Raw genomic sequence first — 72,089 nt, forward strand, 5'->3', positions numbered from 1 at the left:
CAAGAGTTGTTCAAAGCGCTTTATTTAGTGCCTTTGAAAAAACTGATAATAATGGAAATTCCTTGGCAATCTAAGAGCTTCTGTCATTTTTTACCATCCAGGGCTTCAAAGAAGGCAAAGAGTAGCAGATGCAAACCTTTCGATTTACAACCATCTTCCTCCAGCTTTAATGCTCTGGTGTCCTTTGGGCAGAAACACTCCAGGGTCTCAACTAGTGTGTTTTTCAATTACTGATACTATCCTGCCCTGATAGATAGGATGTGATAAAACAACAAGTAAGAAATCATTTTTCATAATTCTTTAGAGTCCAATCTAGCCTCAAACCTGCATTTCTTGCAGTCCTTCATGCTGTGGAAGCTGAGTTTTAGCGGATTCCACAGCCTCACGGTGGAATCACTTCACATATTTTTCAGTAGATTGGCCTCTGGAGTATGTCTTTCTTACTCAAAGTCTACTAAAATAGAGGATGGCCTATAAGCATTCTCACTGAGGAGACATAAATTTCAAACAAAATATTGAAGGAATCTTGATTTTTAATAGTTCAAATAATATACTTTCATGGAATAAGCATCTCATTTTCTTTCCCAAATTGGTTGAAGGAAACTGAAATATTTAGATGAGGTGTTAAGCAGATAAAATCTCAGTTCATTTGTAAATGAGGAATTAGGAAAACTATGAAATTTCTTTGCTAAAAAAGAAGTTGAATGTCCAAGGAAATTAAACCTGCAACTTGCCATAAAATGATCTCCTCTTTCAAAGAAAAGGATCAATAATATATTAAAGCACTAAAAATTGATATAAAGAGTCCATTTTAATAGGCTTCACTTTTGAAGCTAATAGGTATTAACTTTCATTTTTATAAAATATTTCCATGTTAATGACTCCAAGATATATTGTTGCAAGGATTTTCCTGAGGCACATGAAGCTAAGGTTGAAAGCAGTTAAGGCTGCTTGAATTCCTTTACAAGCCTATTATAAGCCAATATTCAATCAAAATGATTATTGCTAGCCATTAAAAAAATCTACTAAGTATCAAGGGTAATAACTCTTGCATGTTATTACTGGGAATTCCTACACAGCAAAAGGCTTTTGTATTAATGTTTGCTAAGACTGCTTAATTTATTTGACGTCCTTGAGAAAAAGAAAAAAATCTGCTGTTCAACCAGAAAAGAGAAAGAGAGAGAGTAGTCTTGTCCCCATTATCTCTGAACAAGAAGTGTCAGGAAGCTTCAGGCTAGAATTAGCATGAGATAGGCTATTACAGTTGTAAGAGCATTTAGCAGGCGTCCCTACTGACTTCAGGGTGATAATACACACAGCCCCATGTAATCTATCTCTTCTGCAGCTCTTTCTTTGCCTCTCTCCTCCTCTCATTCTTTACTAGTACACATGCTTTATTGTAATGCATAATAAGTGATAAACAGCATTTTTCTACCAAACTGACACCACTGGCAAGAGTTTTACCCTCAGCAAAGTCATATAAGAGTCACTGCTTATATGTAACCATTTTTTAAAAGCCAGATATAACATTCAAGTAAAGGAATATTTCATGACTCATGCTCTAAAGAGTAGACTATATCTGGCATCCTTTTCACTGGAAAAGTGATTTTCACATATTATTAATTTTCATAGAAAGACAATGAAAATATCATCAAATTGGAAGTTCAAGAAAAGAATTATTTAGAATGTGGTATCATAGTTAATGAAATAAAATTCAGTAATGTTAAGAGGAGAAAAATATTTCTTGATGATTCAGAATATCTTTAATTACTACTGTAAGTAATAATATCTACCAGGAATTGAGCATGCTCCAAAGGACATTTAAACCAGAGCAGCCCCATCTTTGAAACTTGTAAAGTAGAATGTATGAGAAATGATATTTGAGTATTTTTAGCTCCCAAATTTATCCAGTTATTTCTAGTTTAATTTACCTTCAGATCAGATCAGTCGCTCAGTCGTGTCCAACTCTTTGCGACCCCATGAATCGCAGCACGCCAGGCCTCCCTGTCCATCACCAACTCCCGGAGTTCACTCAGACTCATGTCCATCGAGCCAGTGATGCCATCCAGCCATCTCATTCTCTGTCATCCCCTTCTCCTCCTGCCCCCAATCCCTCCCAGCTCAGAGCCTTTTCCAATGAGTCAACTCTTCGCATGAGGTGGCCAAAGTATTGGAGTTTCAGCTTTAGCATCATTCCTTCCAAAGAAATCCCAGGGCTGATCTCCTTTAGAATGGACTGGTTAGATCTCCTTGCAGTCCAAGGGACTCTCAAGAGTCTTCTCCAACACCACACTTCAAAAGCATCAATTCTTCGGCGCTCAGCCTTCTGCACAGTCCAACTCTCACATCCATACATGATCACAGGAAAAACCATAGCCTTGACTAGACGAACCTTTGTTGGCAAAGTAATGTCTCTGCTTTTGAATATGCTATCTAGGTTGGTCATAACTTTAAGTTTCCCTAAATTGGTGTTATTCCATCCCTTGAAGTTAAAAATGAAAAGCAAAAGAAAAATGACACATGTAATTCAAATCTTAGGCATCCCCAAAATCCAACAAATACCAAGCTAATATAAAATCAAATTATTTCCATGAAAAGTTCTTTTAAGCCAGGTGTTTTCAACCTCAGCACTAATGACATGTAGAGATGCATAATTCTTTATTGTGGGTTACCATTTCTAGTATTATGGCACTGGATTTAGCAGTATCTCTGGCTTCTAACCATTATATTTCATTAGCAATCTCCACACTACACCATGAGTTATGACAACCAGAAATGTCTCCTGAGGGGTAAAATCATACTCATTGAGAACTATTTCTCTAAGTGGAAGACCTAATCTAAATTTAATAATGTTTACTTGCATCATTAACTTTGGAAAAAGGAACTATCACCGAACTCTCAGTTGCAAAATTTGAAAACGATACACACACTAGCTGTGGCAAGACAGAGCTGGGCTTCATGTACATTTCCTGCACACATTCTGGGAAGCTGAAACATCATTATGCATATACCGGCTTAAGGTCCAAATACCATGAACATCTGTAAATACCGGTGTCTTAGTTTTCTCTGGCTGCTATAACAAAATACCACAGACTGAGTGGCTTAAACAACAGAAATGTATTTCTCATAGTTCTGGAGGTTGGAAATCTGAGAGTAGGGTGCCAACATGATTAGGTTTTTGTTAAATATCTTCTCTCGACTTGCAGATGGATGCCTTTTCACTGTGTGCTCACATGACCTCTTCTTTGTGTGTACCACGCAAGAGAGAGAGGGAGCAAGCTCTCTGGTGTGTCTTGTGTGTGTGTGCTCAGTTGCTTAGTTGTGTCTGACTCTTTGCAACCCCATAGGCTGTAGCCTGCTAGGCTGCTCCATCCATGGGATTTTCCAGGCAAGAATACTGGAGTGGGTTGTCATTTCCTCCTCTGGGGGATCTTCCCAACCAGGGATTGAAACTGTGTCTTGCATCTCCTGAATTGGCAGGTGGATTCTTTAGCACTCAGTTCAGTTCAGTCGCTCAATCATGTCCAACTCTTTGTCACTCCATGGACTGCAGCACACGAGGCTTCCCTGTCCATCACCAACTCCTACAGCTTGCTCAAACTCACATCCATAGAATTGGTGATGCCATCCAGCCATCTCATCCTCTGTCATCCCCTTCTCCTTCTGCCTTCAATCTTTCCCAGCATCTGTCTTTTCTAAGGAGTCAGTTCTTCACATAAGGTAACCAAAGGGCTGGAGCTTCAGCTTCAGCATTAGTCCTTCCAATGAATATTCAGGACTGATTTTCCTTTAGGATTGACTGGTTTGATCTCCTTGCAGTCCAAGGGACTCTCAAGAGTCTTCCCCACCACCACAGTTCAAAAGCATCAATTCTTTGTCGCCCAGTTTTCTTTATGGTCCTACTCTCACATCCATACATGACCTCTGGAAAAACCATAGCTTTGACTAGATGGACCTTTGTTAGCACTTTGTCTTTACCACTAGTGTTACCTAATGTCCCTTATAAGGCCTCTAATCCCATCATCCAAGACCCAATCCTCAAGTTCTCATCTAAATCTAGTTACCTCACAAAGGCCTCAGTTCCTAATGCCATCACATTGGAGGGATCTGTTGCTGGAAGATAAATGATTATCAGCTATGTTTTAGTATATCATACATACAAGGTGTTTAAATTAGATAAGCCTAATTAATACTACTTGACACTTTCATTGAAATAGTTAAATTAGTTAAGTTTGAATTATTCTTGATCTTGAACTTGTCATCCTATATATATATATATATATATATGTACATATATATATATGAATAAAATACAAACTGATATATATACAGATATATATAAAATAAAGAGAAAAATAAAGAAGGCACAGATTTATTCACATATGACCAAAACAACAATGTAAAATAGTTTCTTACTATTTACAGAAGTTTGAGTGTGGGTACTGTTGGACAAGGAAGTTTAGTGACTGAGGAATCATGAGTGTAGCTCTGTGAGTCCCTCTGAATGAAAGGTAACTGAGAATGATTCTGGGGAAAAAATTCATAATAAAAGTTGGGTACTCTTTATTATTCATCAAGTTGTATGCTGAGGGTTTGTACAACTTTCCTTATGCAATTACTATAACTCAAATGTGTAAAGACTTGTCTTGAATTACATAGAATCTGAGTCAGACATTTATTGCTTTCATGGATTCAAAGGTAAATAAGACAGCCTCTATACCCAATTGAGTCAAAGTCTAAAGAAAGATTCAGACGTATAAACAGATTGCACAATACAATATGATAAATGATAAATGACATACATGAGCAGAATTGTTTGAGACATGGAGGTAATTAACTCTGCCTGGGGAAATCAGAAAAGATCTTGTGATAAGCAGTGTTTGAACTGGTCAGGACACATGGTAAGAGCCCATCTTGCTTACATTCAAAATAAGTTAGTTTTGAAGAAAATGTGTAAATAGAGGTTACCTGATTTGGATTTCAGTTTTCGGGTAGTTTCTATACTTTTGATTAAGATAAAAAAAAAGAAAAAAACATGAATCAGATGCAACTAAGTAAGAAATCTCTTGCTTTATTATCCAGAACTTAATCTAAATAGTAAAATGTTAAACATAGTCGGCATGGATATTTGCTTATACTCTATCTTTGGGTGCTTTTGTCATTGAAACAAACTTTAAAAAAACATTGAGTGAGAAAACAATAGAAGAGATAAAATAATAAACTATCACATAAATGCTGATGGAGTACATTATACAAATTTATACTATGCAAATATTTAAGCTTGGTCTTAGTAACAAAGAGATAAAAAACCATGACCAAATTTCTTCAAAAATGATTGACAATTTTCAAGGGCTGATCATAAACACAAAAATTTACTGCTAAAGAAGAGGAATGGTTATTGTTCTCATGAATCCAAGCTTTAACCTTGAAGAAAATACAGGCTTCTAGAAGTAGATTAACAGCAATACCCATATTAACCAGCATTTGGGGTTCAAAAGGTACTACAGTTAGCCCTGTGTACTAGTAGTAGGCCTGTTTAAGATAGCAGTGAGAAAAAGGATTGCTTTTCATGAACTCAGAAGTTAGGTACAGGAATCAGTGTGTTTTTGTAAGAGCTGTATTCTTGAGAATTATTTTTCTTTTTCAAAGCTGCTAGTGAAAGATATGCTAGAAGAATTACTTAACTAGGGGTAAAATTCACATTTTTAAAATATTTACCTTACCAGATATGATTTTAATTTGGGCATTTCTCATTCCTCCTTCTTTAGCAGAAGTATTTCATGATGAGACACTAAAACTAGTTAACTGTCAGGGGTGATTCTTAAAGTTTACATTCTGAAATTCTTTTCACAATCACTTATTATTTCATAGTTCTGTTTGTCTACACTACATTTCTGCTCTGACACCAAACAACAGTTCTATAATTAACCCCCACCTGGTTATCAGCTCTGTGCCACTTTTCTGAATTCTCTTCCTTTCTCATCTTTCTAGTATTGTACCCTTAGTGTGTGTGTTAGTTGCTCAGTCATGTCCTTCTCTTTGTGATCCCATGGACTATAGCCTGCCAGGCTCCTCTGTCCATAGAATTCTCCAGGTAAGAATACTGGAGTGGGTTCCTATTTCCTTCTCCAGAGGATCTTCCCAACCGAGGGACTGAACACTGGACTAGTGCACTGCAGGAAGATTCTTTACCATCTGAGCCACCTGGGAAGCCCATATGACCTCACTATCCATGGATCAATGCAAGAATTGCCTTCAATTCTCTTTTATTATCAATGCCTTACACACTGGTCATGATGAATAACATGAAAATATTTACTGGAGTCCATTCAAGTTCTAGTTGCTCATTTGAACTATGCTACCAAAGTGCATGCTGCTGCTGCTAAGTCGCTTCAGTCGCGTCTGACTCTGTGCGATCCCATAGACAGCAGCCCACCAAGCTCCCCCATCCCTGGGATTTTCCAGGCAAGAACACTGGAGTGGGTTGCCATTTCCTTCTCCAATGCATGAAAGTGAAAAGTGAAAGTGAAGTCGCTCAGTCGTGTCCGACTCTGTGTGACCCCATGGACTGCAGCCTACCAGACTCCTCCATCCATGGGATTTTCCAAGCAAGAGTACTGGAGTGGGGTGCCACTGCCTTCTCTGACCAAAGTGCTTACTATTATAATTCTCTTCCAGTTCCTTGAGACATTTTTTTGTGCTTACTATTATATGCCTTTCAAAACCCCAAACATATTCTACACTGTTAAAAAAAAAACTGAGTATCACTCAAAAACTCCATAAGTTTACTACTATGCTCAGTTATCTGTATGTAATGCCATACATTCTTTTTTTCCTTTTCTTCTGTGAATCCAGATTTTTCCTATTCTCAGAGAGTAAACTTTTGACCCATGAACTGCAAATTTTATTCTTCCTACTCTGGGCTCTCATTCCACAAAATATCTTCTTTATCTTTACAGTATCAAAACTCTGTTTTTCTAAACTAATTATTATAAAACAACTTGAGTTTTGTTCAATTTTCTAAAAACTCTGCCTCTCATACCAATCCCCTCAAAATAAAAAAATAAATAAATAAAACAAGTTTCCTCAATATGACTATCTCCTTCAGTTACTGACTCATCTTCTTCCTTCCTTTTGTGGTCAAACATCTTGAAAAAATACTTTGTTCTTAATTCTGTAAATATCCTTGTCAATGGTATATAGAGTAGTATAAACCTGGCTTTAGCCTTTATAATAGGCTGTATATCCTCAGGCAAGTTATATAAATTTTCTAAGTCTATAAAATTTTAATACCTATGGCGAAAATTTTGTAGGACAATTATATGTCATCATGGTCCATAACACTTGCGCAGTCCCCAGCACTGTGTAAGTGGTCCATGAATAGCAACTATCATCATTCTTATTCTTTCATATTCTTACTATTCCTACTATTGTTTCAATTCACTATATTTCTTTCAACTCACTATATTCTCACTTATGCCCATGACTTCATCCCCAATTATCTTATACAACTGCTCTTCCTATACTCACCGATGACTCCTAATTGTCAAATCCAGTGAACTATCTAAAAAGTTTTATTCTATTTGAGTACTAATATTTCACACAGTTAGGTGCTCTTGTCACTTGAAATACTTTCCTTTCTTGATGCTTACGCTGTCTGCGTCTCTTAATCCTTTCTTTCGCTATTCCTTCACGGTCTCCTTTATTGATTGACTCTTTGTTCTTTAGGTAAAAGTGTTAAGTCTCTCAGTCATGTCTGACTCTTTGTGACCCTGTGGACTGTAGCCCGTCAGGCTCCTCTGTCCATGGGATTTTCCAGGCAAGAATACTGGAGTGGAGTGCCATTTCGTCCTCCAAGGGATCTTTCTGACCCAGGGATAGAACCTGCTGTCTCTTGTGTCTCCTGCATTGGCAGGCAGATTCTTCACTACTAGCACCACCTGCCTTAAATAATCCCCCTCCTACAAACTTTATTTTAGTAGTCTCTATCTTCTAGTCTCCAGTTCTAATTTTGGTCCTATCATACCTCAATAAAAATACTCAATTCATTGTTTGTTAATGACTTTGAACTCCAATTTACCTACCACAAAATGACCTTCTCAAATTTAATGTTAGCAGTCCAACGTGAATGCACTTATACTATGGAACTGTACACTTAAAATGACTAAAACAGTCAATTTTTTGTCATGTACAATTTATAAAAAAAAATTTAAAAATCAAATGCTGGAGAAGTCTTCAGTGATTCCAATTACTACAATCTTCTCATTGCAAACTAAATACTTCAAAATCTGTTTCCAGTTTATTCCTCTTAAGTTCCTCCAATATTGCTGTTTCTGTCACTCTGATCTTGGCATATATTGTTCCCTCTACTCAAAATGTGTTCCCTTTTTGTCTAATAAGCACTTATTCATGATTTAACCCCTAATATTTCTTCTGTTTTCTCAGAATCTCCCAGGCAGAGCCAGTGACTTTATAGTTACTCCAATAATAATGTTTTTGTACATACACACATATATAATACAGTGCTTAGGCTTTTCTGGTAGCTTGGCTCATAAAGAATTCAACTGCAATGCAGGAGATGCTGATTTGATTCCTGGATTGGAAAGATCCCCTGGAGAAGGGATAGGCTACCCATTCCAGTATTCTTGGGCTTCCATGGTGGCTCAGACGATAAAGAATCTATCTGCAATGCTGGAAACCTTGATTCGATCCCTGGGTGGGGAAGATCCCCTGGAGGAGGGCATTGCAACCCACTCCAGTATTCTTGCCTGGAGAATCCCATGGACAGAGGATCCTGGTTGGCTACAGTCCATGGGGTTGCAAAGAGTTGGACATGACTGAGTGAATAAGCACAGCACAATACAATGCTTATCACCTTATAGCTATTTACTTCTCCTTTTCTCCTCAGCTAGAATGTAATGACATTAATCTCAAGACTATACCTCATAAGACTTTCTATCCCTAGTTTTTAGTAGAATTCCTAGAACAAAACTGCTACTTATTATGGATTGTACAAATAGATGGATGCATGAGAGTAGATAGAAAAAATGGTGACAAATAACATTGTGAAAATCCCTATTATAGTACTTTATTTAATCTAATATGACATCAGCTCTCAGAAGTACCATCTCTTATGTGCAATTGAGAAGGAAAAAATCTGCCAATAAAATGATATACTTTCCTGAAATATATATTTTTATTTTATACTATTGGAAGAGCCTTTAGACTTATCTAGATGTAAAAAAAATTAAATATAATTTATGAATATATTTAAAGAAAATATAAGACTATATCACTTTGGGGATGATACATAATTTTCTAAGTCTCAAATTCAATTGATATGCAATTTCTGAAATATGTTTACTTTCAGAGACTACTTTTTTGAATTTTTTTTTATTCCTTCATCAATGAGCATGCTTTCATATTAATTGTCATCTTTTGTCCTACTAAATGTGTTTCTGATGCATGGTTATTTTTTACATAGTCACTGTTTCCTTCAAGACTTTCATTTAGATTCCCAATTGGCAGTTTTTATATCTGACACTAGATTAATCTTAGCAGGTGTTAACAAATAGCTGTCTTTCAGCAACAAGGGCTCACACCCTCCTTTAAATGGTCCTTAAATGATTGGTTGATTGAAAATCATGAGGTTGCAGTTATCCACTCACAATGGCAGCAATTAACAACTAAGTCATTATAGTTTTGGGTAAGTTTATGTTCAAAATGGTTCAGTGCATGCCCACTAAATAAATCAAGAAGTAAACATTGCAATTCACTAGGGTAGGCTCCTACTTGTTTCTTCCAGAAAACATATATCCAGTCTATAGTTCAGACAATTTTCAACCGACTGTGCGTGTACATGAACCTATGTATGTGCATAGAAATATGGAGTAACATTTCTGAGGAGATAATTTTCAGAAATATTTTGAGGTTAAAATGCAACATGGAGGAAACATTTGAACATTGGCAATTATGCACAATTTCTTGGTGATACAGTGTCTTTCTTCATCCATGTCCATAATCTTCATCTTCTCAGTGCTTTGGTATTGATGGTCTAACTTGGAGGCATGTCAGAGAGTTGCAGGATTCATCAGCTTATCCTATTTGACAAAATTGGAATTTATTCAGTTTTCTTCAACTGAATCACATGTTGCTGGAAGTGAAAGAGGTAATATTAAATTTGCTGAAGTTTCTGGAAAATGGATGTCAAGCATTTTAAAAATAATCTGTGTTACAACGAAGTTGGTCATACCATCTTCTCAATAATTTGAAACCTCATCCATCTAGGCTGAGATACATGGATATTTCTCTTTCCTTTAGTTACAGAGCCTGGTGAGTGATTGCCAATCTTTTTACAGACATCTCATTAATAAATATATGCATGTCTTATGTTCTTGGATCTCACTAATGCTTTTGGTTGTTTTTTTGGTAAGAAATTATAGAATTGTGTTCATTTCTCCTCTGATTAACATTTGCTTCATTAATATCAAATTAATGTCCCACTGCTCCGTTCCCATGTCTTTCTAAGTACAAAATAACTTACTGTTTCAATGCTGAATCACAGAGTAATCATTCTGACGACATTTTCAACAATGCACAGAACTCAATTTAAGTTACTGTATGAAGTGCCATGATGGAGTCCCTATATGTGCTGGAAAGAGCAGTTACATTAAGAGTTATTCAGCACTGATTTTAAGTTGCCATCAATTGTTAAAATATTGGACAAGTATTATCCCATAGGAACAACAGGATATTATTGACTTCTATGGAATTCAGCAAGTGACAGTTTCAGAAATTCTTGATTATTTTGTTGTTGTTCTTGACTTTTATCCAGTCACAATCCAACCCATTTACTTATTTCTTAATAGAGGGCTTTACCTCCTACATCACTTAGAGAATTCAGATATTGTAAGCTATTTATGTGGTAACATGTTTACTCTTCCATAAAGCTCATCCAATCTCTTTCTCTCCTCTCTTTCTTTATTTGCTTAAATCTCAGAGGCAAAGAGATTAATTTTCCTTTCTGAAGCCTAACTTTCCCATGCTCTTTGCCTGGCACACCTATGATATAGATAAATATGGCATTGATGGTGATGTAGGTAGTCTTCACCTCAGTTTGAAAATCAATGGTACCACCAGTTTCAGTCTTTGCCTTCACTAGGAGCTTTCACGATATTACAAAAGCACTCATGGGGGAATAGAAGTTTCTTGTTCCTTTTGTGCCCTTTCTTCCTTTAAGGTTGTCAAGATTAGTAGAGAAATGTTTACCTTTTGCATGTTATACTCAAAGGAATCCAGATGCTCTAAACTATTCCAAACTCAGGACAGGATGAAATCCAAAACCAATATTAGTTGCCCTGACAGCAAGGTACACTGTTGACCTTGGTCCTTTGGGAGTAAGGAAAATCAGAAGGATGAAAAAGATAAAAATTATGAATAATTTTTTTAAAAAGGTAAAAATACTCATGGGCACCCATTCAAGGTTGACAATGTGTAGATTACTGAGAGTCCTGTACAAAACTTGAAGGCATTTCTCACATTTCCCCTAAGTATGCTTGGTCCACAAACTGAAAGAGTTTTCCCAGACCCATACACTCAGCCCACAAGATGTTATGAGGTTATATCTCAATTATCTTGAAAAAAAAAATCTACTTTTTAATTCTAAAAATTTTGAAGTATATTCTTTAGTCGATGACCCCACTTTCTTTCTCACCATCATTTGCTCTGTATCTTAAAGCATTTTGATCTTCTGCTCCTACGCCAATGAAACTGCACTTCCTTTTTCTCTCACTCATACTTTTCATCCACTATTCATGATTTTCACGATTTTGACTACCCACCCTTGAAATTCTCTTTCCTTCTGATTTTCCTAACACTAAACCAGAGATCCTCAACTTATTTATTTGTGTTGTTTATTTAAAGAAGCTGAATGAGATTGCTTTCTTTAAAAAAAAAAAAAAAAAGCTGGAATGTTGAGAACAAAGTCTTCACAGAAAGTCATATAAAGAAAGGAAGTGGAGACACACAACTTCACAACTTTTAACCCCACATTTCAAAACTCTGGTTTTCGATAATGGTGGGTAAAGGAGTTAAAGCAAAAAGGTGTTTATGCAGCAGCAGAAACAGGAAATGTTCTTTTAAGCATGAAGAGAAGACATTTATCTGTCTCCCATATACCAAAGGATATAACTTGCTTTTAATAACATTTAGTAATATGCTTATAGAAGTCAAGGGGGTGATTTCTTGGTTCACAAAGATTTTTCTGTATCTGCGAACAACCCAATAATAGGCTAAGTGTTAGTTGCTCAGTCATGTCTGACTCTTTACAACCCCATGGACTGTAGCCTACGAGGCTCCTCTTTCCATGGAATTCTCCAGGCAAGAATACTGAAGTAGGTAGCCATTCCCTTCTCCAGCCCAGGAATTGAATCTGACCTGGGCTGCTTCTTCCTGATCCAGGAAATGAACCTCTATCTCCTGCATTGCAGGTACATTCTTTCCTGTCTGAGCCACTAGGGAAGCTTGATTATACTAAACATGATTATATTATACTCTAACCTGCCTATTGTGAGTGTATCTGAATATCCAGGGGTAAATATTTTATCTAAATTAGGCATATTGACTTGGTATCCTTGGAATCCCAAATTTTGAAGGAAGAAACACAAAGGCTTGCTGGGCATTTTACCTGTGTCATGTTAATAAATGTCAATACCTGGAATAAAAAGACATTTATTCAGCTCCTAACAGTTATCCTAGCCCCTCTTATTTAACTAAAGTATACTTTTCACTCTTTCAATTAAAGTTGTAATTCAATATTAAATACTGCATAGATTCACAGTGAGAATGTACCATTTGCTGATCCCTCACATAAGACATACCAAATGCTGCAAGGTTGGGAAGTGTGTTTCTCTTTTGTTGCCCCTCACAGACTCTGGAATAAAACCGAAAGTCCAAATCATGCACATTTTGTAAATAAAATTGAGCCTTATGAAAATCTTGGTAGGAGAACATTGTCAGAAAAGATTTTTTGTTATCAGATTAAATGTGATTCTCAGAGTTTTATTAGAAAGTTCAACTCACTTACTTTGTATCTCTTAACCATTTGTTTTCCTTATCATCTGGGCTCTGAGGATGCTTGTATGTTCCGTTACTTTTTATTGTCTGCTCTTTACAACACACCTGTGAGTTAGAGAAATATGATTATTCATACTGTACAGATGGTGGGACTAAGGTATAATGCCATCCACAATCTGAATAGCAGAGTCGGAACCAGAATTTATGATTCCCCAAACCTCACGTGGAGCAGTATTTCCTGTGATATCTCTGCCCTCCCCTTAGCATTCATGAACAAAAAGCTGCAGATAATTGCAATCTTTAATCAAAATGCCAACTACTTTTCCAGAATGAGTTTGGCTCTTTCACTGTAAGTAGAATATATTATTCATTAAAACATAGGTAATGATTATTAGTAGTACTCAGAGATAAGTTTTAGCTGATTATTGGAAAGTATTATCTTCTGTGTTAAGTATAAGCTTAATTCCTTCCTCATTTGATTTCTTATTTAGGACATTTAAAAAAATTTTATTTTATAATGGAGTATAGCTGATTTACAATTTGGTTTTAGTTTTAGTTGTTTAACGAAGTGATTCAGTTATACATACACATATAGGACATATTTACTAAAACAAACAAAACTCTCTGGTGGGAAAAATGTGTTGGAAATAGCATGGAGCTAAGCTCTTAACCCTATGTGGAAACTTGTCAGCTTAGTCACCTAGGGTAAATGACATTTTGTGTCAAAAACATATGAAAATTTAGACTAAACTTATTTTACTGGTAAAGAAAAGGAGGACATAGGGAGAAAAATAATTTGGACTGATACATTTTTGTTATTTATAAAGCAGCTATACATCAACATTAATATAAAGGCCTTTCCCCCCTCTAAAGACTAGGTATAGAAAGGGAACTTATTGGCCTATAGCATATATTTACCCCACTCCTTTTCTTCTCTGGTTAATTTTGGAGAAACTAAGTTAATTGAACATATAGAATAATATTAAAGTTGATTTTCTATTATGTAGAAATTAAATACATCTTTGCCATATTTATCATCCTATAATATCCAAATTAAGATTTTTTAAAGTGTTTTCAAAGTTTAGTTTACCATCCATGTTGTTGAGACTTTTTTCCTGTCAGTTAATGAAGCGCAGGAGTAACCTAATTCATGTTATTCCCATCTGTCATCGCTGCAGCAGTGATGAAGCCCAAAATGAAATTCCATTCTTCATTTAGTTCCTGTACCTTGATATTAGTCAGGTAATCAAGCACAACTCCTGGGGTCTTGCATTTTCAGATGAAGAAACCAAGGTCAAGTGACTTGCCCTGTGTCACACAGCAAGACATCTAAGAACAAGGAAAAGATCCAGCATCCTTGGACTTTCTCAGACGTTACCAAGACCGCCGAACCATACCATCTTCTCAGGTAATTGCTTTCTCTGATATCGAGTGGGTCACATTTTCTTACCTCTATTTTTTTTTCCTTTTTAAACAGAATCTTTTTTTTTTTTCCTTTCTTTCTTTCTTCTTTCTCTTCATCTCTTAAACAGGCATTTAGAAATGCTATTCTCTGCTTAGAGTTTCTGGTAATTATCTTCAAGGAAACCAGAATACAAATTTAAAGTAGTCATTAACATGCTGATTAGAAATTTCTCTCAAAGACTCAAAAGGCTGGAAGAGACCCCCAGAGATCATCTGATCCAGGCCCTGACTTCAGGCATGTTTCACCTAAACAGTTTCCAGCAGATGGAAAACTATATTTATGACCCCCAAGGAGAAAGTCCTCATCCTCCCTTGGTAGCAGAACTCTGTGCTTAGATCTGCTTTTCTACGTAATGCGCGTTATGTGCAAGATGTAGAAAAAGCAACCGCCCACTTTTGTAACATCAGGTATTACTAAAATGATGGTTAACCATAATTTACACTTGTATTCATATGACTTATTTCACCAACATTTCTGACTCAATTTTGGAAAGTCTTCTTTGTCATTAAGCATTATTTTGACATAAAATTTTTTGTAATTTATTTTTCAATTTTTAAATCATATTCTGGAGGATACTGCATCTTCATGATTTTAATTTAGGTAAAATGCTTGCCCGGTCTATTTTTGTGCCTTTTGCTTCTTAAATGCAGAATGTGTCCCAAAGAAATACTAGTATTTTCTGTCAGTCTCTATTTCACCATTCTAACCTGAATAACCTTACACTGAATTTGAGGGAACTGTGAGACTTAAGAACTGTTTCTAATGTTTTAGAAATTGAATGATGAGCTGAGTGCATGTGTATATTCTGACTTGTTCACAAGAAGTGCCTTCATCACTTTCTAAATTCTTTAGCAGATTGTGGATAAAGGCTTCCCACCCTCATATTCCCAATCCCACCCTCATGTTCCCAAACTCTTTTCTGGATCATTCCTTTCAGGGGCTGAGTTCAGCTTTGCCATTTATGCTTCTGACCTAAAATAACTTTCTGTCTTCATTAAAATCAGAATATACTTATAAAAATATTAGTGTTCTGAATCTCCATATTGATGGCAGAAATCACTTGTTGAAAGAAAAAATTTCCTAGCTCAAATGTATCCTGAAATGTATCCAAGAGAATGGGGAGTTTTCCCAAAGGGCTGACCTCTCATATTTACACAACTGACCTCAATGAGCTACATGAATTATATCCTGGGCACTGAAAGTCATAGGAACATACCATCATTTCTTCATAAAGCAAAATGTCTCAATGCCTGCACATTTCTCAAAGACTGCCTTCCAGATCCTTTCTTTATTCTTCTTTATTATTTGCTTCTTTATTAAGACAGATCTATAGGACAGGACAAGCACTGACTTGAGATCTGAGTCACTGGGGTTCCTTGTAGAACCCCCACTGAACGACAGTGAGCTTTGGCAATTCTTTGTTATGGGTCATGATAGCTATTTGTAAAATGAAGAACTTGTAATAGACAACTTTTAAAATCCCCTTCACCTCTAAAACTCTAGCATAAGTGAATGAAAAAATGAAGAAATAAATGACTGAATAAATTATTGAGCATTCTGGTCTGTGCTCAGTATCTCAGTCATGTCCAACTCTGTGATCTCATGGACTCATCATGGATCTCATCAGGTTCCTCTGTCCATGGCACTTTCTAGGCAAGAATACTGGAGTGGGTTGCCATTTCCTTTCCCAGGAAATGTATTTATTTCTTACAATAAAATTGAGTGGCATTAATCCAATGTGCATTTTTGAAAAGTATTTAAATTATATGCTAAATGACGGTTGAATATTGTTGACTTGATATAAAGTTTATTGAAACCTTAGTTGTCAAACATGTGGAGAATAAAAGAAAAAGGAAGTCAGTCATCTAAACATTTAAATATGTTGATTGTCAACACTATGAATGCAGCTTGAGTCCAAAATTAAATATCAATTAAAAAAAACTGTCGTTAAATACAAACATACTATATCCATATGAAAGAATTTAGAACAAAGCATTAAGCCAAGTCTGTTTCAATGAAAAATTCCATGTCCCATCCTGATGGATCCTGATGTTTTGTACAAACAAGATCCTGATCTTTTGGACAAACCTTTGTCCAAAGGTCTTTTACTCCCTTTCATAGAAATCTGCTAGAGCTGATGTGAGAAAGCATCAGGAATACTCCCACCAAAATGAAAAAAAGATAGGTTAATATTTTGAGCACAGCTGACTATGATGTATAGTAGTAGAAAACAGCAGTCTATTCACGTCATGGGGTCAACAGTGCTCTTCAGAACCACATGGGTGGTGTTGCAAACGACTGGGGAAACAATCTACAACTCAAATATCCCAAAGAATGCCAAGCAGCACAATGATTCATGCTTTTTGTAAAAACATAGCCTCACTTCTGGCAGGCAGAATGCTCTTCCTCAAAGATGTTTGCCTCCTAAAGCCTGAAACCTATGAATATGCTTTGTTACATGGCAGAAGGAAATTAGTGTCTAGATGGAATTCAAGTTGCTAATCAGCTGACTTTAAAACAAGGGAATTTTCCTTGAGTGTCTGACTGCGTCCAATGTAATCACAAGTTACCTTCCATGTAGAAGAAGGTTAGAAGACAGGGTCAGAGACAGATTTGAATATGCTAACCTGCAAGACTTGAAGATGAAGAAAGGAGCAAGGGCCCAAAGAATTCAGGCAGCCTCTAGAAGGAATACATTCCTGATGAAACCTTCATTTTAGTCCATTAAGACCCATTTTAGATTCCCAGGATCAATAACTAAAATATTACATTTGAGTTAAGTCACTAAGGTTGTGATAATTTGTTACAGCAGCAGTAGGAAACTCATACATCATCCTTCTGGTAATAAAGTCAAGGGTAGCCATTCAGGGGAAAAGTTGAGAGTAAACAACTTCTGTACAGCCTTCTTTATAAGTCAGTATCCTATTCCAGCTGATCTCAGGCTTGTACTTAGACTCTCCACATCTCCAAATGCAGTAGCTGTTATCATAAAAATGATTTTAAACTATGAAGACTGTTCTGATATGTCAAATCAACTTGCTATTCTTGACTACAAATTTAGCCCTCCTAATACAATAACTTTTCTTGTAGGGTTACTTGTCATCACTAAAATATGTTATTCTTAATTTGGCAATTAACTTATCTAATATTTCTTTATACTTCTTTATGCTGTACATGGAGCAGATAATCACTAAATATGATTATTGTTTGTGCTATTGTAAAGACCATGTAAAAGTTAGATTCAGCTAGAAAGAATTCCACAACTGAGTCTAAACACATATTAACAAGATTTCAATAAACTGAATGCCCAGACCTCTTTTATGAGGGATTGTCTTAAATTTTTATAATATAGAAATACTAAATTTTTAATTATATGTTTTGAAAAGGCTAGTTTGTAGCCTAAATTGTAATTTTCACATATAAAGTAGAGAGAGAAGATATGAAATTCTCATATTAAACTGTGAAAATATGATACAGCATTCCTCCAGCATATGAACATTGTACATAGATATCACTTATCACTGCAATTGTGTCTATCAACAAGGTCCAGTTTATGAACTTTAGACATTCTTACATTTTTTGCATCAAAAATAACTAAAATTATTTTCAAAATTATTTTAATTTTTCATCTACTCTTGGGCATCTTTGAGATTCTGAGCCAATTTTTTGAATATAACATATTTAGGAAGAAATGAGGCTTAAAATGAGGTTTAAAAATGAGGTTACATCACTAAATACAATACATTAATTATAGTCCAACAGTCTGAAAGATCTCCAAACTTAAAATTTATAGTCATACATTCAATTAAAGATGCAATTTTGTTAGTGGCCTTGAGAGACCATATACTGTGACATTTAATTCTTGAGTGCATGTGTGAATGCTCATGTCATGTCCAGTTGTTTTGCGACCCCATGGACTGTAGCCTGCCAGGCTCCTCTGTCTATGGAATTTCCCCAGCAAGAATACTGAGGTGGATTGCCATTTCCTCCCCCAGGGTATCTTCCTGACCCAGGGGTCGAACCCACACCCCCTGCATTGACAGGTGGATTCTTTACCACTGAGCCACCAGGAAAGCCAGGGTTACATTTATCTTTTTAAATTGTTTAATTTTTGACATACCACTAGTAACTGTAATAAACTTTTTACTTCTCTAGAACAATCTTCATGTCTAACTCATTTTTAGATCCCTCAGAGTTACTTCCTTTGTGACTCAGCTAGTGAGGAATCCACCTGCCATGGGGGAAACCTGGGTTCAGTCCCTAGGTTGGGAAGATCTCCTGGAGAAGGGAAAGGCTACCCACTCCAGCATTCTGGCCTAGAGAATTCCATGGACTGTATAGTCCATGGGGTCACAAAGAGTCAGACATGACTGAGTGATTTTCACTTCCAGAGTTACTAACTAGCACTATATATTTCATAACACATGTGTTCTTTCACTATTTGTTACTGAATAAGCAATGACAAGAAAGCCACATAAATGTAGCTTGAAATGAGTACTACTCTAAAAGGTCAACTTATTTGTATAGAAAGTTCAATGCCATTATTTTAGTAAATTATTCATACTTACTAATTTACCAAGATCTAATATCCAGAGCCTTTCTTAATTTCTATTCATGTGAAATACAAAGTGAGATAGCTATTAAGGTTTATTTTATTGAAGAAGCAAAGCCATTACCCCTATGTTGAAGTTCATTTCTATTTGTATGGTAGTAGTTCTGTATTGTAGTGTTCTTATTGGATTGAAGAGCAAATGTACACATATGCTGTGTTGTGCCAGGGGGCACAAATTCAGTCTTGATTTACTCATGTGCAACTCCTATTAACACTGAGAAATTCAGGGCAAAGTTTAGTTTATTTTTCAAAAAGGATAACACTGTTACATATTCCAAATAACACAAGAACACTTTGTGACTATAAAACCAATGATGTGCAGCCATACACATTTAGGGTATTCATTTAGCTTTTCATTGACTAAATGTCTGACTTGTCCAACTCATTTTTTATAGCAGATATTTTATAAAGCAAGATTTGACAAAGAGAAAAATGAGGTGAATTTCGGGAACTATAAAAGCATGGAGGCAGAAATTATAGGGAATATTTGAAATTTTAATGCAAAAACATGGTGACCATGCTAAAATGTGGGAAAATGTTGCATCTGGTTTGCACACATTATTTGTTGCATAAATGTTGCATACATTATTGGGCTTGAAATGGATATACATGTGTTTGAGATAATGCCGTTTGAGTGTCTGTCCTTTATTTAGCCTGATGGAATAAGTGATGTCTCTCTGTTTTGAATTTGGAGAAGCTGAAAGAGGGGGATCCATGTATAGATACTGAGCCCTGACAAGAGATGGAAGCCAGGAAATGAAGGTAAAACAGGAGGTCCTTCTCCAATGTACCTTTCCTTTAAATCAAACCTTGGCTTCCTCTGTGAGCAAATGTGGGAAATAGCAACCTTAGACAGCCCACACTCTCTGCTGTCCTGTCCCCTGAGTGCACACACTTACCCATTCACAGTCACACGGTAACTGACAAACACGAGCCAACATAATTGACTATGAAGCACGAACTCAGCGAAGGAGCCTGTCCCCACTTATTCTGACTCAACACCTTCTAGCTGTACAGCTTTGAAAAGCCTTTTGATTTCTCTCTTAACTGTTATGTGTTTTAAGAAACAAGAGATTTTTGGATTTTTCCAACTCTTTCTGCCCTAAGTTTCTAAAGTACTTATAAGTGAATCAATACAAACATGAATATCTCCAGTGATGCATGAAAACGTTTATATTTGGGCTACAATTATCCATAATCAAGAATAGGGTGGGAAGACTGAATAGGAATTTATATTTTTTAAAAACACTAAAACTTTTACTTGACTAAAATCTTGATGTAATTCAAAAACAGTAATATAATTAAAAGGAGTTCTATCAGAAATTCCATGTAGATAACAAATGGCATAATTTTAGGATCGCATGTAAATAATTATGTTCCATGTGAGTGATGCACAATGAAGAGAAATGAATAGGAAAGCAACCTGGATGGTACAAGTTTGGACATATGATGAAATAACAGAAGTTCAATCTGTGGAACAGTTACGTGTGTGTGTGTGCGCACATGCACGTGCACATTCACACTTGTATGTGTGGTCCAGACATAAGTATTGAGTTTATGTTGATCTCCTTCTGAGAAATAGAATAGCATGCTCTGCTCTGATTCACATTTTGACAGGACCACTCTGTCTCTATACTGATACAAAAGAAGTGTGAGCTGAAGATGAAAGCAGGGAAATATTAATTACATAGATGGTTATAAGCTGGAGGAAAATGAAGATTACCTGAATCAGGATGATTCAAAAACTATAAAATACAATTATCCTCTTGGCTTTACCATATCTTTAAAGGTGAAGCCAATAAGATTTGATGGCATTACTTGGAAGGAATGGAACACCCTATCCCAAGATTTGGCCTGAGCTATATTCTATTCATAAAAGAATTTCAAAATTTAAAAGAAACTTAGAAACCTTACAGTCAAGCCTTTGATTCTTCAAAAGAATTCTTTCTACCACAGCTTGCTCCTGCTTGAGCACTTCTGTGACAAAACACTCACTATCTCATCCAGCACGCATCCTGTTTTTGAAGAGTTCTGCTCTTTTCTTTATTCTGAGCCAAAGCTTGTTCTGTGATGGACACGTATGCTATCATCACATATAAAAAGAAATACTTACTTGGTCTTCACCCTCATTTCTGACATAAAGCTCCTAAAACCCTTGAAAATTCGTAAGTGATAAAAGCAATAAATATGTGTTGACATCCATAACAAACCCCTTTCAAACACACCGAGTTTATGATAATAAAGTGACTTTTGTAAAGCTTCTAAGAATGGGGGCTGGTCATGAGAGGAATGAGCTATGTGTTAGAGGGTTGGAATTTTGAGTCTCCTTCCTCCAACCTCTGGAGGGGGGAGAAGGCTGAAAATTTAGTTCAGTCATCACTGATCAATGATTTAATCAGTCCTGCCTTATAAGGCATTAAAAATCCAAAAGGTTGGGGTTTTGGGAACTTCCAGGTTGGTGAGCCAGAACACATCCACATGCCACCTTGTTTGAGCTCAAAACTCCATGGGGACACAAGATCCTGCATTCAGAATTTGGCCCTAGGTATCCCTTCATCTGACTGTTGATTCATATTCTTTAATATCCTTTGTAATAAACTGATAGCCTAATGCAGGTATCTCCAATCTCTGGGGAGGCTGGCTGGGACCTCCTATCAAATCAGCAGCAGCATTAGATTGGAAATGAATAATAAATATAATATTCTTAAATCATCTCAAACCCCCTCCTTGCCTGCCAGGTTTGTGGAAAATCTGTCTTCCACAAAATTTGTCCTTGGTGCCAAAAGGTTGGAGACCACTGGTCTAGTGAGTAAACTGGTTTCCTGAGTTCTGTTGAGACAATCGAACAAACTAACTAAACCCAAAGGGGGTGCTTCTCAGGTAGCCCTAGTGGCAAAGAACCTGCCTGTCAATATAGGAGATGTAAGAGATGTGGGTTCGATTCCTGGGGTGGGACGATCCTCTGGAGGGAGAGATGGCAACCCACTCCAGTATTCTTGCCTGGAGAATCCCATGGATAGAAGAGCCTAGTGGGCTACAGTCCATAGAGTTGCAAAGAGTTGGACACTACTGAAGCGACTTAGCATGCATTCAAAGGTGGGGGTGGGTGGGTTATAGGAACATCTAGTTTATAGCTGGTTGTTTAGAGGCACAGTTAACAATCTGGACTTGCAACTGGCACCTAAGGGGGTGGGTGGTGGAATCTTTTGGGATCTGATGCTATCTCTGAGTAAATAGTGTTGGAATTGTTGGAACTGAGTTGAATTGTAGGACACCCAGATGATGTTGGAGAACTGCTTCGTGTGGAAAAAAAATCCCACATATGGGAATTGGAGTTGGAGTGTAATAAGTGAACGATAAGAGATGAAATACCTGGTAGGAAGGTGGAAGAGAAAATGGTGGAGGAACACAACTTGTTTCTTCATAGTATGTCCCCAACACATAACATGGTACGTGTCATTAGGAATATAACAAATATTTTTCAATGAATAATTTGGAAGACTAGTATTGGGTCATAATCACCATAGGATAATAAATCATTATTTCTTAAGATTTAAAAGTAACATTAGAAAGTTTTCTCTGTCCACTATGCATGTTTCTTGTTGATTCAGTGAGTTTGTATGTGATAATGTTGGTTTTAAAGAAATGAAAAATACCTAGTGTTCTACTTTATGACTCCTTGAAAGTGAAAATCTCTCAGTCGTGTCCCACTCTTTGCGACCCTATGGACTATGAAGTCCATGGAATTCTCCAGGCCAGAATACTGGGAGTGGGTAGCCTTTCCCTTCTCCAGGGGATCTTCCCAAACCAGGGATCAAACCCAGGTCTCCTGCATCGCAGTCGGTTCTTTACCAGCTGAGCCACAAGGGAAGCCTAAGAATACTGGAGTGGGTAGCCTATCCCTTCTCCAGTGGATGTTCCCGATCCAGGAATCGAACTGGGGTCTCCTGCATTGCAGGAGGATTCTTTACCAACTGAGCTATCAGGGAAGCCTCTATGACTCCTCGGTGTCCTAAATCTAAGTTATATTTAAGCATACATGCCCTTCAATAAGGTGGTGGTGGTGGTTTAGTCTCTAAGTTGTGTCTGACTCTTGCAGCCCCATGGACTGTAGCCTGCCAGGCTCCTCTGTCCATGGGATTCTCCAGGCAAGAATACTGGAGTGGGTTGCCATTTCCTTCTCTGAGTGATCTATAAAATATAACCAGATACAGTTTGGCCACCAACTAATCAGAATAGATTCCAGTTTGCTTATCCAGCTATCAGCTTGCTTCAAACTAGGGGAGAATGACGCTATTCCAGTGCTGGGTTTAAATACTACACATCTCTATTTTGTCTTTATTGTAATGAAGAAACCCCATCTTGAGCTCCTGCTGTGCACTTTTGGAAGGTCTTCCATATGGTTGCTGCTAAGTATTTTGGCATTTTCCCAACTGTTACAATTGGGTCAGTGGGGGGGATTGTGTAGGAGTAATAAAACAAGGGTGACTGCAGCAGGGAAGAACAGGATCACTACACACATAACAGCTTATTGCCTCTCAGGCATTCAAGCACTACTCAATGCCATTCATTACAACAGGCATCCAGGGTAAACTGCCTCTTTGCCATAGAGCTTACTCCAGGAAAGGCCAGGCCTTGGATGCACAGACTGTGTCCTGCTTACCTTTTTTCCCATTTCTTTACGATTATGCTTTTCCTGAGAAAAGAAAGTTTTCCTGAGCAGATTCTCAGCTAAATTTTAGTAGCAACGGCAGGAAGAACAGTTAGCCCTGAGGGCTTTGATGTATCTGCTGCTGCTGCTGCTGCTAAGTCGCTTCAGTCATGTCCGACTCTGTGCAACCCCATAGATGGCAGCCCACCTGCCTCCCCCATCCCTGGGATTCTACAGGGGAATAAATGAGGAGGGCTTCCCTTGTGACTCAGCTAGTAAAGAATCTGCCTTCAATGCAGGAGGCCTGGGTTCAATCCCTGGGTTGGGAAGATCCCCTGGAGAAGGGAAAGGCTACCCACTCCAGTATTCTGGCCTAGAGAATTCCTTGGACTGTATAGACCATGGGGTTGCAAAGAGTCGGGGAAATCTGACTACCTCAAATACTTAAAAATCCTTGAGACATAATTCATAAAACCAGAGGTGATTGATAATACTGATACTGTTATTGAGGTGTCTTCCTATCAGAAATCACATCTTTGGAAAAAAGTACTATTATTTTCATCCTGTGGAAGGCAGTGTTACTTAAAGCACTAATAGATTGGGAGAAAAAGTGTTCAATGCAAAATTAAAATTATAAATAGCAAAGTAATATATTAAACAGAGATGTGTACAAATACAAACACACAGAGACTGAAAGCGGGGGAAGGAGGGAAGGAGGGAGAGGGACACATACACACACAAAAATGAACAATGAATTTAAGATCTCGATCCAAACATAATATTTCCCATATTTATGCTTATACACAGAAGGATTCTTTAAATAATTCTTTATGCTTTTCCTTGTACATAATATAAAGCTTTTGTTCCACAGTGAACACCAATATACAGGTATGAAACATTCTAATAGGTTCACAGTGTAGCCATAAATTTTTCTTGATCAACTGCAAGAAACTGAGATATTAAAAAACAGAGTTGGAGACATTTAAACCGGTGTACAACAAATGTGTGTGGATTTCTGTTTCCAGTCAAGAGCACTAAACAAAAAACACTGCATTAAGAAAGCTGCTCCCCACCCTTCTCCCAGCCACTTCCAAGCCTAGAAACCGGATCCCTGGAGACCCACACCGGGTGATAGGAGCCCCGGGCCCAGGGCCGCAGTAAGCGCCTTGGGTCCGGCAGGGGGCTGCGCGGGTGGGCGTCGGGGAGATTGCTGAGCCAGTCACCGCGGAAAACTCCCAAGACAAACACCACCAGGGCACGGACCTCAGCATTATCATCATCCCCTGCACTTATGAAAGGCTTGATACAGACAGCAAGGGGATGGTCATTAATCAACTGGTTCCAGGACGACCCACGCTTGTCCTAGGATTCTGGGGACCCCTACTTCCAGCTTCTTGGTGGGCACGGAGGGCGCTAAGGATCATCTCTGTCTGCATTCAGCGTGGAACCCGGACCTAGAAGCCACCTGACCCTGCCCGCGATCCCCCAAGTACTGCTAACATCGCTAGCGGCTCATCACTCCTGGCGCCAGGACCCCAGCAAGCTGGAGAGTCGGCAGCCGCTGAAGTGAGGGCAGCGGCCGCGGCTTCAGGCGCCGCAGTGCGCAGGCGCATGCGCAAACGGCGCAGGCGCCGCCTAGAAGTGACTTCTCCAAAAAGTGTCTTAGTTCGCGGTCACCTGAGCTCCGGGCAACTCGGCTGCGGCAGGCTTCGAGGATACCCGCTCTCCGCGAGTCCTGACTGCAGACCCCGCCCTCTTCAATTGTCCATCCGCTCCGCCATCCCGAACCTTTCAAGGGTCTGTCATATCCCTCCTTGTTCTTTCTCACTCGCGGGCCGGATTGGGCCGAGCCGGGCTGCCCGGGTGCGGTCCCTGACCATGGCGTCCCTCTTCAAGAAGAAAACCGTGGATGGTGAGTTCCGTGCCTGGCTGAAAAGGCCTAGCTCTGCGTTTCCCAGGCTTATTTGGGGGACTTCCGGCCTTGACTCTTGTTGCTGTCCCTGGGGGCGGGGCTGGATCAAGTGGCCCCACAGGTGACCGCCTTCGTGCGTCACTTTTCCACTTCCCTGTCTCTTCGGACTCGCCCTACCTCAATCTCACCTGGGCAGTCTGGCTTCCTCTCTCTGATAACACAATCCTTAACAGCCCCGCCCCGTCCCCAGGTTTCTCCTTCAGCTGTATCCTGAGCATTTCCTGGAGGCAGGATGCGGTTGACCCTTGCCTGTCATTAGATTTGGTGATTTGATGAATTTCTTGTTGGTTTCCTCTGAGTGTTTACTGCTCCTTCAGTTTGGAGCTGTACTACTTGGGAGCATCCAAACCGGAAACCTGTGTTGACGTGGGGGGAGGGTGTAATAGGCTCCAGTTACCAAATGAACTTGGTCTGGACCAGTCTTGCCCTGGGAACACACCATCAACAGAGATGTGAAATAAATGCTTCTTGACTGACACCAGTAGAAAAATAAAAGAAATCCAAGGGAGGTACCTGGATTTCGTTTTCATAGTTGACTTCTGTCTCGTATAAATATCTTGCTGTCTAAAGTAAGAAATGTGGTTTGCATTATCTGCATAGACACTTAGGTTTTAATATGCTTGCATTGCCTCAGACATTTAACTCAATGTCATTTTAAGGGGAAAAAGTGAATACAGGAATATACAAATTGGTGTTTGTAAGCAATGATTGTCATAAATGCTTATATGGCTGTTTAGTTAGCCTTGATATTTTCATTGACTTTACCAGGAATCAAATTCATTCAAATTATTTAGAAATCGTGTTTCTCATTACATGTTGAGTCTAGGTTGTTGCTGGTTCAATCAAAGAATCACTTCTTTGTAAGGGTCTAACTGCCACAAAAGGAGCAGTGGTAGCTAGACAGTGATTGGTACAAACAGGGTGCTCAATCCAGACGTGGGGTAACTCCTTCGTTCCTTTGTATTGACTGTTCCAGTGCTGCCACAGTTATTTTTTGGAGGATGACAGAGATAGGATCTTTACCCTCCGCACTACCTTTTACTTCAGCACATGTCTTTTTACCCCTAATTTGTCACACAGCATAATACTGTGTGATACATAATAATAATTTTTGGTTATTCTGAGTGGGTGAAATTGACTTTTTATTAACTGAGAAATACCACTTACAATACTTGCAATAACTATCAAGTTTGGATAGGAAGTAATGCAATTATGTGAAATGAGTTTTGTGTGTATTTTACCTGAGAATGTTAATCTTTAACATGACACTTTATTTTTTCAGTGTTCAGTACCAACATTATGGTTTTCAGTTATTGTATAGTACTCCGGGGCGGGGGGGGGGAGGTTTTTTTTTTTTTGGTTATTTAAGTCTCATAGAGTGAGAATTGTACAGAGGTAAAGGGTTGCATCTTCTTACTATGATATTACAAATTAAAATTTTAAAATTAACATTAAAAGCGAAACGTCCTAGCTCTAATTGCTTGATGTCTGTCAAATTACAAAGACATAAAAATCAGTTCTATATTCTCAGTGCTGTGCTTCCTGGTGCTTTTGGCAATCCAGTGACAATTGTACTTGAAGTATAGAGCAGAAAAAAAAAAAGACAATGAGGATGTGCAGTGAGCATGTTTAACTGTATACTTATTTGCAGCTGAGTTAATTCATCCAAGAAATGATGTTTTTGCTAAATAGACTTACTTGCAAGAAAAAAATCTTAAGGACTTTTGGAAGGAACTATCTACTGACTTAAAGATCTGAGTGTGAAATTTCTGAATATAAATTTGGCCACTATGTACATTTCACTATAACCAGCAAACTGCATACTTGATGTTTTCTTAAATTATCATGTCAATTGAGATCACTTAATGACATCTTAATTGTAGATCTGTACTTTCATTATTTTGATCTGGAGATTTGCTGATGCTTTTATTCTTTATTTTCTCAGAAAAAAAAAAAAAGATGTTTTGTTTAAAAGGTGACAGCATTCATCTTAGCAGTAATGAGGCTATATATTTTGAAAGTGAACGTATTCTTATGCATATCTGCCAGATTCTCAGAATCGTTGATTATTGATCATAAGATCTTTTACTATATGCTGTCTTTTTACCTGTTTCGGCAGTAATGAAATTCTGATATATAAGAAAAATATGTAACTACTTATAGAGCTGGAGAATAATTGAATCTTTCTTGTCTCTTTGGATTGGCTAGAAGAGTTGCATACAATATCATTAAAGAATACTGCATATGTAAATTAAAAGGGGAGAAAACATTACAGCACTTATTACTATTCAGAGTTATGTTTAATTCATTTTTGACACAAAGATGAACAAGTCTCTGCAGTGTATACTTTGTTACAGAAATTAATGAGAATTGTAGCTCAGTGCTAAGGAAGAGAAAGATTCTTTTGAATTTGAAATTACAGTTGACTACTTGGTTTTCCTTTTACTGATTTATAAGATATATATATATATATGTATACACACACACACACACACACACACACACACACACACACATTATATAGGCCTTCCCCAGTAGCTCAGCGGTAAAGAATCCGCCTGCAATGCAGAAGATGTGAGAGATGTGGGTTCGATCCCTGGGTCAGGAAGATCATCTGGAAGAGGTCATGGCAACCCACTCTGGTATTCTTGCCTGGAGAGACTCCATCAACAGAGGAGCCTGGCGGACTATGGCCCATAGGGTCATGAAGAGTCAGACACAACTGAAACTACTTGTATATATATATGTACATGTACATGCATATATGTTTTTGTTTTGTTTTCCTTTTGTATTTTTTCCCTAAGTGGACTAATGGTGACCTATTTTTTTAATCTAATTATGAACCTGTAAGTCAAGATGCCATGAGGACTTGTGAATGCACAGCTAAATATGCCTGTTAAAAAGTGAAGGTCTTTAAGCGCGATATACTTTTTGTCTGTTATCCTCAACAAAGACAAATTTGAGGTGCTAGTCTAAGCCAGCACACTGTGTTAGCATATTGTATCTGTATCTTATTTAATTCTTAACAAAACCTATAAGCACTATTGTCATCTCCATTTTATAGATGAGGAAACTGAGACGCAAAGGACTAAGTAACTTGCCCAGGATCATTCAGCTACTAGGTGACAGAGACATGACTTTCTCTCTTTGAGCATTATCATTGTTGTTTGTTTCTTATTGAAAAGCCTGCGGCACAATTTAATTTTGCTGTTCTTGCTAAGTACAAGGAATTCTCAGCATTTGGTAGATACCATGTAAGGCATACCTTTTGTCTATAAGCCAAAATTTTCTTAGTGGAAATATTTTCCCTTAACCCAACGTTTTCTTAGGAAGTATTTTCCAATTCATTTTACTCTTCATCTAAATCTCTCAAAGGAGTGGTGATGTCTCCTATCCCCACTTCTCTACTTCTCTGACGTCCCCCCACCCACCATTGTACAGCAGTTTGATTTACATCTCATGTAATAAATGAGATCTTGCTAAGATCATCAGTGACTTCTAGATCACTGAATCCCATTTTTAGTGATCATCTCTTAGGCTATGTTTTGCATTTGATTTTGATAATAATTTTTTCCTTGAAATTCTCTTTTGGTTTGCATGACATAACACTGTCTTCATTTTCCACAAATTCTTCTGACTACTCCTTTTCCTTTTATGTTTTTCTTTTCTTTCTTCCTTCTTTTCTTATTTTAACCTTGCCTTTAAATGTTAGTGTTTTGCTTGGTTCCATCTTGGATTACCATTATTCTAACTGTACATTTTCTCCCTACATGATCTTATCTAAACTCTTATTTTAGTTATAACCTAAGTGCTGATGTATCCCAATTGTGTATCTTTAGATATATTTTTCTGAGTTTCAGATCAGTATATCTAATAGTTTCCTAAGTATCTCCACCTTGATGTCCCAGAGTACCTCAAATTAAAAGAGGTCCCCAAAAGAATTCATCACCATCTCCTTCAAGTCAGTTCTTTTCCTGGGTTTTCATCTTCCGATGTGTAGCAGTCCTTGATTTTGCCCTCTACCTTTAATTAATTACCAAGTCCTCCTTTTGTCTCTTAAATGTTTGTCACATATGATCTTTCTTTTTCTCATTCAGGTCCCATTTATCTTAAACTTTCTTACGTCATTTTTCTGCATTTCCTTCTTGTAGCTTCATAGCCTGTAAATCATTCATCTGTAAAGTTGCCTATGTGATTGATATATATATATGAACTCCAAATCTTACTATGCTGCTGCTAAGTCACTTCAGTCGTGTCTGACTCTGTGCGACCCCATAGACAGCAGCCCACCAGGCTCCCCCGTCCCTGGGATTCTCCAGGCAAGAACACTGGAGTGGGTTGCCATTTCCTTCTCCAGTGCATGAAAGTGAAAAGTGAAAGTGAAGTTGCTCAGTCGTGCCTGACCCTCAGTGACCCCACGGACTGCAGCCTACCAGGCTCCTCCGTCCATGGGATTTTCCAGGCAAGAGTACTGGAGTGGGGTGCCATTGCCTTCTCCCTTACCATGCTACTCCTCACTATGCTGCTCCTCACTGTAAATCCATTTATTGAGTCTCTAGCATGAAAGGATCGAGTGAGTGCCATGCTTGATCTGTTCCTTGTCTTCCTTACTAGCCATGTCATTTCACTAAGAACCCTTCTCATATTCATCTGTATATATCATACTCTTTCTCACTCTGATGTTTTTTTAGTTATGATACCTTTATGTGTAGAGTTCTCTTTTTTTCTTCCTGTAGCTAATTTGAACAGGTTTTTTTCTTTCTCTAGAAATTCTTCTTCAGTGCCACCTCAGTTCAGTTCAGTTCAGTCACTCAATCGTGTCCGACTCTTTGTGACCCCATGAACCACAGCACGCCAGGCCTCCCTGTCCATCACCAACTCCGGAGTTCACTCAAACCCATGTCCATCGAGTCGGTGATGCAATCCAACCATCTCATCCTCTGTTGTCCCCTTGTCCTCCTGCCCTCAATCTTTTCTAGCATCAAGGTCTTTTCAAATGAGTCAGCTCTTCATATCAGGTGGCCAAAGTATTGGAGTTTCAGCTTCAACATCAGTCCTTCCAATGAACATCCAGGACTGATCTCCTTTAGGATGGACTGGTTGGATCTCCTTGCAGTCCAAGGGACTCTCAAGAGTCTTCTCCAACACCACAGTTCAAAAGCATCAATTCTTCGGTGTTCAGCTTTCTTTATAGTCCAACTCTCACATCCATACATGACCACTGGAAAAACCATAGCCTTGACTAGATGGACCTTTGTTGGCAAAGTAATGTCTCTGTTTTTGAATATGCTGTCTAGGTTGGTCATAACTTTCCTTCCACGGAGTAAGCGTCTTTTAATTTCATGGCAGCAGTCACCATCTGCAGTGATTTTGGAGCCCAGAAAAATAAAGTCAGCCACTGTTTCCACTGTTTCCCCATCTATTTACCATGAAGTGATGTGACCAGATTCCATGATCTTCATTTTCTGAATGTTGAGCTTTAAGCCAGCTTTTTCACTCTCCTCTTTCACTTTCATCAAGAGGCCCTTTAGTTCTTCTTGCTTTCTTCCATAAGGGTGGTGTCATCTGCATATCTGAGGTTATTGATATTTCTACCGGCAATCTTGATTCCAGCTTGTGCTTCCTCCAGCCCAGAGTTTCTCATGATGTACTCTGCATAGAAGTTAAATAAGTAGGGTGACAGTATACAGCCTTGACGTACTCCTTTTCCTATTTGGAACCAGTCTGTTGTTCCATGTCCAACTCTAACTGTTGCTTCCTGACCTGCATACAGGTTTCTCAAGAGGCAGGTCATGTGGTCTCTTATTCCCATCTCTTTCAGAATTTTCCACAGTTTGTTGTGATCCACACAGTCAAAGGGTTTGGCATAGTCAGTAAAGCAGAAATAGATGTTTTTCTGGAACTCTCTTGCAAACTGTGTTAAATACCTCACTCCTTGTGCCCCCCTCCCACTTTTTTTTTTTTTAACATCTTCTTGTTTGTATTTTCCTGAATGAAAGTAGATCTTCACGAACTTCCAAAGTTGGATTATGCTTTTCTTAAGTTTTTCCACATTCCACATTTGGATGGTTGCAGAGTCTTCAGCATTAATGAGAATGACTCTACAGCAGTTTAGAGTTTAGAGACTAAATGCCAAAATAGTGGCATTTACTAACCAAGAGCGGTGTTCTCAGTATCCATATCCAGAGCATCCTGTAGTCTACATCTATATTATCACACCAACCCTGAACCTTAGTGCAAGTTTAGAGATAATTTGAGAACTGTTACTGACAGTAGAGGAACAAAGCTTCTTAGGCTTTGCCTTATTGGGTGCTGTTTATGTATGCTGATTTTCCAGAGTTCAAAATTTGTGAAATTTTGACTAAGTTGGATAAATCTGTCAAGAGTCAGTTGTGATGCCACATTTTTGATAGCACAAGAGGGGATAAAATTTATCACCTACATAAATTAGATCCCTTTCAGAAATATCCGTGCCTTCTTCCAGATAAACTACAGCATTCTCATGGTGCTACCTACAGTACCCAGATCTTTCTTTGCATGGTATGTGTTCCCAGAATGATTATTATCCTGAATATTTAAAAACTCAAATTTTGCTTTCTGATTGGTTCCTAAATTCTTGGCACACCAAAGAAAAATAATTGAATAAGGAATTCACGAACACAGTACTCTTCTGAGCATTTTTCTGAGCAAAAGTATTACAACATTTTATTTATAGGAAATAGAGACTGTTTCTTTTCTGTTTTTTTGAACAATTTCAGATCTGAAGAAAAGTTGAAATGACACTATTCAGTGAATACCCATTTTCTCATTGCCTCAATGTACCAATTATTAACATTATGCCACATTTGTTTTCTCTCCCTTTCTATGTGTGTATGTCTTTATGAGTACATTTGTATGCATATGTGGGTTTCTGTTGTTGAATTATTTAGGGTAAGTTATAGACATCATGAAACTGTGACAATCCAGCAGATATTTCCCAGAATAGGATATTCACCTGTACAAACACAATGCCATTATGACTCTCAAAAAAGTTAATAGTGTACAGAAGTGAAAGTGACAGTGTAAGTCTCTCAGTCGTGTCTGACTGTTTGCGACCCCGTGGACTATAGCCCACCTGGCTCCTCTGTCCATGGGATTCTTCAGGCAAGAATACTGGAGTGGGTTGTCACGTCCTGCTCCAAGGGATCTTCCGGACCCAGGGATTGAAACTGTGTCTCTTATGTCTCCTGCATTGGCAGGCGTGTTTTTTCCCACTAGCACCACCTGGGAACTCCCAATAGCATTATTTAATATGGAGTGAAATTCCAAATTTCCTTAATTGTCCACCCTCCCCCCCAATTCATTACTGCAGTTTTTGTTGCTGTTGTTTGTGAGGGAAGTGATTACCTGGGTGATGAAAAGACTTTCCTACTTATGTGGCATTTGAGAGAAAAACACAGTGTTGAGAAAGAAATAGTTATGTGATGACCAGGTACCTGAGCCTTCTAGGCATAGAGAACAGTAAAGTAAGAAGCCCTTTCAGAAGCCCAGGAACAGATATTTCTGTATGAAATGTCTTTCCTTTACATTTCTCCATTCCAAACATGATACCAAAGGCTGGTATTTCCTTTCATGCTACCATTTTCTACCTTCAAGTCCATCCTGTGAGACTGTTCTTTCAAAGGATCTTTCACTCATTCCTTTACTTATCTAAGCTGAAAAACACCCTTGGCAGTTTTCTGAAGCTGTTATTGATGAGCATGCTAAAGGCTGTGTCTTTGAGACCCACATGAGACCCAAAGATCTGCTGACAGGTGACATCTCAAAACCTTCCTTAAATTCCTGAAAACACTGATATTTTAACAATCACGAACAAATTCATTTCAATGAGTTCCTCAGGGCTTGAGTTACTTTTGAGACTTTCCTGGTGGGGGAAAAGCATTCCTTGTTGCTTCTTTTTATGCTACCACAGGGCTAGACTCCTATTCTCTTCATAGTGTTCCACCTTTTCCTATCAAGTGAGTCCCGCTGAGATTTTCAACTTCAGCCTGGTTTTTAAGCAAATCCCTGGCTGTCTGGACCAAGTACAGAGTGGCATGATTCTCTACTCTCCTTTCTGTTTCCCATAGTTGTTTATTTTTGTTTTTATTTTTTCTTCATCATGTATTAAAACTGGTTACTTAGGTGATACGTTTTCTTTCAGATTTCTGATATACTATGTCCAAAGCCTGAGAAACAAGTTTGCTTTGCCTATCAAATTTTGATTTCTTCTCACCCACTCTCTCACTGTTATTGTCCTTCTGCCTCTGTAAATTTGATTTTCAAAGCCAGTATTCTCTAGGTACTGACCTCTAATATTAATATTTCTTTCTTAGCCCTTAACCTTTGAGTTTGTAGCATTTTTGCAGTTTTTTTTTTTTTTTCCCTCATCAACCTAAGGAGATGGTATATCCTCACATGGCCAGTACCCCATCCCCCTTTGTTGTTCATTGTGGAGCTCCACATGCCAGCTTTAGCTGAACTCATGCTCCCAGCTCTTCTGTTCATAGCCATGATCAGAGTTTATCTAATACTCCTTCACCCACTCTACCAGTGCCACAGTGCCACTATTTCCTCTGATACTAGCTTGCAGACCTTGCACATAAAATACAAAGAGGACACTTGCTCTCTCCTCTTGGATCTTAATCCCCAAAAGCCAGTTCATGGAGATGGTAAAGCAGGATGTGGAAGCATTTTGTGCTCCTTTTTCAATCCATGTGATCGTCAGATTCAGGATAGGCAATACAGTTGCATAAATCAAAATGATTTTTCTCTGAAGAAACACATTTAAAAGCAGACAATATGGTAATGTTAAAAAGTCCATCATGACCTTACAGTAAAGTGGCAAACCCAGTACATGGTAGAGCCGGTGCTGTCTAGGAGACCAGCTTAAACACAGCTGAGTGGTATAGTCTGTGAGTTGTGCTTTAGTGCTCCTGAGGCACAGTAATCCTGACTGCAAGCTTGAGCTCCCTCCCTTCTCTCAAAACATAGGCACTTGAAAGGATGAAAAAAAAAAAAGAAAAAAGTGGGCTTTCCTGATAGTTCAGTTGGTAAAAAAAAATCCGCCTACAATGCAGGAGACCCTGGCTCAATTCCTGGATGGGGAAGATTCGCTGGAGAAGGAGGGATAGGCTACCCCCTCCAGTATTCTTGGGCTTCGCTTGTGGCTCAGCAAGTAAAGAATCCGCCTGCAATGCGGGAGATCTGGGTTTGATCCCTAGGTTCGGAAGATCCCCTGGAGAAGGGAAAGACAACCCACTCCAGTATTCTGGCCTAGAGAATTCCATGGACTGGAATAGTCCATGTATAGTCAGTCCATGGGGTCGCAAAGAGTAGGACACGACTGAGCGACTTTTACTTTTCATATTTGCAGCTTGTAATGAGCGACTTTCACTTTTCATATTTGCAGCTTGTAATTTAATCCTCAGATGTGCAAACAGTATGGAAATGAGCAGAGTCTAGAAATAATAACTATGATTCAAGTTGAGGCTTAGCCTCAAACCCAGTAGAAAATTCTAGTGAGCTAGATCACATGGGAGACCCTTTTATATTTCACTTTTTATTTTGGCGCTCTCTGTTTTTCTTTTCTTTGGTAATCAGATAGACCTTATTGACTGGGAACCAAAGAATGACCTTAGGTCTGTTTGTATCTTCTTAAGTCCAAAATTTAAGTCAGTGATCTTATCACTCTTATACATATGTGTTACTTTGTTCAATAAGAAGAGCCTGAAAGGCTTTAATGCCCGGGGTGGAGCTGGCCTGAGTGGCCTTTTCTCAGTGTTGTGCTGGATGTGGGTGAGGAGAAGATGGTGGGTGGGGCAGCCCCTGGAACCTTCTGACATGTCCAAGTACTAACAGAGAGAGCATACCGTAGGCACATCCCTGCATATTCACAGTTTGGAAGTTCAGTACTCCATTTTTCCTTTGTAGAAAATGTCATAAAATCTGTCATAGCTCAGATTTTGCCATTGTTAAATTGTCAACCATCTTTCTTGATAACTAGTAGATTTTATTGTTAAATTATTAGTCATCTTTCTTGATAACCAATAAATTTTATTACATATTTTTAAAGAACCTGTTAAATTATGGCTATAAGATAAATCCTTTCACATTTTGGTATATATATGTTTGTATTCCCTTAGATTACAGTTAACTACTATATTGGTATAGTTGTTGATATGAAGTAAAATGAGAATACAAATAGGTAAATAAATAAAATATACTTCTTGCTCTTAAAGAGCTTGTAACCTTAGGAAGAAATCAGACCTACTAAGAAATAAATTTAATGGGAAATAAACTTTGACTTCAGAACATTAAGAGTGTCTCCGAACCTTTTTCATGTTATTCCTTCTGAATTATTTGAAGATTAAATTATTAACTATGAGTTTAGTACAGGAATTGTTTTTAAAGAAAATTTGTTTTATAGGATACACCCATTATCTCATACGAAAAAAATATTTTACTGTCTTTTCCCTCTTACTTTAATATATTTTAAAGTGTTACAGTTTTGTTTTATACAATCTAGTGTATAACATTAGATGCTCTTGGATTATAGCTTAGAACTCTTTAAATATTAATAGGTCATTAACAACAGGCTGTGAAATATGCAGTAGTTAATTTTCTTTATTTTTCCTTCTCTAATATACAGTGACAGTTATGGTACACATAGTTACATAAAATTAAGAAAAGTGAAGTCAAACAGTTTCGATTAAATTGTTTTATTAATATATCATGTCATTAAAGTATCATGTCATAATACTTGTATTTCAACAAAGATGGCTCTATCTATTCTTTACTCTGATTCTCTGACACCAAGTGGGTGTCTCCAGCACTTTAGTTCAATCCTAACCAACAACTGTTTGGAGTTAGTACAGACCCCACAGGTTAAGGGCTCTGTGCACAAAACTGTCCTCCCTTAAGAGGCCAGTCACAAGTCTTAGATTGCCACCAGTACTTCTGACTGACCGGCTGTAAACACTAGTGTCACCCCAACTCCCTCTTCAGATCTGAAAACACACTAGAACAACTCTCAGAACTCAGGAAAGTTCTTAGTATTACCAGTTTATTTGTAAGAATGCAACTCAGGAACAGCTAAGTGGAAGCAAGGTACTGTGCAGGGGGATGGGGTGAGGGGTGGTGCTCAGAGTATCTAGGCCCTCTCTGGACATGTTACCTTCCCAGAATATCAGTATGTTCACCAACCTGGAAACTCTTTCAGTCTCTTTATTTATTTTTTTTAATTTAATTTTATTTTTAAACTTACAATATTGTATTAGTTTTGCCAAATATCGAAATGAATCCACCACAGGTATACCCACGTTCCCCATCCTGAACCCAGTCTCTTTAAGAATATTTATAACCCTGTCTCTGGCTCTACTCCCCTCCCCTGAGAGATGGGGCTGAAAGGCCTCACCTTCTAATCAAGAATTTGGACTTTCTGGTAAGCAGCCTCATCCTGAACTCTCCAGAGGTACACTTCCTTAGATCAAAAGACATATCTATCACTCAGGAAATTCCAAGAGTTTTGGGAGCTCTGTGCCAGGAACTCAAGACAAAGACCAAATATAAATTTTTCATTACATGACCTTAGTAATGAAAAAATGTATATTGATAACATTTTAGATCCAACAGTCAGTGCTTTCAGCAGTTGCTTTACACTGTGTCAATTACCTAGTCACAATTCAACTTATCAATATGGTGGCTTCTCTCTCAGCTCAGTACTTTTGTAATGTTAGAAGACCATCATCATTATCTTAATATTTCATCTTATCCTAGTTGAATTCAGGGAGTTTTTAGTGTGCAAAAGGATTGTATTCCAAAAGTTCACTTGTAATACTATAGTGTTAAATTTAGGGCATATTTTCTTTTGAAATAGTAGAATAAGTGGTCAGTGTTTTCATACCAATCCATTGTCTTGGGCAAGATAGGGGAACTATGTCCAAAAAATGGAAATTGAAAGGGTTTAAGTAGTGAAGATGAAAAAGCTGATGATTGTTTTGAAAGATGGGGAAATGAAAGCTTTCTTTGCTTTTTTGTTTAGTGTCAGTCTGTAGATTTCAGAGGAAAAACATCATGTGTGTAGACCTAATTAAATTTATGTCCACCTAAAATTCATATGTAGAAGCCCCAACCCCTAATGTGACTGTATTTGGAGACAGGGTCTTTACAGAGATAACAGGTTAAATGAGGTCATGAGGGTGGAGCCCTAATCCAATAGGACCAGTGTTATCATAAGAAGAAGAAAAGATACCAGAGAAAAGGCCATGTGAGGACACAAGAAGAAGATGGCTATCTCATGTCAAGGGAGAGGGCTCAGAAAAAACCAACCCTGCCAGCACCTTAAAATTCTGTTGTTTCTGCCACCCAGTCTATGGTGTTTGTTGTAATAGCCCTAGCAAACTAACAAGTCATGTTTTTTAAGAATAGGATCCCAGCCAGTGCTCCATGAAACACTGCTACCCAAGAAATGCTAATAGAGGTTTCTTTAAAAGGATTCCTGGTTTAATGACTTCGGAGAATAACCGACCACATATTCTTCCCTTAAAGGTTAACAATGTACTTTTGTATATTAAATGTTCTTAGAAGCCTTGAAGCAAATAAATTGGTTTAAAATTTTTTCAACTTGAACATTTCCCAAATATATTTGCCTACAGACTATCCCCTTCTTTTTTAAGTGAAACATGTTTCCCATCTAGAAGAAAGTGAGTGAGGGGAGAGAGCTCCCTCTCTTCTCATCTCCTATATAGATATTGTATGGTTTCCTATTCCTGTGTGTAAGGAACATATAGAATGTATCTTTAGTAAATCCTGAGTGTGAGATGTCCACCAATATAACTTAATTGAGAAACAGAGTAAGTAAAGGAGGAGAAATAGATGTTTTGTAAGTAGGATATAGGAGCTCTGACATCTTATTTTTAACTTTTATTCAGTCATTGTAGTTGATTTTATATAATGACGTGAAATGTTGTTCATTCTGTTTAACAGTGCTATTTGTTGATATCTGTCTCTATTTGTAAGGATTATGTCTCTGATAGCTTTATTTTTTGTTTTCCTACAAGCTTCACAGTCAGAGGCTATTGAATCAGAGTGCCTGTGGGGTGAAGCCTAGCACTTTTTTCTCCCTTGCGCAGATTACCTCACCAAATACCAATTCCGGCCTCTGAAACAAGTGAAATAATAGTACCTACCTTTGGGGGTTGTTGTGAAGCACTTAATATACCTATTACTCAGTATAATTAGTTATTTTTATTCTGAGTAAAGTTTCATTATAATAAGAAATGTGTAGAATATAAGTTGTGATGCTCCATCACTACAAAAGATAATGGTTGCTGGCTTTGCTGTTATTTTAATGGAGTTGAAATTCACTTAACATTAATCACTTTAAAGTGAACAGGTCAGGAGCATTTAGTACATTCACAATGGTGTATAACCACCATCTCTAGTTCCAAAACATTTTCATCACCGTAAAATAAAGCCCTGTATCCATTAAGCAATGACTCACCAGTCCCCTGTCTCTCCAGTTCATGGACATTTGGGTTGATTCCACCTTTTGACTATTTTAAATAGTGCTGAATTTGTGTAGAGTAATGGTTTAGGTACTTTTTTTTTCAGTTCTTTTGGGTAAATAGGAGGGAAATTGTGAGATGAGTTGGTAATTTTATGTTCAACTTTTGAGGAACCACTGAACTTTTATCCACAATGGCTGAAATAATTTACATTCCTACTCACAAGAAGAACTAAAGAGCCTCTTGATGAAAGTGAAAGAGGAGAGTGAAAAAGTTGGCTTAAAACTCAACATTCAAAAAATTAAGAACGTGGCATCCAGTCCCATCACTTCATGGCAAATAGATGGGGAAACAATGAAAACAGTGACAGACTTTATTTTGGGGGGCTCCAAAATCACTGCAGATGGTGACTGCTGCCATGAAATTAAAAGACGCTTGCTCCTTGGAAGAAAAGTTAATGACCAACCTAGACAGCATATTAAAAAGCAGACACATTACTTTACCAACAGAGGTCCGTCTAGTCAAAGCTATGGTTTTTCCAGTAGTCATGTATGGATGTGAGAGTTGGACTATAAAGAAAGCTGAGCACTGAAGAATCGATGCTTTTGAGCTGTGGTGTTGAAGAAGACTCTTGGTTATAGCCATTTTGGCAGATGAGAAATGGTTTCTGATTTCCCTAATGAGTACTTTGTATCTTTTCCAAATATTTGTTGGCCATTTATGTATTTTCTTTGGCAAAATGTCTGTGCAAGGTGTTCACTCATTTGTTGAGTTGTCCTTTGTTTTTGAATTGTAAGAGGTTTATACATACATACATACATACATATATATATATGTGTATATATATATATATTCTGGCTTCTGACTCATATGTAATTGGCGAATATATTCTCCCATTTTCTACATTGTCTTTTCACTTGATAATTCCCTTTAGTCACAGTTTCTAGTTTTCATGGAGTCTGCTTTATCTATTTTTTTCTCTTGTTGCTTGTGCTTTTAGTGTCATATCTAAGAATCGATTGCCAAAACCCAAATCATGTAGATTTACTCCTATGTATTCTTCTAAGTCTTTTATGATTTTAGCTCTTATATTTGAGTCATTCTTCTCTTTTGAGTTAATTTTTATATATGGTGTGAGGCAGGAGTCCAATTTCTTTCTTTCTTTCTTTTTTCTCATGTAGCTGACTAGTTTTCCCAGTGCCATCTGATGAGGAGACTCTTCTATCTGTTGTAGTGGTGGTAGTTTTAAATTCTACCTCTTTACTGAAAAGGTACTCTAGTAAAATGATTAAGACCACTGATTCAGGAGACAAAACTTGCATCCAAATCTGGCATTACTACTTACTACCTTGTGACCTTGGGCACGTTATTTAAACTTATTAACACATATTTTCGGATACGTATAAAATAATAGAAAAACCAATTCCATGGCATTATTGCGAACGTTATACTGAATTGTTGTTTTTCAGTTGCTAAGTCATGTCTGACTTTTTGCAACCCCATGGACTGGAGCACCCCAGGATCCTCTGTACTCCACTATCTCCCAGACTTTGCTCAAATTCATGTCCATTGAATCTGTGATGCTATCTAACCATCTCACCCTCTGTCGCCCTCTTCTCCTTTTGCCTTCCATCTTTTCCAGCATCAGGGTCTTTTCCAGTGAGTTGGCTCTTCATTTCAGGAGGCCAAAGTATTGGAGCTTCAGCTTCGGCAACAGTCCTTCCAATGAATATTCAGAGTTGATTTCCTTTAGGATTGACTGGTTTGATCTTCTTGAAATGCAAGGGAATCTGAAGACTCTTCTCCAGCACCACAATTCAAAAGCATCAATTCTTTGGTGCTCAGCCTTCATTATGGTCCAACTCTCACATCCATAAATGACTACTGGAAAAACCATAGCTTTGACTATATAGACCTTTGTCAGCAAAGTGATGTCTCTGCTTTTTAATGCACTGACTATGTTTGTCATAGTTTTCCTTTCAAGGAGCAAGTGTCTTTAATTTCATGGTTGCAGTCACTGCTTCCACTTTTTCTCCTTCTATTTGCCATGAAGTGATGAGACCAGATGTCATGACCTTAGTTTTTTGAATGTTGAGTTTTAAGCCAGCTTTTTCACTCTTCTTTCACCCTTATCAAGAGGCTCTTTAGTTCCTTTTCACTTTCTGCCATTCAGTATCATCCTCATATATGGGGTTGTTATTTCCTCTTGCAGTCTTGCTTCTAGCTTGTGATTCATGCAGCCCAGCATTTCTATTGATGATACTCTGTATAGAAGTTAAATAAGCAGGGTGACAATACATAGCCTTGTCATACTTCTTTCTCAGTTTTGAACCAGTCAGTTCCATGTAAGTTTCTAACTGTTGCTTCTTGACCTTCATACAGGTTTCTCAGGAGACAGGTAAGATGGTGTGGTACTCCATTTTCCACAGTTTGCTGTGATTCACACAGTCAAAGGCTTTAGTTTAGTCATTTAAGCAGAAGTACATGTTTTTCTGGAATCCCTTTGTTTTCTCTGATCCAATAGAATGTTGAGAATTTGATCTCTGGTTCCTCTGCCTTTCCTAAGTCCAGCTTTTACATCTGAAATTCTTGGTTCACATACTATTGAAGCCTAGCTTGAAGGATTTTGAGCACAATCTTGCTAGGATGTAAAGTGAGTGCGATTGTGTGGTAGTTGAACATTCTTTGGCTTTGGGATGAAGACCTGTTTTCCAGTTGTGGCCACTGCTGAGTTTTCCAGTTTTGCTGACATGCTGATTGTAGCACTTTAATAGCATCACCTTTTAGGATTTTAAATAGCTGACCACATTTCGTCAGAACTCTTCACTATGACTTGTCCCTCTTGGGTAGCCCAGCATGGCATTGTTCATAGCTTTATTGAGTTACACAAGCCCCTTTGCCATGACAAGGCTGTGTTCCATGAAGGGATCACATACATGTAAAGTACTTCGCAAGTTTCCTCACAGTGAGCAAACAGTTTGGCAAACATTACCATCCATATCTGTGATCTTTTGAAGTAATCACTATTTAGTAACAATTAATCTAAATTATAGTCAGTCAGTTAGACTAATACTTTAATTCTTCAAAAGGTAAGACTGATGGATCCTCATGAATTGAGATAAATGAGAAAGACATTAACAATGAATGGACACTTACAATATATCAGGTCATTGTGAATGTTATTTGCACCTTCATGATAATTTTTATTTTATAAGAAATTGAGGTTTAGAGTATTAACTGACTTTACAAGAAACCATCATATAATGATCCAGTAGCAGAGGTGTGATTCAAATCCCTGTCTGCTTCATTGGAAGTCTGGATGCTTCTCTTACTCTATAATGATGATGACATAGTGTAAAAAAAAGATTTAATAAACACATTGCCTGTCTTCCTTTTTGGAATTTCGTGTAATATTGAAGTAGGGAAGAGATGAAAAAGGTTGTGTGTGTGTGTGTGTGTGTTTGCTCACTCACTCGCATATATGTGACATATAATATATATGTCATAAAAGCAATGTATAATAATCAGTTCTCTAAGGGAGTATTTTAGTGTGATTTATATATTCTTTTGACTAAACCTCAGACTATATAGTGTATTTGTACTTCAGTGTTTTTTTATATAATCAATATTTATAATTCATTCTAACATTTGATTAATTTTTAGTATATTGAAACAAAAAAATTTAACATCTTGTAAAATTTTTTTAATTGAGGTTTCTACTTCCAGTATTTTAAGTGGTATTAAAGAAGATCTTACAATTCATACATTTAGGTTTCTTTTGTGATTCTCTTAGATGTAATAAAGGAACAGAATCGAGAGTTACGAGGTACACAGAGGGCTATAATCAGAGATCGGGCAGCTTTAGAGAAACAAGAAAAACAGCTGGTAAGTAGAACATTAAATTTCAGTTTAACTTTTCTAACAAATTTAGAAGTCAGTGTTGGAGTAATTAGCTAACTAGGAAAAAGACACATGGCAGGTGGTAAGTGATTTACTTTACTAAGAAATGGCATTTAATACCTTCCTGCAATTTCTGGTTACCTTTGTTTACTGTGTCATTCTCTTGATTTTTATCAGGAGTCTTTATTCTGCTGAATATAAAATCAAATTATTCTTCTGTTTGTGAAAGACATAAATGCCTAGGAAGAAATATTGCTCAAAACAGCCATCTTCTTCTCAATCAACAGCAAAGATAAAATAGTCCTAGAAAACAAGAGCCCTTCACAATATTGTAAAGCAATTATCCTCCAGTTGAAAATAAATAAATAAATTAAAAAAGAACAAAACAAGAGAGGGTTGCAAGAACTGTTATTGACAATGTCTGTGATAATGAATATACTTTTAAAATAGATTGGCTATCTTTAAGTATTTTTCTGTTACGTTTTTAAATGTATATTGCTTAAAACATTTTTAAAAACCAACATGCTTGAGGTATAGTTGACATGCAATTGATTGTCCATGTTTAAAGCAAATAATTTGACACATTTTGACATATGTATTAACTCATGAAACGATTACTACAGTCAAGGTAATGAACATATCCATCATCCCCAAAAGTTTTCTTATTCCCTTTATAATCGCTTCTACCCATCCCCTTTCTCCCTATTTCCTCCTCAGTTAGGCAAACACTGGTCTGTCATTGTAGATTTTACATTTGCAAGAATTTTATATAGATGAAATCGTAAAGTGATTTCATGTTTATATGGCTTCTTTCATTCATAATTATTTTGAGCTTAATCAGTGTCATTACATGTATCATCATTTTTACTGATAACTGTTATTCCATGTGTGGACATTGCAAAATTTGACTATCCGTTTACCAGCTAATGAACATTAGGGTCATTTCCCAGGTCATTTCAGGGTTATACTGATCCTGTGCTACTTTCATCATATTTCTGATACTTTTTGTTGCTGGTATATAGAAATACATTCATTTTTTTTTTGTACATTGATCTTTTATTCTGTAACCTTCCTAAACTCAGTCTAGTAGCCTTTTTGTAGATTCTATTAGATTTCTACATAGACAATCATGTCATCTGTGTAAATAAAATTTTTCTTCCTTTTGTCATTGTTTATTAGCTATAGGCTTTTTGTAGAGGCCCTTTCTCAGGTTGAAGTTCCTTTATCTAGTTGTTGAGAGTTTTTATCAGGAACTTATTTTGTCAAGTGCTGTCTTTTTTTGCATCTATTGAGATTATAATTATGTAGTTTTTCTTCTTTAGTCTGTTAGTATAGTGAATTACATAACTGATGATTTTCCAAAGTTGAATCAAACTTTTGCTATTGGGATAACTTCATTAGTAATGATGAAGTTTTAAAAAAATATTTTATTTCAATTTGTTGAAATTTTCATAAGAATATTAGTATCTCTGATCATAAAAACTGTTAATTTGTAGTTATCTTTTTGTGTGGTGTCCTTATGTAGTTTAACATCAGAGTACTGCTGACCTTAAAGCATGAGTTGGCTAGTGTCCCTTTCTGTTTCATTTACTGGAAGGGTCTGTGTATTTCTTTTTTAAATGTTTGATCGGTTTCATCAGTAAAGTGAAGTTTTCTTTGTGGATAGATGTTTGAACTAAACAAAAATCTCTTTATGGCTAGATTTTTAAATTCTAAAATTTTCAATTTTTAGAAAATAGGTATAGAATGGATCAAACTTTCTACGTTTTGAATGAGGTTTTGGTAGTGCACATCTGTCAAATAATTTGTTCATCTCTACTAAATTTTAAAATGTAATAACATTGTGTTTATAATATTTTCTTAGTATTCTTTAACATCTTTTGGTTGTTAAGTGATGCCCTCCTCTGCATTTTCAGTATTTGTCATTTGTGTATTCTCTGTTTTTTTCTTTCTTCTAATTGGCAGTGGTTTATCAATTTGATCAATTTCTCATAAAAGAAAAAGCTTTTGATCTCATTAATTTTCTGTATTTTTTTCCTTCCTAGTTTATAGATTTCTTCTCTTGTTTATATATTTCTTTTTCTTATATACTTTGTGTTTTATTTTCTCTGCTTTTTTCTACTTTCTCTATTTTGAAGCCTACTAGATACTCAGTTTTTCTAAATGTAAGCTCTAACACTTTAAATTTCTAAGAACTGTTTTTACTGCAACTCACACATTTTGATATGTGCATTTTTATTTTATTAAGTTCAAAATATTATCTCATTTCCCCTGTGATTTTTTTTTCTATGTTGTTATTGTTGTTGTCACAACCCCGTGTACTGCAGCACGCCAGGCTTGCCTGTCCTCCACTATCTCCCAGAGTTGGCTCAAATTTATGTCCATTTAGTTAGTGATGCCATCCAACCAACTCATCCTCTGTCTCCCCCTTCTCCTCATTCCCCCCATCTTGACCAACATCAGGGTCTTTTCTAATGAGTTGACTCTTTGCATCACGTGGCCAAAGTATTGGAGCTTCAGCCTCAGCATCAGTCCTTCCAATGAATGTTCAGAGTTGATTTCCTTTAGAATTAAGTGGTTTGATCTCCTTGTTGTCCAAGGGACTCTCCAGAGTCTTCTCCAGTACTACAATTGGAAAGCATCAATTCTTGCATGACTTATTTCGAACCATGTTGCCTAATTTCTGCTTGTTATTTTCCTTTCTTATTTTTCTTACTGCTTTCTAAGTTTAATTTCACTCCAGTTAGAAATCATACCTGTAGGATTCCAATCCTTTTATTTTTGTTGAACCTTGTTTTCTGATCCAGAATGTGGTATATTTTTGGTAATTCCTTTTTTTTTTTTTTAATGTGCACTTGCAAAGAGTATTCTGCTGTTGGTGATGGAGTTTTTAGTGAATGTTGGTTAGGTCAGGTTGGTGATAGTGCTTTTGTAAATCTGTACACTCATCCTAAAATACACTTTTGTAAATTTGTAAATTTACACTTTTGTAAATCTGTCCACTCGTCCTAAAATACAGCAATATACTTAAGAAAGGAGTTGCTGATGTCCCTTATGCTACTTGTGTCTTTGTCTGTTTCTCCTTTCAGTTGTATCAGTTGCACTTCATAAATCTGGAAGCGCTGTTTTAGGTGCATACACATTTAGAATTGGTTTGACATCTTTATGTATTAATTCTTTTGTTATGAAATGCCCCTTTTATTCTGTTAATATTCCCTTTTCTTTTTTTTAATCTAGTTAATGTAACCACTCCAAATTTCCAGATTTTACTAAGTATTTATATAGAATATATTTGTTCTATCCTTTTACTTAGCTTTATATAGCTTTGTTTTGCTAATCAAAGTTGTTTTCTTGAGATAGCATATATTTTTATGTTCTGAGAAGGAAATGGCAACCCACTCCAGTATTCTTGCATGGAGAATCCCATGGACAGAGGAGCCTGGCAGGTTACAGTCCACAGGGTCACAAAGAATCGGACACGACTTAGCAACTAAACAACATCTAATTTGCCAATTTGTCTCTTACTTAAGATAGAAAATGGACCTTTTCCTTGAAGATAGTTGTCTGTATTACTAGCTTCAAATCTACCACTGTTTTTTTTTCCTTTGCTATCTTCTACCAATTCCTCCTTTAATTTTTTTTTTTTTCCTACCTACTTTTGGATTGAGTTTTTAAATTTTCTTTTCGGCTTTATGTGATTACTGTTTTGTAGACTTGCTTTCTTTGTGTAGAACACAGTACTAGTTCCGTCTTATCCATATAAACATGTAAAACAGTTTGCCCTCTCAAATGTCTATTTGTATGACTTTGTTAAAGCCTCTTTCTTCATAATCAGGGTGAAAGGATATAATGTATATGTTCAGTCTGTTCTCAAATCACTGAGGACTCCCCCTTTAATGATCTTACTCCTTTTTATTTCCTCTGATAGGAATTAGAAATTAAGAAAATGGCCAAGATTGGTAATAAAGAAGCTTGCAGAGTTTTAGCCAAACAGCTTGTACATCTACGGAAACAAAAAACAAGAACCTTTGCTGTAAGTTCGAAAGTCACTTCCATGTCCACACAAACAAAAGTGATGAATTCTCAGATGAAGATGGCAGGAGCCATGTCTACTACAGCAAAAGTAAGTGGAAACCTTTATATCCATAGCTTTGTGATTTCATCTGAGATGTTTAAATATCAGCATTCAAATTAGATTTAAAGCTCCCTCTTTTATATGTGTGTGTGTGTGTGTGTGTGTATGATAACATATATATGGTATAGAATCTTTGTAATTTTTAATCAAATGAGTTACAATTAAACATAATTCAGATAAATATTTCTAGGCTTTTTATCAATTTGTTTTAATATGAAATTTTTGTTTTAGGCACTTCCACTCTTCCAGGATTACATGTAACTTCCAAATTTTTTAAATTGACTTAAAACATTATTTAGTTTTTTTTCCTTAAATTTTAAAAAAGATTTTGGGGCTTCTTATTTCATATGCTATATATTTTGATGTAATAATTTGAATTATAGTTTCCTCTTGATTCATTTTCATGAATGTGTCAGAAAGATGCATGAGTATTTTCAGAAAAATTTATCAGTTCATTTTATCAGGAATGTAAGTTTAACTTACAGTTCCTATATTAAAAAAACTTATTGATTTTACTGTAGAACTTAAAAGACTGAGCCTTTCAGACATTTAATAAATAGTGAGCTCTTTGCTGTGTATTAAGAACTGTGAGAGACCAGAAGAAGTTCAAGACAAAGGCTCTGCTCTCACATATATTACATAGTTCATTTTGGGGGTGGGAGAAGGTTGAGTGTGCTAAAAAGGAAGCTTTACACTCTACAACATTCTGTTCTCCATGTTTCAGTGAACTGCACAGATCCTTGAATAGATTGATGTGAAAGACTTTCTGGAAGACCAGAATTATCAGTAGGCTTTAAATAAAGGGAAGAAAGAGTATGAATATGAAGAGCAAAAAGAAAAGATTAAGCACAGAGGAGGAAAATAGTCCATAACCATTAATTCTCATTATTTGCAGTAATTGCATTCTATAAAGTTTGAGGAACACTGAATTAGGGAATATCGAACCATTGTTCCTAGGGGAAATGGAGGGTTAGGTTCCTGTGAGCCTTTGATCACAGTTGTTGTTAACTTGTCTGGACCATAATTCAGTCCTATGCTTAGAGGAGTATTTTAAATAGTGATATCACCAACCAAAAGGAAAAAAATAGTCCACAAAGATGACACTAATTTACATTATTAGTGCTGAGTCAAGACGGCAGGGTGTCATCTTGGGAGACCTAAGCTGGAATTGTGCTTGTTGGGCCACTCAAACTTTGTGCTACTCTGTGCATGTCCACAAACGAGCATAAAAGTTCTTCAAGTATTGACTTGAGGTTACAAATACATTTTAGTGAGTAGACAAATTCACAAATAAGGAATTCAGAAATAATGAGGATTAACTAAAATTGCCTTTTAGACCACAGAACACATGAAATAGAACGTGTCCATTTTATGTACAGTAAGTACAGTGACTCATTGTGTTCCTTAAAAAAAGATTGTTTCAAAGCTGTTTATTCTGAATAAAGCTTATTCTGTCAGTTTACTTACTTTTGATGGACCTTAGTCATTTACAGTGGAAATGCATGGTTAAGAGCAAAAAAACTTTGTTTTCCTTTTTTGGTTTTACAAATCGATAGAACTAAATATCTATCTAATTTTAAGTTAAGGTCCTATCTGAAGATCACACACCAGAGCTGGATAACCTTTCAATAATGTTGAGGAAGAAGACAACTCATTTTGCAATTTTCTGCAAGTGATAGGGGAAGAAAGCATACCTAATGTGGTCCTGCCATATAGCAATGTACGAATTAGAATTTTCACTTAAATTTCTTAAAAATTTGTTGATTCAAGAAATATTTGTTTAGGTCCTCTAAGTAGGAACTATAATAAGTGATGGGGATGAAATGGGAAACACAACCAGGCAAGTGCTGATTAAAGTCTATTTACAAAGCAGCCCATTTGAGAGGTAGTTTTAGTTCAGTGATTGGGCTTCCCTGGTGGCTCAGATGGTAAAGAATCTGTCTGTAATGCAAGAGACCCGGGTTCAGTCCTGGGTCAAGGAGATTCCCTGGAGAAGGGAATGGCTACCCACTCCAGTATTCTTGCCTGGAAAATTCAATGGAGAGAGGAGCCTGGCGGGCCACAGTCCATGGGATTGTAAAGAGTTGGACATGACTGAATGACTAACACTTTTACTTTTTTCCCTTTAATTCATGCTTAGAAACATGGGCTTTGGAGTCAGATTACTTGGGTTCATATCTTACTTGATAGCTGTGTGATCTCGACAAGCTCTTCATTCTTCATTTGTAATAGGAAATGGTAATACACTTTCACTTTTCACTTTCATGCATTGGAAAAAGAAATGGCAACCCACTCCAGTGTTCTTGCCTGGAGAATCCCAGGGATGGAGGAGCCTGGTAGGCTGCCGTCTACGGGGTCGCATAGAGTTGTACACAACTGAAGCGACTTAGCAGCAGCACATAAAGACTTGTTAGGTATAAATGTATTTAACTTTAAATATAATTATATTTTATACATATAGTGCTTAGAACAGTGCCTGGCATACAGAAATAATATATATCAGCATTAGCTGCTCTTTTATCACTGTCGGCATTGTAGTTGTTATTAGTATATTTTTGTAACAGTACTGTAATTTGCAAATAAAGTCATATAATTTACACCAATACATAAACTTTTATCTGTACTGAGTAGGATTTAACAGGAATATCTGTTTTAACCTAGGGTGTCAGAAACTGCTGCCCTAAGGTGAGAAACTGAAATCTGAAGTATTTATAGTGAAAGCAAGTAGAGAAGAGCATTCCAGCAGAGGGACAGTATATGCAGAGGTCCTGTGGTGGGAGGGAACACAGTACATTTAAGGAAATAGAAGATCAGTGTACCCAGAGGGCAGTGGTGCAGAATGAGACTGGCTTGTTAGGCAGGGTTAGGATGTTTGGTCTCACAAGTCAATTTATGGAATTGAGTTTTCAGTGCTAAGAACAATGCACAGCCTCTCGAGAATTAGGTATATGTGAGCTGGTGGTGGATGGGAGGGTACAGTGTTGTATTTGAAAAAATTACTTTGGCTGCAGCATGCATAAAAGACTGTGTTTGCTTCCTATCTTTGAACTGACATATTTTATATAACACACATACAATAAACACATACACCCAGATACATATATGATAATAATATATAAAATATTTTGGCCATACTTGATATCATTAATTTGTTTTAATTAAATTAGTTGTGAATATAAAATATTCACATATTTTTTGCAAAGCTCAATGTTTTTATCATTTCTTGAAATCATGGTTTTAAATGAATAAATAGGTTAAATAAGTGTCCTTTAATTCAGACATGAAAATTTTTGGAAAAAAATTAATATTTTTTTTAAAATTTAGCCATTACCTGCTTGCCACATAACAGGCAAATGTAGTTTTCCTATATGAGTAGCAATGGATTTTTTGTTAGCAGTATTTTTTTAATTACATAATGTTTTGCCTACTGTTCAGATGATTTTTTTCACAGTGGCCTTTATTATATGGATGTTAAGCAGATGGTTTCCAAATGAGTAGTTTAATTTTTTTTTTTTATAATATTAACACTTTCATGTTTGATAATGGCAGAATGTTTATCTTTTAAAAAAATCTACCTTTATTGATGTGTTCCCTTTGGACTTATTCCATAGTAAAATTTTCATAATTATGTATGTAACATGAATCTTTTCATATGTTTAAAGACAATGCAGGCAGTAAACAAGAAGATGGATCCACAAAAGACATTACAAACAATGCAGAATTTCCAGAAGGAAAACATGAAAATGGAAATGACTGAAGAAATGAGTAAGTTTAATCACTTGTAATGAAATTTTCAGTTGTTTCATCTTTCAATTAGCAAGTTTATTTACTAACAACCTCATATTCTCACCCATGAAGACACAAATGAGAAATAATGTAGCTCTCTTCTAAATAGATGACTGTATTGGAATTTCATCAAGTTTTTGTGTAAGGCTCAAAATTCTATTAACATTTAGCTGAAAGAAAAATGTAAAATATGTGATGCCTTATTTCTGTGCTATTTGGCCTTGGCAATTTTACTTTATAGATTAGAGAATCAAAACCAACTTGTGAATAAAACAGTGCTTCTTAGTATAAGTTAGATAATCTAAGAGTTGTGTTGATTATTTCATACTGTAGAAGATCTGTAAATATACAGAAGATATATTTTTTCATATTATAGAAGATCTTATATATTTCATACTCTAGAAGATCTATTTATATTAGAGGTAGAGATAATGGAGCTCTTTCATTCTTTTTTCTTTTTCCCCTTCCAGAGTCTAAATTTAATATTTAATTTTCTTCTTGTTGAGTATAAACTACATACTGTGGTAGAAATATAAGGAATAAGGCTATAGACAAATTTATCATTATGCCACCTATAGTGTTAGTATTATTTATTTCTTTCCTATATTTTTCTATATCTTATAAAGTGAGATAACATAGATGATTTTGAATCTTATCTTGCCTTTAAAAAACATAGTAGTATAACATAAAGATGTCCTCATAACCTTGAATTTTCTGTTTTTTTTTTTTTAATGGCTTTAATATTATATAACATCAATATATCCTAATTTATTGAACAATTCTTATATTGGTTGGTAAGATTGTTTTAACGGAGAAGGCAGTGGCACCCCACTCCAGTACTCTTGCCTGGAAAATCCCATGGATGGAGGAGCCTGGTAGGCTGCACTCCATGGGGTCGCGAAGAGTCGGACACAACTGAGCGACTTCACTTTCACTTTTCACTTTCATGCATTGGAGAGGGAAATGGCAACCCACTCCAGTGTTCTTGCCTGCAGAATCCCAGAGACAGGGGAACCTGGTGGGCTGCCGTCTATGGGGTCGCACAGAGTCAGACACGACTGAAGCGACTTAGCAGCAGGAGCAGCAAGATTGTTTTAAAATGTTCAGTTTATTTGACAGTCCTTTGATAAATATGTTTCTGTAATATCTTTGGCTGAATTTCTTCAGTGTTCTTAGACTATTAACTTTTATAAGACTTTTGGTTCATCAGTTCAGTTCAGTCACTCAGTCATGTCCGACTCTTTGTGACCCCATGGACTGCAGCACGCCAGGCCTCCCTGTCCATCACCAACTCCCAGAGTTTACTCAAACTTACGTCCATCGAGTCAGTGATGCCATCCAAACATCTTGTCCTCTGTCGTCCCCTTCTCCTCCCACCTTCAATCATTTCCAGCATGCAGGGTCTTTTCAAATGAGTCAGTTCTTCGCATCAGGTGGCCAAAGTATTGGAGTTTCAGCTTCAGCATCAGTCCTTCCAATGAATATTCAGGACTGATTTCCTTTAGGATGGACTGGTTAGATTTCCTTGCTGTCCAGGGGACTCTCAGTTTGGTTCAAACTACCAGATTATTTCAGAAGGACTATGCAATCTTTATTTCATCGATAACAAATGAGTGACCCTTCACAGCACCCTGGTCAACATTGAATTCTTACTTGTATAATACATTGAATTGTTACTTGTATAATACGTCAAAACTGGCATCATTGTTTCACAAAGATATTGTCTAACTATTTTACAACTATATAGGGATATGTCAGTTTAGCTGTTGTTTATCTCCTAGCATTTTAATTTGACAGCATTTATTGTATAAAGCACTATCTAAATTACTAGGATTACTAAATTCATGAAAGTCCTAGTATTTTGTTTCAGAGTATCTATTTTTCTTCTGATGAACTATGGAATGAGGTTTGTGACATTGTAAAGGAGACAGGGATCAAGACCATTCCCATAGAAAAGAAATGCAAAAAAGCAAAATGGCTGTCTGGGGAGGCCTTACAAATAGCTGTGAAAAGAAGAGAAGCGAAAAGCAAAAGAGAAAAGGAAAGATATAAACATCTGAATGCAGAGTTCCAAAGAATAGCAAGAAGAGATAAGAAAGCCTTCTTCAGCGATCAGTGCAAAGAAATAGAGGAAAACAACAGAATGGGAAAGACGAGGGATCTCTTCAAGAAAATCAGAGATACCAAAGGAACGTTTCATGCAAAGATGAGCTCGATAAAGGACAGAAATGGTATGGACCTAACAGAAGCAGAAGATATTAAGAAGAGATAGGAATAATACACAGAAGAACTGTACAAAAAAGATCTTCATGACCCAGATAATCACGATGGTGTGATCACTGACCTAGAGCCAGACATCCTGGAATGTGAAGTCAAGTGGGCCTTAGAAAGCATCACCAAGAACAAAGCTAGTGGAGGTGATGGAATTCCAGTTGAGCTATTCCAAATCCTGAAAGATGATGCTGTGAAAGTGCTGCACTCAATATGCCAGCAAATTTGGAAAACTCAGCAGTGGCCACAGGACTGGAAAAGGTCAGTTTTCATTCCAATCCCAAAGAAAGGCAATGCCAAAGAATGCTCAAACTACCGCACAATTGCACTCATCTCACACGCTAGTAAAGTAATGCTCAAAATTCTCCAAGCCAGGCTTCAGCAATATGTGAACCATGAACTTCCTGATGTTCAAGCTGGTTTTAGAAAAGGCGGAGGAACCAGAGACCAAATTGCCAACATCCGCTGGATCATGGAAAAAGCAAGAGAGTTCCAGAAAAACATCTATTTCTGCTTTATTGACTATGCCAAAGCCTTTGACTGTGTGGATCACAATAAACTGGAAAATTCTGAAAGAGATGGGAATACCAGACCACCTGATCTGCCTCTTGAGAAACTTGTATGCAGGTCAGGAAGCAACAGTTAGAACTGGACATGGAACAACAGACTGGTTCCAAATAGGAAAAGGAGTTCGTCAAGGCTGTATATTGTCACCCTGTTTATTTAACCTATATGCAGACTACATCATGAAAAACGCTGGACTGGAAGAAACACAAACTGGAATCAAGATTGCCGGGAGAATTATCAATCACCTCAGATATGCAGATGACACTACCCTTATGGCAGAAAGTGAAGAGGAACTAAAGAGCCTCTTGATGAAAGTGAAAGTGGAGAGTGAAAAAGTTGGCTGAAAGCTCAACATTCAGAAAACGAAGATCATAGCATCTGGTGCCACCACTTCATGGGAAATAGATGGGGAAACAGTGGAAAGAGAGTCAGACTTTATTTTCTGGGCTCCAGAATCACTACAGATGGTTACTGCAGCCATGAAATTAAAAGATGGTTACTCCTTGGAAGGAAAGTTATGACCAACCTAGATAGCATATTCAAAAGCAGAGACATTACTTTGCCAACAAAGGTTCATCTAGTCAAGGCTATGGTTTTTCCTGTGGTCATGTAAGGATGTGAGAGTTGGACTGTGAAGAAGGCTGAGCACCGAAGAATTGATGCTTTTGAACTGCGGTGTTGGAGAAGACTCTTGAGAGTCCCTTGGACTGCAAGGAGATCCAACCAGTCCATTCTGAAGGAGATCAGCCCTGGGATTTCTTTGGAAGGAATGATGCTAAAGCTGAAACTCCAGTACTTTGGCCACCTCATGTGAAGAGTTGACTCATTGGAAAAGAGTCTGATGCTGGAAGGGATTGGGGGCAGGAGGAGAAGGGGACGACAGAGGATGAGATGGCTGGATGGCATCACTGACTTGATGGACGTGAGTCTGAGGAAACTCCGGGAGTTGGTTATGGACAGGGAGACCTGGCGTGCTGCGATTCATGGGGTCGCAAAGAGTCGGACACGACTGAGCGACTGATCTGATCTGATTTTTTTTCTGTGGTTTAACGACACTGTGCTTCCTTGGTGGGTCAGTTGGTAAAGAATCTGCTTGCAATGCAGGAGACCCGGGTTCAATCCCTGGGTCAGTAAGATTCCCTGGAGAAGGGAATGGATACCCTATCCGATATTCTTGGGGCTTCCATGATGGCTCAAATGGTAAAGAATCTAATCTGCCTGCAATACAGGCGACCTGGGTTTGATCCCTGGGTTGGGAAGACTCTGGAGAAGAGGGAGATGGCCACCCACTCCAGTATTCTTACCTGGAGAATTCTCTGGATAGAGGAACCTCATGGGCTGTCTTTCATGGGGATACAAAATGACTGAGCACACATGCATATGTCTTTGAGAGTTTCAAAAACTCTTTAGTTTTTATTTTAACCTTTACTTTTAAAAATATAATTTTTCAAAAACATCATTAGTGAATTTTTAGTGACTGAGAGAATTGCCATTTATATAATTATCATAGTATCTAAATGTTTATGTGGATTCCAATGATGGCACAGGTGTGAGCAGATCTTAGTGGAGGAATTAAATATTCCGTTAAGCCATAGTGAAGAGAATCAGTAAGCCTGTATTTAAAATTCATATCTATCACTTGTTCTCATTTGTAATTTAGTAATTTGCAAGTCTGAAAGAATAGTAGTTATTGGTGGTTACTCGTTTTTTCAGTAAAGTGTATTAACATTAGTATTTTCATCCAAAGATAAATACAAGCTTTAGATGGACATATCTTTTTCAAATTAGAATTTATATTTTACAGTGTTGTTCCAATGCTTGTTCACATTCAGGTTTTGGAAACAAGATCTTTGGGAAGTTTGTATTACATCTTTAATTTTGTTAACACTTTTCCTGAAAACATTTTTCTCTGCTAATCCTGACTACACCATTCTGGTGCTGCTTCTCTGTCCTCTTCTTTCATTTTTTTCTGTGAGTAGTTTTTCATTCAGGCCCTTATTAACTCTAACCTGGACTCCCTGCAGCCCTTGTTACTTCACTTGAGTATCACTGCTAAATAATTTTTCTGGAGGCTTACTTCTGAGCATGCTGATCAGATTCCCATAGTGGCACTTTTCTGACTACAAAAATAAAGTCCCACATCATAAATCAAACACAATTTTCAGGTCAAGCCCTTTTCTTTTATCAACGCAAATATTGAGGCCCAGAGTGGTAAAGTGACTTCCCGTAAAGTTGGCCAGTTACTAAGTGTAAGAACTGAGATTCTAAATAAAAATTTAGCATTCACTTTACTTCTTCAGAGATGGTGTTCCTTTTTTTTTGGTCTTAAGCTCTTTAGCTTTTTCCAGTTGATTTTATACTATTAAACTAACACAAAAAATCAAAATTATCAAACAATGCTCAGTAGAGATCTTAACCAATATCAAGCTTTATTAGCAATGTCAAGGATACAAGCTATTAAGATACTCCTGCAGAACAGGGAGAGGGGCGGGGCCATCTGAAATGACTCTCCAAATCTTTTTCTTCCCATAACAGACATAAGCATCATAGATGATATGTCTAATCTGTTTACTTATTTCATGTTGAACAGAACATTCACAAAGTGTAGGAAATATATTAAATTTATACCTCAGATGGTCACCTATCTTATGTGTTATTTCAACCTATAAACCCATAGGTTGTAGCTACAACAATCCTAAAATGAAAACAGCCTGCTAAGTTCATAAACAGGGACTCTCTTGCTGGCAAGTATTAGTCTGTTTATCAGACAACCAATTAGCAGGGTACTTACAGTGAGATCAGGCTAGGTTACTTGTCTTTCTTCCTCTGGGACCTTCCCCAGTGATCATGTTAATAACAATCATAGGCCAGTTTTTTTAATTCTTTCCTTCCCAACCACTTCCCATTTATACATCTTACATAGTCAAACAGAAGAGCTTACTCTTCCTTACATGTATCCCTGCTGCTTCCCACTGTGTCTTTGCTCATGCTACTGTATATCTATGTGTCCTTCAGTGACCATCTCAAGTATTTCTTCCTTCCAGATGGGTGTCATCTCTTCCATTTGAAACTTTTATAATCATTTACCTTTCCATTTATCAGAGTCTGTTGTTTTTTTTTTTTTTTTCCTGTTCTTAAGTGTAAACTAAGGTATTTACTTTTCTCCATCTATTCATAGATTTTATTTGCACTGTGTAAATTACATTGCTGGGCCTTTTTCTGAAAATATAAACCTAACCTGAAATCTGTTTGAAAGTGACTGCTTTGTTTCCTCTTCTCCCCTCAAGTCAATGACACACTTGATGACATCTTTGATGGCTCTGATGATGAAGAAGAAAGCCAAGATATTGTGAATCAAGTTCTTGATGAAATTGGAATTGAAATCTCTGGAAAGGTATGAACGCATGTCCTATTCTCTCAGATGGAAGTACTTTCTCTTCATGTCATTGTTTTAAGTTTTCCTTTATGTTAGGTGTATGTTTTTTAATATCTATTTGAAAAGTAAATTACACCTCTTGCAGCATATCCTTTATGTCCTAACCCGAAAGTTTGTTAATACATTTTTTTTTTCCTCTTTTTCTCTCTTTAATATAGATGGCCAAAGCTCCATCAGCTGCCCGAAGCTTACCATCTGCCTCTACTTCAAAGTCTACAATCTCCGATGAAGAGATTGAACGGCAACTCAAAGCTTTAGGAGTAGATTAATTTAAAAAGCCATTATATTTTGCCTATTATAATTATTTAGTATAAACCAGGCACAGTGAAGATTCCTTTTACAAAGCACATTTATTTTGCAAAAATGAAGACTATGAGTAAACAGTTTTTCCTAACCCATGGCTATTTTGAATCTTTTGCCAAAGAATGACAATGATGCAAAAATGGGAACAGTTTGGATTTTAATTAGAACTCTTTGAGAGTGATGATGTGTAAAATGTTGACTTCTTTTCTGCATGGCATAGAGAAATTATATTCATTCCTTAGTGTATTTATGTTCTGAATCTTTTTACACAGAATACAAATCTTGTTAAAGCCACGAGGCACCAACTTAAAGAGACTTGTAAGAATATTAAAAGTATACCATTAATTTTGTGTCTGTTACTTGTCCTTTGTAAGTGATATGTATTATGACCATAGGTGGTTCAGCTGTCAAATTATTTTTAAATCACCTAAAAGAAGAGTGCTATTTGAACATCTGTCTTAAACAAAAACTGTTATGAGCTTTTCTTTTCTTTTCCTTTGGGAGAACATTCTACTTGGTAAGTTTATTACCTTTGAAAATGTGCTTGGCACCTGCCTTAAACAGTACAAACATATTGTGCACATCTTTAAATTATTTTAACTGACAGAAAAGAACTACCTTTTAAACTCAAATTGAAGCCTCTTGCAAAAATTAGCCAGGTACTTTTTTTTAAGCTTATAAAGTGAATTAAATACAATTAGCAAAAACAGACACTGAATTAATAACATTTTATATTAATAAAACAATATATTTTGGTCTTTCTTCCCAGAACTGAGGAAATTTCCTCCATATGAATTATAATTTAATCTCTTTAGTTTTGAATTGTATTAATGTGTATGTCAAACCCTCACTGGGGTTTGATGAAGCCATCATTCTCAATTAAGTAACATTACTAAGACTGTACTCAACCTAAATTTTAAAAATTAACATTTTTTTCTTGGTAAATAAACTACAACTTTGTCAGAAATTGCTGCCTGAATGTGTATTAATGTATTAACTGCATTTTTTAAGGTAAAGTTGCTATGGTATTTAATGTATGTATAGAAAGTGAGAAGAAATGAAGACATGGCAGATCAGTTAGATAGAATTTAGAATTAGGTTAGCTTTGAAAAATGATGTTGTCATATATGGATTTTAGCACATCCCACCCTTTAAAAACTCTTCTGGAGGAGATCAAATAACTGTAACCTGGTTAATTTGGGACAATGGATGTTTTGGACTAATATGAACAACATAAATACATTTTAGGACTAGTGAACATATGGCATAAGGATTGATGAGAAAAATGAAAACCTAAACTTCATAATCCATAAACCATTTTATAATGTTCAAAGATAAGATTTCATTATTGATGACATTAAATATAGGTACCCTTGGAACATTGATGGGTCAAAACATTTTACTTGATTATGGAATGTTAACACAGGACTTGTTTTGATTCTTGGATGTACATAATAATGCCAACTAACTTTATTTACTTTCTTGTTTACATGTGGGGGTTTTTGTTTTTTAAATTATTTTGTTAAAAAAAACCTCAATAAAGATTTATTGCTGTTACGTTTTTTTTCCCCTTATCTCTTTTACTCTATTTTTGATTTCTGCTAAAGTTATATGCATATCTGGTAATTTTTCAAAAGAATGATTTTTATTACTTTCTTGGAAGGAAAAATTAGATAACGATGCTGTTTATATGTCTGTTTAAGAACTAGCAGTTGGTATAGAACTGATGCTTGTGAATGGAATGTCTAATAATTGGTGGTTTCACATGAAATTTATCTGATAATTTCTTTCCTGGAACTTGCAGGGGATAACCATTTTTAAATCTTTAAACAGATAAGTCTTAGAGATTTTTTAAAACAATTTCAGTCAAACATGAATGCCACAAAAGACTTTGGGACCCAAAGGAAAGAATAGAGTCATTTTGATTTGGCCATATTTATAAAATGCTCTAGTTTTCATGAGCATTGTCTGTAAATTTGTAAGTTATGCTGCTTCTTGTTCAGTCAGTAAGTTGTGTTTGACTCTGCGACCCCATGGACTGCAGCACGCCAGGCTTCCCTGTCTTTCACTATCTCTTAGAGTTGGCTTAAACTCATGTCCATTGAGTCAGTAATGCTCTCTAACCATCTCATCCTGTGCTTCCCTCTTCTCTTTTTGCCCTCTATCTTTCCCAGCATCAGGATCCTTTCCAGTGAGTCAGGTGTTCACATCAGGTGGCCAAAATATTGGAGCACCTTCAGCATCAGTCCTTCCAATGAATATTCAGGGTTGGTTTCCTTTAGGATTGACTGATTTGATCTCCTTGCAGTCCAAGGGACTCTCAAGAGTGTTCTCCAGCACCACAGTTGGAAAGCATCAATTCTTCGGTGCTCAGCCTTCTTTACGGTCCACCTCACATCTGTACTTGACTACTGGAGAAACCATAGCTTTGACTATATGGACCTTTGTCAGCGAAAAACAAAACTTCCTTTTAGACCCTTAAAATTAGTAAACAAGGATTCTCACACACTGAGTTTAATGAAACAACTGATTTATATGTTTACTTGATTTTCCTCATTTCCTACTTTTGGCAAAAGGATTTCTTTAGCAACTGACATGTTTGCTAATAGAACGTGAGCGGAGGAGGATAGCAATTTCTCTTACTGAAGAATGCAGCCCAATGTCATATTCTATTACTGAATGTTAATGTCGTGGATGGAGATCACTGAGTTTGAGAGAAGTAGAATTTGGTACAAAAATGTCCATCAATACTCATCTTAGAAAACATAAAATGACCATCCGTCAGCTGATTGTGTTGCACAGACTATGTTTGGAGGGGGAGTGCCTGGTTGTGGCAGAGGTAGTGGAAATGAGTTCAAGAAATTAACACAACCTTGTAAATCAACTATACTTCAATAAAATAAATTTTAAAGCAATTGTGCTTATGTAGACCAGAGTGGGAAATCTGGTGACCTGTGAGCTTCAGGTTACCTGCACAGTGAGGTGTATAATTTGTAATGAATGCCTTTAGAAGAAGCCCGCCCTCACCCCATGGACATTCCTTATCAGCCCAGTAGCCACACTCCTAGCCTGGTCCTGGTTGGCCCAATTTAAATCTGTACCCCTGTTTCAGACATTCCCATGTTTAAACTGTATATGTGCAAATCTGAAAAAGAGACCTGTGATGACTTTCTCTTTTGATGCCACTACCCTACATGAATAGGGTTTTGCAGTTACAGAAGAATAGATTAACTTTTCAATTTCTATAGGACCTGAGTCCATAAATGTGTTTAAGACAATTCCTATTACTTAGTTCTTTTAAGAGTCACTGGATTGAGTTCCCCTTCAAGGAACCCTGAGGATCCTGAAGTCTGATTTCAGGTACCCAGCTATAGGAACAGCATACACACCCCCTCCCCACAAGCCATCCTCCCAAGAACCTGAAAATATGCATGGGTACATACACACATCTCTGTCCCAAACACTGAAAATATTTCTTTTAACTATTTTTACCATTAGATATGGAAAGTGAAAGTGTTAGCCATGCAGTTGTGTCCGACTGCAACCCCGTGGACCATAGCTTGCCAGGCTCCTCTGGCTATGGGATTTTCCAGGCAAGAATACTGGGGCGGGTTGCCATTTCATTCTTCAGGGGATCTTCCCGACACGGATTGAAACTGGGTCTTCGCTTTGCAGGCAGATTCTTTATTTTTACCATTAGATATGGAAAGGTAAGTTAAATGAATTTCTCTGCCACCTCTACAGGGTAAAACAGTGTACCAATAGGTATAAGTGACAAACAGATCCTTCCATTTTAATGGAACTCTACGGAATTCTTGAAGATTTCCCACGGAAGAGCTCATAAAAACAAGAAATGGAAAGGCTGTGTGGCTAATGTCAGCTTTGGATGTATTCCCAAATGTTAAACACAGACACTGCACAGTAAGTCACATTTGTCACGTGTTTAATTGCAGTTTAGAATTCTAAATAACATTCACCATTTTCTATTTTTAAGGAAGCCAATATCTATTAAAATCCTATCTAAATAGAAAATAAGTCTCAAAACTCATTTATACAAATGAGTTAATAGCAAATACCAGTACATTTACAACTAGTAAATAGCTAGTAATAGTATTATTATTACTCGTAATAAATAGTAAATAAGGGATTGCTAGTTCAATATTAAATACCACCTCAAAATGTTTTTTAGGGAGAAAAACTGGTTTCCAATGCTAACTATCTAAAGTTGGAAAGAATGACCTTATAGAAGAATGTCTGATGATAATCTAAATTTAACATCTGTAATGATGACTGAGGCACATATCCATGCTTGTTTTTGCTATATAGAGTCAGATTAAACATTCCCAGTCATATTTAAGTGCAAAGAGTCACTATTCTAGATTTATAATGCATTACATTTGCTTTTATTTGCAAGTTTCAACAGCACGCATACATGTATTTTTAGGAGGGTCTGTATGTATAAATTTGATCTGCCTTTTACAAACTAATGAATCACTTCCCTAACTAATGTATGTTTTAAGCAAATGAATTATCAAGAGAAAAGTTATAAACCCACACAGCTGAGTAATTTGGAATTTACTCTCAAGAAAAGTCTTTATATATACATACATATATATATATGTGTGTGTGTGTGTGTGTATGTATCTGTATAGTATTTAACACCTCCTGGGTCCTAGATGTGTACTTAAGCATGGATTATCAGGCCACTGAAAACTGATCTTTTTTTGTTTGCTTTTAATGATATATCAATGTTTCCAGCTATCCAATTGATATTGATTATGTGTGCACACACATATATATATATAATCTACATAGATTATGATCTGCATAATCCTTAGTCTTTATTAATATTACAAAAAGCAGAAGACAGGACAGTATAGTTTATTTAGTAAGTATTCTAAATAAATTTAGTCTAACTGTTCCTATTTTTTGTTACATAAAATAAGTTAGGTAAACATTGCCAGCAGATTGACATTCAAAACGCAAAACAAAGTCACTATTTGATAGTGGTAACACATTACAGTTTGCTTCTACCTACAAGTTTTAAAGAAGTGCATTCTTTTTTAAATTGAAGTGTAGTTGATTTACAATATTATGTTAATTTCAGGTATACAACAGTGATTCAATATTTCTATAGATTATCCTCCATTTAAAGGTACTATATAATATTGGCTATATTCCATATGCTGTACAGTGGTGCAGTCTTATTAATTAAATACATGTTCCTTAAGGTGCGACTCCCTGAATTGAAAAGCTCAATACAGCAAATTTTTTCATTAACAAAAAATCGTATTCTAACTAATTAAACCAAAAATAATTCTCTTTTCTGATGGGACCCCAGATGATTTTCTAGGTTGTGAGATTTCAAAAATGAGCTATGGTATTAAATTTGACTCTCTTCAAGTTTGTGGCCACTGTTAAGAATAAACTCCCTTGTTCATTTAACAAAGATTTCTTTCCGCTGTCAGCAAAGGCTTTCCCAGGCACTGGAGAAATAGCAAGGAAGCCAGACATCTTCCTTGTACTCTTATAGCTTATAGAAACAGTAGTGTGGGGCTCAAGAATCCATAAAGCATATTTTCCATAGCTAAACATCAAAAAGCTAATGTCTGGGAAGAATAAAAAGATCATAAATTAATATTTCTACAAATTTCTTTTGAAACACTTCTTTGGGCTCTGTGCCCTAATTGTTACTTCAAAGGTGTCATTTCTGATTAAGATTTATTCCTAAATGCAATAATAAAATTCTAAGGCACCTCTGGTTCTTAAGTGCAAAACTTTTAGTTCAAACAAACTATTAAAGCTGATGGCAAGCAGGGCATTAGGTAAGGAATTTTCTAATTGGATCTTCTCTGGTGATATTCTTTATGGGACATACTGACTAAAATATTAAAAAGCAGATATACAGCCTTTGGGAAAAGAATCTTTACACTAAAAGAGCACATGTGCATACTCCTGTGTGTGTGTGTGTGTGTGTGTGTGTGTGTGTGTGTGTGTTAGGGAGAGATAGAGGGAAAGATATAGTGAGAGGGACAGAATCATTGTTTTAATCCTATTAGTCTTTGGCTTAAAATGTACAATGTGCCTTCTGAGAATAATTCATCAACATAATTTAAATTGTATTTATTTTTAAAGTAGAAAAGAAACACTTCTGCAAAAATTACTGATGTGATTTTTTGAAGCTAACCAAATAACTAATTTCTATTTTGGCTGGAGAAGAGAAAGGAATGAAAAGTAGAAACACTCGCTATTACACAATAGGAGAGCCTATCTGCATTCGAGATGCTCCTTAGAAATAGTAAATAAACTCTGATTCAGGCTTGTCTTCACCCGTTTTTCTCTCTGCCTTCGGTTACAAAACCAAACCCTCACCACTTCTTTCTCCAGGTTTAGTTCTTCAGCCATCCGGAGGATCTCCTGAGAGGAAGGCTTATTCTGTTCTCCAAAGTGTCTCTCCAGGGCGTCTTTAGCAGCAATACTGGGAGGTGGGGAGTTGGCAGGAAAGAAGGGAGATGATGGTTTAGGCCTATCAAAATCAAGTTAGGTTACATTTCCTAAATATTAGTACTAACATTAACGTAAAAAGGAAACCTAAAGACGCTGAAAACACCTGCAAAGCTCTTCAACAATAATAAATGTGAAGTTTTTTTGAACATTTAGATGCTTGTCTCATGTAGGCTCCTTTTACCAGAGTCACAGGAAGAAATTAAGGAGGGAACCCGACATTGTTTATCCACTTTCTGCCACAAGAGGGCACTGACTTACTGAGAAGAAAATAATTCTGTATGCATTTCTAAATGTCCCCCAGAACTCAGGTTATCGAAATGTTTAGTGTACAACTAACCAACCAAAACAAAACCTGTATATTAGCAATTCCTCCATGAGCCTCACGGAAACTACAAAAAGATAAATGAACAATCTGGCTTGAAATGCTAGAAGTCATTTTGAACTTTAAGCAACTAAAATACTAGTGACCAGTTTTGTTAATTTGAAATAATATAGATAACATACTGACTTCCCTTGTGGCTCAGATGGTAAAGCATCTGCCTACAATGTGGGAGACCCAGGTTCAATCCCTGGGTCGGGAAGATCTCCTGGAGAAGGAAATGACAACCCACTCCAGTATTCTTGCCTGGAAAATCCCATGGATGGAGGAACCTGTAGGCTACAGTCCATGGGGTCTTTCCCGGAGCAAGATTTATGTCTAAACCGACAGTAGAAACAGTCATTCTTTTTAGCTGTGATTGTACAGCTTCTGTTTTATCCAAAACTTGCATAGCAAAACTGTTCTTGAATCAAACAATACATATTTTTCCATCAAATTTTAAATTTCCAGCTGTTTCTCAGCAGTAATTTATTGAATGTTGTACTTTTTCACCTATTTTCTCAATTGGCTCTATTCATTTTTATGTTATATTGAAACTATATTATACTCAAATGTTCATTCCATTTGTAAAATATCATTTTCTTCTCCACTAACTTTTAATATCTCAAAAGTATACCTGATTGTTGTTCTCCGTTTCCTTTTTCTTTCATTTGCACCAACTTTCTCATTGTATAAAGCTGTGATGTGAAAACAATGAATAATTACAAAAACAAAGCAGGTTTTTTTTTAACTATCAGATTTGGATTTAAAGTTTCTTTATAAAACAATACAAAATAGAATTACCATACATTTTTGTTTTAAATATTTGCAGTATACATCATTTTAGATTACAAGCCCTAGATTAAAATGTTAACACAGAAAAAAATATTAACTTTATAAATATTAACAGTTGTCTTTAAATCATACCCTATCTTTGTTGAAACAGTTGCTCTAAATGCTATCAAATCTTGCTCTTTAGCCAGCCTTGACATTAATATAAGTAGATAATTTTTATCACATTAAATTGTTCATCTAGCAATTGCTTGCTATTCACTAGAAAGAACGGTGTGTGCAAATGCTCTGGCTACACTTATATTAGGTTGTAAAAATGATTCATGAATAATTACTACAGTATATAGCGCAGCAGGAAAAAATCTGGATACATTAAAAAGAATCATTTCACCACTTCACACCTATGCCACATTGTGTAGAAACTTTCCCTATATATTTTATTCTCTCATTATTTACCTTCTCAATAAATTTATTTCTACACTTTCACTGGCCTTGCTTTTCTTCATAGTGTGATGAAACAAGATACTTATTTTTCATGTCAAAGAGAAAAATCAAACCAAACTTCAAACCTCTCACTTTAGCACAAATTCAACTGAGGGAAACCATTGTTTTTAGGTTAAAACATTACTGTTTCCAGAAACACAGCTTTTGTACCTCCTACTTGTTCAGCTTCCTCCAGCCATTTGGATAATATTGCTTTTAGTTTGCATGCATTTTTGAAGCTGAGCTGCAGGTTTTCAAATCGGCAGATAGTTGTTTGACTGAATTCAGAGCCATGCACAGCTGCCAGAGCTTCCCCAACATTTGTCTGGGTGTATCCTGTGAAAGAATAACAAAGGCCATGAGCTTCAGTTTTGCAAGAAACACTGATTTGGGTCCACTATTGTATAAATTTGTGTAGTATTTTTGTCAACTATTAAATATTGCTTTTAACGATATATTTGTTAGCAATTTAGAATAACAGTAAGGTTATGCAGTGTAGAATTGTCTAGTATTTTAAAAAATTCCTTCTAGTTAATAAGTTAATATTTTAGAAGCCAAAAGAATTCAGATAGGAACATCTGCCATTCATATTTAGCCAAACTGGATAAATGTGTTAAACACACTTTGCAAAAATATATAAGAAAAGTTTCTAGACAATGTAGCATAGGTATAAAGTAGTGAAATGCTTTTTAATGTATCCAGATTTATTTTTTTGACACTGGGCTATATACTGTAGTAATTATACATGAATCATTTTTATAACCTAATATAAGTGTAGTCAGACTATTCTTTGCAACCCCATGGACTATACAGTACATGGAATTCTCCAGGCCAGAATACTGGAGTGGGTAGCTGTTCCCATCTCCAGGGGATCTTCCCAACCCAGGGACTGAATCCAGATCTCCCTCATAGCAGGCAGATTCTTTACCAGCTGAGCCACTGGGAAGCCGAAGAATACTGGAATGGGTAGCCTATCCCTTCTCCAACCGATCTTCCTGACCCAGGAATTGAACTGGGGTGTCCTGCATTGCAGGTGGATTCTTTACCAGCTGTTCTACCGGGGAATCCTTAATACACACTTTAGAAGACATTTAAAAATTCTCTCTAATCATTATTATTAGGCATCTGTTGAAATATGCTCAAAATCTATAGATATTAAAATATAATATGTAAACTATATGGTGATATATCACAAATATTTTTATCTCAGCTGTAAGAGTGAAAAATTCAACATGTTGAAGTTAACAAATAAAACTAAGAACTGTGTTTACTTTCCCTAAAAGCATGCTTATTATGAGATTTTGGTCACACAACATTTTATGTATATCACCAAGCATTTATTATATCATTTGGTAATGCTTCTATCTCCAGGCAAAAAGTTTTCATAGATTGTCTCAAACATTCTCAGAATATAAGTTGACAAATGTCATCAATGTAGAATTTGAAACATTCACAGTCATATAAAAAGTAAATTGAAAATGAATGTCATAAAGATGCCTACTGCTGTGTTTATGACAAATAGTAACTACATATTAATTCAGGGCCCAAGGCTATATACCTGTATGCATAAAATGATTACATATGATGCCCATCAATTGATATCATTAAAAGTTACCAATGGCTCAGTCCACAAATGCAGAAGTTTGTACTATCAGTTCAATCCATTAAAAATATATTTCATGCATTTAAATCAAGGTTAATTATTATGATTATTTACATTAAAAACACTTCACCCTAGAAAGTGAGCAAAGGCTATGAACAGATCGCTCACAGAAAAGGAATTACAAATGACTGTCCAACACATGAAAAACTTCTTTCACTCTTCACTCATAAGGGAAATTTAAAATGAAACTGCTACTTTCACCTAACTGATTTGCAAAGGTCCAAAAGATTAATAGCATCTTTTCCCTTCAATAACTATTTTTTATTCTACATGCCAGTCACTGTTCCAAGTGCTGAGGATATGCCATTAAGGAGAAAGCAAAAGGAAATAAACAAAAAACAAAAAACTTCTGCCTTAACAGAATTCATATTCTGAAGAGTGGCAAAGGAGATACTCATGGTGGCAATAAGATTTGTTAGAACTTACATAGAGACCAATTTGACATCTACTGAAATTACAAATACACATACTCTTCAATCAAACAATTTTGCTTTTAACACTTTCCCTGCACATATATTTTTATCGGTGCAAAATGCTATTTATGAAGTTAATCATTGCATCATTGTCTTCAGTAACATAAGATTGAAGACCATCTAAATTCCATCAGTAGGAGACTGGTAATATATTCATAAAATGGAATTGAGAGATGCATTAAAAAGAAGAGCTCTCTAAAAAACTAATACTGAAAGCTCTCCAAAATAGTCAAATGAAAAACGTCTATATGAAGAAATACATGAATTTGCTTATATGAATATGCATAGAATAGAAGGATTCACAGAAACTAATAACACTGATAAACAGGAAGGATAAGCAGAGGGATACAATTCGCACAGCTTTTTAGCTTTTGAATCACACAAAGGTATTAATTCAAATAAAACAAAGGTATTTCTAAACTTATGTTTGAAAAGGAGACCATTAATTTAGAAATCTATATATTTTTGCTGCTAAGAATTTACAAGGAAATGAAGGTTGCTATAGGTTTTCATAATTCAACTTACATCCACAGTAGAGATGTAGAATGAGAACTGTCTTAGACTTCTGAGCAGCATGTAAGAGATTAAACAGTAATAGAGTAAGACTTTGCAGACGGAGTTGTGTGTCCCACAGCTGTTAACAAGCACCTACCTAGCTTAATTCTTCTCACTTTAAACTCATTGGCAAACTTTTCAAGTTCTCGGATTTCTGGAGAATCCATGTCTATTGGCTCTTCAACCAATTTGCTTTTCCGCCTGAGCTCCTGCTTGAAATCAGCGGCAGTGGGGTCCTCTGAAAGGAGAGGCTGATGCATGGGAGGAAAACCATGACTCAACGTGTGGTCAGGAAACTTATAAAGACAAGGGGTTAAGCTCCCTGTAACAACAAGAAAAGGACCATTTGTAATTATCCCTCATTTTGATACATGGAAAATTTTGGCCCATCAGATTGTTCTGTGACAGCCAGTCTCAGTTCTAAAAGGTTACCTGACATTTGCTTTTCTGAAGTAGAAGTCAGTGTAGCTTAGTATAAATGGGATCATTTTTTTCCACCTTCCTGGGAGCAGCGGAAACAAAGATAATGCAAAGCCAAAGGAAAGAACCAGGGACTTGCAAATAATTTAAATAGAAATAAGCAAATTTCAAAAAAGTGTGAGTTTTCCATGATTGTTTTTCTCTTAAAAGACTTCCATAGCAGTCCAGTGGTTAAGACTTCATCCTTCCAGTATAGAGGGCATGGGTTTGATTCCTGGTTATGGAATTCAGCATGGCTCCCCAAAAACAAACAAACAAAAATCTTTTCATTTGTTATTGTGAATCTGAGGTTCAACTCTACCAGAATGTATATTTTCTTAATTATAATCAAGGTGTATGTTAAGTGCTATGCTGGGAAATTTTCATAGCATTGAAAAATTGATTTTACAGCATTAAGAAATCCAATGTTTTATCAGTAAATGCTTAATTTAGTAAAGGCAAGTAAAACGAAAATTATGAGAACAAAAAATACATTAATAAGGTTTAAATAGATTTAATGGTAATGATGGATGTCGACAAAAAGTAACTTTTAAAGATCTATTAGAAGGTCAGCAACAAGATTCTTGCAAAATATACTATGATGGAATCATTTCTTGATTACTATTTAAGAAGAAAAAGTTAAGTGTCAAGGAAGGGTGCAATTCTAGATATGATACATGCTGCTGCTGCTGCTGCTAAGTCGCTTCAGTCGTGTCCGACTCTGTGCGACCCCATGGACAGCAGCCCAACAGGCTCCTCTGTCCCTGGGATTCTCCAGGCAAGAATACTGGAGTTGCCATTTCCTTCTCCGAGATATGATACATGATCCCTCATAAATGATGAAGCACTGAATCCATTGAGTTAGTTAAATGAGAAATCTCAAAAAACTACATGATTTAATTGTTTAATTGCTTCTAGATTTCATTCTTCATTTGGAAAGAAGAGAGAATCTCAGTCAGGGAGTATTGGTGACAGGATGGTATAAGCCAAATTCCCACACATTTTATTTCTGTTTTCTTCAGCAGTATATTACATTTTTATTCATAAGGATTTCACTTTATATTAAATGACATGGGTATAACCAAGACATTTTGATATAAATAAAATATTCAATAATTAATCATTTTTCTTATGAGTATAAATTAAATATAAATGACTATAGAAAATAGGCAGTAATCATTCTTAGAAACTTACTAAAAAATACATCAGTTTTATGCTATTTATAATTTCTCTATAAATACAGTCAGAAATCAGACATGAGTAATAGTGTATTTTGCCAGAATATATAAATCTTAAATTAATATATCAATATGTAATGAGCAAAGAATATTGCAAGTCAGTAAGTTGTTGGCTCATATTATTTATATGAGAAAATATAATTTTGAAGTGTACCCCTATCCAGTAGACTATTATTTTTCTGAAACAAAATACATACAAGTGAGAAATTAAGCAAAATATCATAAAATAAGTATAGCTGTTTCATGGATATGAAAAATGTACAAAAGAAACTATTTCTGTCTAAAGCAATTCATATTACTTTCAAAAATCAAAACTATCCAGTTTTTTGTTGTTATTGTTAATCATCCACTTTTTGCTTTAGTGGGTGGTATAGACCAGATACAATTTTAAAAAGCAATTTTATCAATTTTTAATTTATTACAAAATTCAATTTTTTTAATGTTTGTTACATTTTAACAAAGCTCATTTTGGCCTAATGTTAGTTTTAGATTTCTACTAGTTAAGTAAAATACTAATATATAAAAAAATTTATCACCTTTATGTTAACATTTACTTAATATTTATCTAAGGACTTTTGTTTTATTTTCAGAGAAAAAAGTGTGTATTTTTTTATCCACAATTTAAAATTCATATAAAAACAAATAATGTTCCTTGGGTGCTAAGATGAATTCACTATACAATTGAAACTAGAAGTGAAGCCCTGTGAACACCGCAATAAGCCACGTCAATAATCAGTTCATTTTTCAGGTAATCTGTACTCAGGGAAATCAGATGACTCAAAGATTCTGCATCTTAAATATATTTGGCCACATTAAACAAATGCTTTCAAACAAAAGTTTTATAAATATTTACAAAAATATTGGAAGTGTGCCATCTCTATTTATGGAAAAATTTAAAGCTAGTGTATACATTATAAATACTCTGGAGAAATGGACATTTAGAAAATAAATTTGAACATGAGTCCATAAAGAGTACACAAGAAATACCATGTTCAAAAGTTTGGCATCTAGAGGAGGAAGGAAAACACGATGTGTGCTGCGTTATTTTGCATTAACTGAAAGTATCCACAATTATCCACAGGGACACAGTTTTCCCGAAACTAATGTTAAACAGAAATTTGGGACAGTCACAAGCATAGTCAGACAAACTGATTTCTATTATATGATCCTGTATTTGGGAGAAAATGGGGATTGATTGGTATGGTATATGTGACAAGGTATTTTAAAAGGTTTTTCTAAAGCCTGGAATATTAAGAAGTCGGGGTTTGAGCACGGAGAGAAAAGATGCAGGAAGTTGTGTGCCACAGAAGTTTCATGAATATTTTCCAAAACACTGATAAACCAAACTTGTCTATAAGCCTAGAACAAGTGCACACCTAAATAGCTTGGAAAGGTTTGTACATTCTTTACAGTCCAAGATGGATTTTCACCCTGCAGATTAATCCACCATAGCCTCTCTGAACTGCTCTGCATGGACTTCTGGACAGCAGAGGAGGGAGAGGAACAGAGATTAAGTCTTTAAAAGCAGAAGATGGGAAGCTGAGGTCCAGCATGCCTTACGGGCACCTGACTCAAGGTCCCATGATACAGGGCACACTGCTTTTCTGCAGCACGTGGCTCAGACAGCTGCTAACTGACAACATCTCTGAGGTTGTGAGCTAGAAGCTTTAAAAGAACAAACAGGGGAAGAAGGACATAGTAAAATACCCCCACCTTGCTGTAGAGATGCACAGCACAGTTCATTTAAATATTTCCATTTATTTTCTTTTTTTACGTTCATGCATGACAATGTGAAACAAATCATAACTTTGAATTGTGATTTTTTTTCTCTTTTGTGCATTGCTACATCCTATCCACATATAA

The 72,089-nt window shown here is 36.5% G+C and overlaps 2 protein-coding genes across 3 annotated transcripts in view; one reads left to right on the forward strand and one right to left on the reverse strand.

The window, feature by feature from the left end:
- The first annotated feature begins 25,398 nt into the window (after positions 1-25,398).
- Positions 25,399-59,255, forward strand: CHMP2B (charged multivesicular body protein 2B). The gene is made up of 6 exons (XM_005895592.3): positions 25,399-25,714; positions 43,094-43,185; positions 47,129-47,323; positions 50,998-51,100; positions 57,247-57,353; positions 57,554-59,255. Exons 1-6 carry the CDS (start codon positions 25,414-25,416, stop codon positions 57,662-57,664), a joined length of 909 nt encoding a protein of 302 aa, XP_005895654.2. The 5' UTR covers positions 25,399-25,413; the 3' UTR covers positions 57,665-59,255.
- A 4,710-nt stretch (positions 59,256-63,965) lies between these two features.
- POU1F1 (POU class 1 homeobox 1) overlaps positions 63,966-72,089 on the reverse strand; it is a 15,716-nt gene continuing 7,592 nt past the window's right edge. For both annotated transcript variants that reach the window (XM_005895595.2, XM_005895594.2), the window contains exons 3-6: positions 68,627-68,851; positions 66,010-66,174; positions 65,201-65,261; positions 63,966-64,176 (exon numbers count right to left, since the gene is read on the reverse strand). In XM_005895595.2, the coding sequence (XP_005895657.1) occupies positions 63,966-64,176; positions 65,201-65,261; positions 66,010-66,174; positions 68,627-68,851 (662 nt within the window). The remainder of the gene's footprint in view (positions 64,177-65,200; positions 65,262-66,009; positions 66,175-68,626; positions 68,852-72,089) is intronic.

This window comes from Bos mutus, chromosome 1 (assembly GCF_027580195.1).
Source record: "Bos mutus isolate GX-2022 chromosome 1, NWIPB_WYAK_1.1, whole genome shotgun sequence".
NCBI classification, from domain to species: Eukaryota; Metazoa; Chordata; class Mammalia; order Artiodactyla; family Bovidae; genus Bos; species Bos mutus.

Bases quoted from the DNA above. Each gene is read 5' to 3' on its own strand.
- CHMP2B (XM_005895592.3), top strand. From the start codon at position 25,414: ATGCGCAAACGGCGCAGGCGCCGCCTAGAAGTGACTTCTCCAAAAAGT. The intron at 47,324-50,997 runs GTAAGTGGAAAC...ATATGTTTAAAG, and splicing joins CCATGTCTACTACAGCAAAA to ACAATGCAGGCAGTAAACAA. The intron at 57,354-57,553 runs GTATGAACGCAT...TCTTTAATATAG, and splicing joins GAATTGAAATCTCTGGAAAG to ATGGCCAAAGCTCCATCAGC.